At 42.6% G+C, this 72089-nt stretch overlaps 1 protein-coding gene across 1 annotated transcript; it reads left to right on the top strand.

The window, feature by feature from the left end:
• Positions 1-25779: 25779 nt before the first annotated feature.
• med30 (mediator complex subunit 30) lies at positions 25780-59368 on the top strand. The gene is made up of 5 exons (XM_034094452.1): positions 25780-25886; positions 26942-27206; positions 29443-29601; positions 34731-34838; positions 58646-59368. The coding sequence occupies exons 2-5, from the start codon at positions 27027-27029 to the stop codon at positions 58739-58741; spliced, it is 543 nt and encodes a 180-aa protein (XP_033950343.1). The 5' UTR covers positions 25780-25886; positions 26942-27026; the 3' UTR covers positions 58742-59368.
• The last annotated feature ends 12721 nt before the right edge of the window (positions 59369-72089 follow it).

Raw genomic sequence — 72089 nt, 5'->3', positions numbered from 1 at the left:
TCTCCCCTCTGCTCTTCTCCCTGTACACCAACAGCTGCACCTCCAGTCTGTCTGTCAAGCTACTGAAGTTCGACACCACCCTCATCGGACTCATCTCTGGTGGGGAGGAGTCTGCCTACAGGTGGGAGATGGACAATCTGGTGACCTGGTGTGGGGAAAACCACCTGGAGCTCAACGCTCTCAAGGCAGTGGAGATGGTTGTGGACTTTAGGAAGAACGCAGCCACACCCACCCCCATCACTCTGTGTGACTCCCCAGTAACTGCTGTGGAGTCTTTCCGCTTCCTGGGCACCATCATCGCCCAGGACCTCAAACGGGAGCAGAACATGCTCCCTCATCAAAAAAGCCCAGCAGAGGATACTCCATCACCATCTGGTACGCTGCAGCCACAGCCAAGGATAAGGGCAGGCTGCAGCGTGTCATCCGCTCTGCAGAGAGGGTGATCGTCTGTAATCTGCCATCCCTCCACCACCTGCATGCCTCCAGAACCCTGAGGTGGGAAGATAGTGGCCGACCCCTCCCACCCTGGACACAAACTGTTCACCCCCCTCCCCTCCGCGCTCCATCAGGACCAAAACCTCTCTCCATCAGGACCAAAACCTCTCTCCATCAGGACCAAAACCTCTCCATCAGGACCAACACCTCTCTCCATCAGGACCAAAACCTCTCCATCAGGACCAACACCTCTCTCCATCAGGACCAACACCTCTCTCCATCAGGACCAGAACCTCTCTCCATCAGGACCAAAACCTCTCTCCATCAGGACCAAAACCTCTCTCCATCAGGACCAACACCTCTGTCCATCAGGACCAAAACCTCTCGCTACCTCAACAAGGCCCGCCCCCCCCCCCCACTGACACTTTACCTCAGCCACAACGCAGACTCTATGCACTACATAATGGAGATCACAGGATGGTAAATAATGCAATGTTTAAATATTGCTTACTGCACATATTTTATATTCTATAATTTATTTCATTCTATTTCGATGTAAATTACTGCTTTATTTTATTGCTATCTTACTATATTTTTATTACAGTGTTCTTAATATAGTTTGCTATCTGTGTACTTTTTTTTGTTTTTTATTTGTATGTATGCACCACGACACCTAGTCAAATTCCTCGTACGTGTGAACTTACCTGGCAATAAACCCGTTTCTGATTCTGATCTTTTTGTCCTCTAGGTTGCACTGCCACGTCTACAGTAGCGCAGAATGGACAGAGGAAACATGATTGGGCCTCAAGTTTTTTGCAGCCAACATACATTCTCCTACAAACTTGGGATAGGAGGGTGAGTGAACAAGTTATCCATACTAAATCCTGCACACTGCTCCTTCAAATTGACAATGTGAACATATGTCGCCATTTTGTAAATCTTGTTATTTTCTGCAAACTACTTATTAGCTTAAGTTTAGGGAGTGAGGTGTGACTGATGGTGATTCAGAACATAATTATGCTCTTTGTGAGCCATATAGTATCGACTACTGAGTTTGAATCCAACTCCTATAATGTATTTTATGTCTCTTCTCTGCCCTTGTTTCATGTCTCTCTGTAATCCCCTGTTGAAGAATAAAGCATTAACTTAATCTAACAAAAAAGGTTAGACTCGGGTGATGGTGAAGCTATAAGAAATAAACCAAGAGGCATCCCAAGGAACACAAGTGAAACGAACACAAGTGAAACAAACGCAAGTCCAACTTAGGGTACCCCACCACACTCTAATGTGTTTTCCTTGTGCATACAGTACAAAGGTTACCGCCTCATAGACAATACTGTTCTTTCATGGACAATAGACTGTTGTTCTTACAGTCTTCATGGAAGACTTGAAGCATCAGGCTGTTCTTGTTTGGAGTTGCACCAATGGTTCTTACACATCCTCTTTTTTTTTGATGGGGGTATCTTGTGTCACTGTATATTTGCACATACGATGTGTCCTCTGCATTTATTCCGCAGCGTTTGGAGAGCAATAACGGGTTAAGAGTCTTGCTCAGGGACGCATTGCTGCCTGTTTTCTAAAATAAATTTGAATATTAAAATCATGTTTTCTGTCATTTTTAGTTTGATTTCACACATTTTGGGAAATATGGTAATTCAAGGTAATTTTGAACAAGCTAATAACAACCGTCTGCCAACAATACATGGTGTAGTGTGTGTTTACAAGTTCGGACCACTTCATTCAGTACAGTATTGATGTTGCACTTGTTAATGGTCTGTTAAGATGTAGACCTATACGCAGAAAACTCATTGGTGAAAAACATTCACTTTTTTAATGTGTTACAGTATGCTTAGAAAAGTTGAATATTTTAATGCAAGTTTTACATTTAGATTCCCATTTAGATGATGGTTGAATCAATATTGATTCCTAACACTGATTCAATATAAAATCAACTAAAATGATGTAGATTCCCATTTGGATGATGGTTGAATCAATATTGATTCCTAACACTGATTCAATATAAAATCAACTACAATTTACATGTAGATTACCATTTGGATGATGGTTGAATCGATATTGATTCATAACACTGATTCAATATAAAATCAACTACAATTTACATGTAGATTCCCATTTGGATGATGGTTGAATCAATGTTGATTCCTAACATTGATTCAATGTCAAATCAACCAAAAATGTGCATGTAGATTCCTATTTAGATGATGGTTGAATCAACATTGATTATATGTCAGTTATGGTTGAAAGTCCAACGTTTATTCAACATTAAAACAATTTGCGCTTTGTTTAATTTCAATGTCCGGGTTTCAACATGGATTCAATATTTCTGCCTAACCATATTTCAACATTGATTCAATTATATTTTGCTATCTGTAGTTTATTTATTTTTTAACCAGTTGTTCTGTATTCACCTAGCAGGATTATATATATATGTGTATATATATATATATGTTTAAGTCATGGATGTTTAAAGTTCATATTTGTCTAATATTAGTTTACTTTTCATTAATGAAGTATGACGCTGCGCTGTCAGTACACTTGTCCCTGTTTGTGACCCCGCCCCTTTCACGTGAACGCGCTCTCAGCTGGAGAGAAACCCTGTGTTACGGCCTATAGGATTTTGGACCCCAAAGCAAAAGACTGGAGAGAGATGGTCGATAAACAAAAAGCTTTATTCAAGCAGAGAACAAAAAATACGGCAGTGGAGTCAGGAAGTTGGCTGGCAAAACTCAAAACAATAATCCAAACAACGAGGAGAGCAGCGAGACACACCGGAGGGTCGAAACACAGAGGAATTATCTGGCAGGGAAGTGGCATGAGGACCGGGCTTTTATCTCTACAGGTGAAGAGGTGAGTGGAAACAGGTGTGCCTCGTCTGCTACTGGGAGGAGCCAGCCAACTCCCTGTCACACACCAGCCCTGCAGAGGAAAACAGAGACGGGAGGGGTGAGACAGGAAATAGCACACAAAAGCACACAACAAAAATACAACTAAACAGAATCATAACAGTACTCCCCCCTCAACGGACGCCTCCTGGCGTCCTACCAGGCCTGTCCGGGTACCTCTCATAAAAGTCCCTAAGGAGAGCAGGGTCCAAAATCAGGGAGCGGGAGACCCATTGACGCTCCTCTAGTCCGTACCCCTCCCAATCCACCAAGTACTGGAACCCCCGGCCTCGCCTTCGTACATCCAACAACCGCTGGACGGTGAAAGCAGGATGATTGTCAATACTCCGGGGGGGAGGAGGGGGCTCGGCCGGAGGGCTCAGAGGACTGGAGGAAACTGGTTTGAGAAGTGAGACATGAAATGATGGGTGGACATTCAAGGCAGCAGGCAGCTTGAGCCTAACCACAGTGGGGTTAATAATCCGTTCAATGACAAACGGGCCAATGTACCTGGGTGCCAGTTTGCGGGAGTCAGTCTGGAGTGGCAGATCACGGGAGGACAGCCAGACCTTCTGACCGGGCTGGTAGTCCGGGGCTGGAGTGCGATGGCGGTCTGCAAGCCTCTGGTTGCGAGCAGCAGTGCGAACGAGAGCTGCCCGAGCTTCATGCCAGACTCTGCGGGCCCGCCGAAGATGCCCCTGTACTGAGGGGACTGCCACATCCCTCTCCTGGGCGGGGAAGAGAGGGGGTTGGAACCCAACAGAAGCCATGAATGGAGACATTCCTGTGGCGGAGCAAACCAGGGAGTTGTGGGCATATTCAACCCAAGGCAGGTGGGAGGCCCAGGAGACTGGATGGGGAGAAGAGACACAGCGAAGGGCTGCCTCCAGGTCCTGATTCGCACGCTCAGTCTGGCCGTTGGTCTGCGGGTGGTAACCTGATGACAGACTGGCCGACGCCCCCAATGCCTGGCAAAAGGCCTTCCAGACTCGAGAGGCAAATTGCGGACCCCTGTCAGAAACAATGTCCAGAGGAATGCCATGCAATCTAAAAACATGCTGGGTGATTGACTGGTCCAAGCGGCCGCTGAGTTGAGTGAAACCGGTATTAAGGTTGTGGAGGGATTCCATGATACTTTGTAGGGCTTGTTCGTGCTGCCCCACACGAGCTCCCTGTGTCGAAATAGCTTGCTTCAATCTCTCAGTCTCTGCGGGGTCCATGCTTTGGCCAGATAATTCTGTTACGGCCTATAGGATTTTGGACCCCAAAGCAAAAGACTGGAGAGAGATGGTCGATAAACAAAAAGCTTTATTCAAGCAGAGAACAAAAAATACGGCAGTGGAGTCAGGAAGTTGGCTGGCAAAACTCAAAACAATAATCCAAACAACGAGGAGAGCAGCGAGACACACCGGAGGGTCAAAACACAGAGGAATTATCTGGCAGGGAAGTGGCATGAGGACCGGGCTTTTATCTCTACAGGTGAAGAGGTGAGTGGAAACAGGTGTGCCTCGTCTGCTACTGGGAGGAGCCAGCCAACTCCCTGTCACACACCAGCCCTGCAGAGGAAAACAGAGAAGGGAGGGGTGAGACAGGAAATAGCACACAACAAAAATACAACTAAACAGAATCATAACACCCTGGCTTGGTTTACCGAGTTGATAACCAGCGTTGTACGACCGCTTAGCGAGATCTCGTTTGTTAGGGTTAGTGAAGATAACTCAAACTTATCCAGGGTCTGTTGAACTGGCTTCGTAGTACAGGGCACAGGTGGCTGCATAGCAGCGCTAATGTCAAAGACACAGACATTATACATTATATTTTTATTTTACCAGGATGCAGTGACACAAATATTTGGGAAGGCTTAGCCTTCCCTAGCCTACAGTACCCGCCGCCCCAGGTTCTGGAGCACTCTTCCCTTCCATGTGAGGTCGGCCCAGACCCTGGGGGTTTTTAAATCCACACTGAAGACACACTACTTCTCTCTGGCCTTCTAGTTAGAGTGGGGTCACGACTCCTGACTGTTCCGTGTGTTGTTTTTATCTGTTGTGATTTATTGTCTTTTATTGTGATGTAATGTGTTTTTATGTGTTTAAATTACATGTTCAGCACTTTGGCTCGACCAAAATCGTTTTTAAATGTGCTCTACAAATAAAATTTGATTTGATTTGATTGAGAGGTGCAGCCAGTGACGCGTCCTAAGACCAGGAAGTAAGCTGCTGGTTCCCTCCACAAAAAGCAATGGGATTTCTCCACAGGGTTTTGGAAAATAGCTGGAAATAAGGTCTGTGGAAAACAAATCTGTTTGATAAATGTACGTTTTGTTCAGCCGGATAATCTCCACATGTCTACCCTACTTTTATAATTTTCTAATCATAAATCTAATCGATAGATTATAAAAGGGTTGCATGGGCGTCGCAGCCATTATATCAGGGTGGGACAAGTCCCCCCCACTTTTTCAAATGATTAGTTTAGACCCCCCCACTTTTACCATGTGGAAAGTCCGTGAATCGGTCTATCCACTCGCCGCACTTTGTAGAGCGCTGTGTCAGTGCTTCACTATCAAATCCATTCCACTTGCTTATTGAGAGAATGCCCAAATCAATGAAACTCCGTACCATGTTTTCACTGCTACTTTGTATCAGGGCAGATTCTCACATAGCGCGCATGTTCAAGGAGTGTTGCCATAGTTGGACAGCTCAGATATGTTGTATGAAGCGATGCCGGTACCGGAGGTAAGGCACACACACCAAGTGTTCAGGACATTGTTAATACAGCGAAAATCAAAGCTGACGATCTCTTGGTTTGATATGTTTTCTCCCCCAGACAACATGGACATAAGAACAATTTTTTCAAAGAAGAGGAAAGTAAGTCATCAGCTGGTAGCAGTTAATCAGTTAACAGTGATGGCGGCGGTGGCTCACTTCTGGAGAGGAGTTTCGTCGTTATGTCATGATAGAGAGATACAAATACTGAATAGTTTAGATGAGAAAAGGCATCGAAATGCCAGGTTACTAGTATTTATCATGTAAACAGGGAACATGAATAATCCGATCTCTCTTTGCTCATGTAAACACCATGATGTCCATGTAGAGATGCAGTCAGTGTGTTTTACTGGTTGTTCTTTAACTTCGTTACTCTCTCAAAATGGTAATGTGCATTCTGTTTTAATTATACTTCTTATCATTCAGAAGCTTTTTGTGTGTGTTTATGTTTTACTGAGTGCTTATAGGCTATTTCCATCCCAGTATTCAGTTAACTGTTTATTTTCTGTGCACATTACATAGACTAGCTAATATTCTACCTACTGCTTGGGACTTTGAGTCTTCAAAATGTCCAATCTCACAGACTGGGACTTACTTTAGAGTCAGTTGTATTTACATTCAGTATGACTTGAAGAGTATACTGCTCAATAAATAATGATCACTTCACCACCTCTCTTGACATCTAGGCGCTTGAGAGTGAGTCAGAGGCAGAACACAGGGACAGTGGAGAGAGGTCCGTTGCTGAGGTGAGTGATGAAAGGGAAATGACAGTTTAGAGTCAATTGTGATGTGGACTCTCATCCCAGAATTGTAAGGAAATCAGTGGGGATATTGAACAGGAAACATTTCAGTCAAGGGGCATCATATGACCAATATAGACAGAAGAGCAACATTTAAGTCAATGATACCATTCCTAGGTGAACTTAACATCTGTATGGAGTCAGATCAGTCTTAATATTAATAAATGCTTACAGAAGGATTCACAAATGTATTTTGCGATTTATATATAAATGACTCTCCACAACAATATCTCTCAATGCACTCACAAATATGTATTGTTGTATATAAATGTACAAAAAATGGGCATTTAAACTGCTTTTCATTAATTCAAAGACGGCTATGAATTAATAATCAAATATGTTTCCTTTCTTTACTACTGGATGAAAGTACAAAATGTACCCAACCACCTGTTAAAATGCACCAGAATACAGGAAATCTATTTTTTTTTTTCGTGGGGGGGAGACCCCCGTTAAAAATGTCCCCCCCCACATTCAGAATGCGTCCTACGCCCATGGGTTTTAGGACGCGTCACTGCACTAGTGATGGGAATTCCGGCTCTTCTTGGTGAGCCGGATCATTTGGCTCGGCTCACCAAGAAGAGCCGGCTCTTTCGGCTCCCAAACGGCTCTTCAGTTTACCACATATTAGGCCTATACCTTTTCATTAAATCAAATGTAGCCCTGTTTTGACTAATGATTTATATGTGTACACATATATCACTTAAATTATTCAATACATCCTTTGTACTGAAGTATTTAAAAGTAAAAATTACATGTTTACATGTTATAAATGATTTGCTGTGGCCAATTGTTTTCATTACATTTACAGACCCGTGTAACTCTCTGATACCACCCAATGAATGCATTGACTTGCTTGTAGAACCACGCTACACAAAACAGATAGCAACACCTATAAAAACTATTTAAAAAAGGGGCTACTGTATCGACCTATATAAAGTATATAAATATAGTTTTTTTTTTTCAAAATACCAAAAAGATCCTGCATTTTAGCCATGCCTCATTTCGCTCTATTTGCTCTTTCCAGCGCTGTTTTTGCAGGGGGCTGATTCTGTGAGCTGCAGCTGACCACGCCCCCCCACAGGAGATGGGAGCCTGCTTTGAGATCAGCTGCTGGGCTGTCAGAAGAGGGGGACAAAAAGAGATCTCCATCCTCCGTGTTTTTTTCTTATAGAAGTAAGAAGAGAAGTAATGGGGCAGAAACCCTCCTTTTTACGCAGCGGTCCAGACATAGACATCAAACGGCGACACATATTCAGTTGCCAGTTACTTTGGCATTAGGGCAGGGATATCTAGATACTTCCCAAGGTTTGACATAATGAATTGTGCTACTTTTAAAGCAAGCAACGATGTTTTCAAATCTGTAATCAAAAAGCTCCTCAAAAACACTATTGCTACGTTAGTTCAAACAGTAACAACGGACTACTTTTCTTAGCGGATGCATGTCAATTTTTTTTTTTTTTACCTTTATTTATACAGATAAATCCAATTGAGATCATTGATCTCTTTTTCAAGGGAGACCTGCTCAAGTAGTTCCACATGAAACATAAATGGAACAACAAAAGGACATCATACAGCATCATTTACATAATTATCCACATAAACGGGTACTAATAGCTTCCGATTGAGTAGCATCCAACCGAGCTTTAAAAACATTTAGTGGCACCAGATTGTTCAGTTTCCATTTAAATTGGCACATTTAATAAAACCACAGCATTCGATCTCAGGCAGTAGCCACTTACAATTCTCCGAGAGATCAGGGAGCAGATATAAGATGGAAGTTTCCCTAACATGGCTTTGTGTATAAAAATGTACCAGTGACTGAGCCTCCGTACAGTTAGTGAAAGCAAACCAGCCCTTGCATACAGGGTACAGTGATGGGTTAATGCTTTACAGTTTGTCACAAATCTTAGTGCACTGTGATACGCAGCATCTAACTTGACCAGGCAATTGGCAGGTGCATTCATATACATCAGATCCCCATAGTCCAGCACAGGTAAAAAGGTCACAGTGACTAGCCTTTTCATGGCCTCAAGCGAGAAACAGGACTTGTTTCTGAAAAAGAACCCTAGCCTAACCCTCAGTTTTTTTAGCAGGTTATTGACATGAAGTTTAAAAGTGAGACAATCATCAAGCCAGATACCAAGGTATTTGTAACAGGCAACAACTTCAAGTTTTGTTCCTTGCGTAGTTACAATATCTAAAACGGGCTCTGGTGTCTTTTTTGCTTTTGAAAAGAGCATTACCTTGGTTTTATCCACATTTCAAAGAAGCTTTAATTCAGAGAGCGGAGTCTGAATAGTGTTAAAAACAGCCTGTAATTTAACAACAGCCTCTTTAATGGAGGGACCTGCACAATACATCACAGTATCATCCGCATAAAAATGTAAAGTAGCTTCATCCACATTTTCACCTACGCTGTTAATATATATGGAGAATAAAAGTGGTCCTAAAACAGAACCTTGTGGTACACCATTAGAAATGTTTAACCACTCAGAAGACAGTCCATCAAAATGAACACATTGGGACCTTTCAGAGAGGTAGTTCACAAACCACCCCACTGCATGGCTGGATATGCCAATACTGAGTAGCCTCTGCTTTAAGATGCGATGATCAACGGTGTCAAACGCTTTGGAAAGGTCAATAAACAGAGCTGCACAACTGCTTATTATCTAAAATACTAGTAATGTCATTTACCACTTTCATTGTCGCAGTGATGGTGCTGTGTTTCTTTCTGAATCCTGACTGATGTTTAGACAGGATATCATTTATACATAAAAACTCCTTTACTTGTTCACTCACAAGTCGTTCGAGCACCTTAGCCAGAACTGACAATTTAGAGATTGGCCTATAGTTATTTAAAATAGTTGCCTCCCCTCCTTTCAGTAAAGGCAAGACATAAGCAGACTTCCATACTTTTGGAATTGCGTTAGTGCTGAGGGAGAGGTTAAAAAGAGAAGTAAGAGGTGGAGCAATAAAATCTGCAGCTATCTTTAAAAAGAAAGGTTCTAAGTTGTCCGGGCCAGCCGGTTTCCTAGGATCTAACTTGGATAATGCTTCATGAACAATACCAATAGTTAAAGGAGTAAAACTGAAAGGGTTTTCCAGACCACATTGTTCAGAGTCAAGGATTGGAGCGTTCACAGAAGCAGAAGTACAGTCAGTGACAGAATCAAACAGAGAGCCACAAGACACAAAATGCGTATTAAAGCAATTTAGCATAGTAGCCCTGTCTGATATAATGCCAGATGCTGTGGTGAGGCACGGAGGTAGCTAATTTGGGATATCACCAGTGGAAATCGATTTTATGGCTTTCCAAAATTTCCTAGGATTATTCAGGTTTTCTGTGGTAACTGACAAATAGTACTTTGATTTAGCACTTTTTATTTGAGATGTGAAGCTATTTCTTAGCTGCCTAAAACGTAGCCATTCTACCTCTGAGCCTGATTTCCTAGCCTTAGCCCAAGCATTATTTCTCTCATGAAGTAGACTGGACAGCTTAGCAGAAAACCAGGGATTGTTTCGTCCCTTCACTCTAAATGTACGCAGAGGTGCATGTCTATCTATAATTTTCATAAAACCAAGATAAAAATAAGACCATGCAGTTTCTACATCAGCACACAGATTGATTTTACCCCAATCAAAATCAAACAGATCATGTAAAAAACCCTGCTCCACAAAGTGTTTTTTGTCTCTCTTTGTGATGATACGTGGTTTAACCTTTTGGACCTTACGGCCCGTACACACTACAGGCGTCAAAAAAGGCTTCCAACGCTTCGCCCATTCATTTGAATGTGGTGACGTAGGATATTTTCAAAATTCGCCGAACTGCATTGTGGGTAGCATGGCAAGGCGTTGCAAGCCTTGCGAGCGTCTATCGGCGTCAAAAGTTCAACAATGTTCAACTTTTGAGGCTCGAGGCTTGCTCGAAGCTGGCGTCAGCCAATCAAATCCCGTTTTTGAATTCCGTCATTACAAGCGCTAGCCAATCAAACCGCGTGTATGCAGGTCTCGACTATTTTCCTTATGTCAGAAAATGGAGGACAAATTAATCATGTCCGTGGCAAATGTCCCAGTCTTGTATGACTGTACTCTGTTCACCTACCGGGACCTAAACCGGAGGAACCAGGCATGGCGGGAGGTGGCAGAGACAGTTGGTGAAACTGGTAGGTTTTCAACTGTTTGGAGAGTTTATATCCAGTTTACTTCGTTTTAGCATTGAACAAACAGCTAGTAATGTAGCATAATAACATATTGTGGTGACCACCTTCGATGCATCGCCTCCGACTCCCACATCTCTCGGCACTACAATATCATATATATTAATATAATAATAAAAAAATATTATAAGTATAAGCATAATATATAACATAACATATAATACATGCACAGCTATCAAGCATAGGCAGTATATTTAGCCAGCTAGTAATGTAGCATAACATATAATATATATTAATATAATAATAAAAAAATATTATATATAATATAAGTATAAGCATAATATATAACATAATACATGCAGAGGGTGTCGTTTTTCTCATACTGATATTCTGAACAATCTGTGTTGTTGTATTTGCTGTAAAGTGTCTCTACTGTAGGCTAATTTTATTATATGTACAGCACTTTGGCTCGACCAAAAATCGTTTATAAATGTGCTATATAAATAAAACTTGATTTGATTCACAGCTATCAAGCATAGACAGTATATTTAGCCAGCATGGAATGTAGCATAAAAATAGCATTCATTAATGGAGGAATCATTTAGTAAATTAAAGAAATTCACTTTATTATTTATTAACTTTATTATTTCATTTCATTAGAGAACGTCTGCAAGAAAAGATGAAAGAAGTCTGCTGTCTGCTGTGACCAATTGCCCAGCCAACCCCACCAGTGGTGGAGGAGGATGAGGACTTTCAATTCTTCAAGAGCCTCTTGCCCACCATGAGGCAGATGACAAAGGCACAGAGGGCAAGAGTCCGCCAGCTCATTTTTGAGGTGGACCAGGAGAATAATGTATCATTTTATAATTTTTTCACACATACTGATCCACATTACATTTTTTTACACTCATCACACACACTTCACTCAAATTCACCAAATAAAACATTATTTCAAGTATGTTATGGCTATACTGTGTCTTCACTTGTTCATGTGGTTTGTCAGTTGCAACATACCACAAGCTTCATGTATGTCGGTATATATAAGGTACTTTCTTCTGTAATTGGTCATGTGAAAACATATTGAAATTATGAGTGGTTTATCAGTAAAAACAGGGCTGAAAGAAAAAGGTTGTTAGTCATATCATAATATAATAATATCAATTCAAGAAACATGTTTATTAGCAATGTTTGATTTTAAAATGGCTCATTTGGAACATTTGCTCTTTAAAGAAAATGGGTAGCTCTTAAAGAGCTTTTGGTTTGGAGGAGCCATGGTGACCCTACACCACGTTCTGCTGCCATGACACTGCACCCTCCTCATTCAAATAGGAGCAGAAGGTCTCCCGCAGTTGGATGGATCGGCGTGTGGCGTTGTTTGAGCCCATCATAGGTGCATCGCGCAGGGTTGGAGCTTCATCACTCGACTCTGCGACGACAGGTGTGCATGATGACCTTCCTATTGTCTTCCTGCGGAGGAAGTTGTGCAACACACAGGTGGCCTTCACACACAACTCTGTTACCTCCGGGCTGGTGGTGATGACACGCCGGAACATTCTCCACTGAGATGAGAGGATGCCAAACGCACATTCAACCACCAACCTGACCGAGGCGGTAGTTGAACAGCCTCCTGTGAGCTGACGTCCAGGGAACGGACGCAGCAGGTTGTCCAGCAGCAGAAAAGCCTCATCTCCAACCAACACATGGGGAAGAAGGCCCAGCCGCTCTGCTCCTGGGATGACGGTGTCAGGTGGTAGCTGCAGACTGCCATCTCGGAGGCTCTCTCCAAAAGCGGAATTCCGCAGGCTTCCACCGTCGCTGCTCCTTCCAAAACCTCCGACATCCACTACCCTGAAGAGGTACTGGGCGTCCACGACAGCCAGCAGTACCAAGGAGTGGGTGGACTTGTAGTTGAAGTAGAGGGACCCAGAATGTGCCGGAGCCTGGATCACCACGTGCTTCCCATCAATGGCACCAACGCAATTTGGAAAGTTCCAGCGCTCCTGGAACCCAGCAGCGATGGCTCTCCAGTCCTCCGTCTGTGGTACCGGCATGGTCTCCTCGACCAGCGCGGTCCAGATGGCACCCGCAACCTCCTTCACGATGACAGCCACTGTTGTATGCCCGACCCGATAGCTGAATGCTATGGTCCTGTACGAGTCACCGGTTGCCAGGTACCTGAGAAAAAAGTAATATACATGATTTAAAAAAAAAAAAAGTTATACGCCACGCAGATACACACACCAACATACCACAGACTAGGGGTGGGCGATATTGAAAAATATGTTATCACGATATTTTCAGGCAGTATCACGATAGACGATATATATCACGATATTTTTTCATGTCGGTTATTATGGTTATTTTTCAAGTTACTTAACAGTACAAGCACCTACAAGGTAACAGAAACTAAAACAAAAAGGAGTAACAGACCAAAATAGCATTTCAAGCTGGTTTTATTTCAGAAATGAAACCCTGAATGAACAAGTGAGCAGTGAACATCAATAAACATGAAAAGGAGGGTAAAACATAACTAAGTAAAACATAAAACATCAATGAGGAAAAGTCAGTGCCAAATAATTAAAATGTAAACTTTAGAGTAGACTTGAAGTGTAATAAAAGACTTTAGCATAACTGAAGGGAAAAACATAAAACGCCACAGCGTCAGTTATGTCTTTCCACCGTTTGCTAGTCTTTTCATAAGGAGCCCCTTTATGAAATGCCTGCCCTATGGTTGCTCGCTGCAAAGAAAGGGGGCGGGGACTTTGGGAGCCTGTCAAACAACTCGGACTGAACGCAAGCAGAGGTGCGCTGACATTGTGAAATCGATCGGGCTTGATATATGGTGAAATTAAAATCAGTAGGTGAGGCTGGGGGAGCGGGAGGGGAAGAGGCTCTCCGTCCGCTGTCATAGCCCCCTGCGCCGCGCACGGAGAGCCTCTTCCCCTCCCGCTATTTATTTTTTTCAATTTTTTTTTATCACGATAGGACGATATCTCTGAAAAAGCATATCGTGGAGACCTAATATCGTCACGACGATATATATCGTCATATCGCCCACCCCTACCACAGACACACACACATCACAGACACACACACATCACAGACAGACACACACCAACATACCACAGACACACATCACAGACACACAATTACACTACAGGCAGACACACACACCGCAGACACACCAACATACCACAGACACACCAACATACCACAGACACACACACCAACATACCACAGACACACAATTACACCACAGGCAGACACACACACATCACAGACACACCAACATACCACAGACACATCACAGACACACAATTACACCACAGACACACAATTACACCACAGGCAGACCGCAGACACACCACAGACACACAATTACACCACAGGCAGACACACACACATCACAGACACACAATTACACCACAGGCAGACACACACACACAATTACACCACAGGCAGACACACATCACAGGCAGACACACATCACAGACAGACACACACCAACATACCACAGACACACATCACAGACACACAATTACACTACAGGCAGACACACACCGCAGACACACCAACATACCACAGACACACACACCAACATACCACAGACACACAATTACACCACAGGCACACACACACACACACACACACACACACACACACACACACACACACACACACACACACACACACACACACACACACACACACACCACACACACACACACACACACACACACACACACACACACACACACACACACACACACACACACACACACACACACACACACACACACACACACACCACACACACACACACACACACACACACACACACACACACACACACACACACACACACACACACACACACACACACACACACTACTGCGTTTACCTAGCTATCTTAATTAATGTCATTCATCTGAACTAAATCACAGACTTCATTCATCCATTGTATGCATTCTCTCTCTTTATATACAGAGTCATATTAAAGAAGTAGAAATACACAAAACGTACCGTAGGCAGATGGCCTCGGCGGGTCCGATTGACAAACGCATACGGGTGTTTGCCTTTGCAATCAGTGGACCGACTTTTCCGAGCAACTTGTCGAACGCGTCTTTGCTCATCCTGCTGAAACAGTACACCATCCAGGCGGATCTCTTGGACAAGAACGTGGTATTCCCCCCGTTGCAGACGTTTTCTGAGTATCGGATGTACCCAACAGCGACGCACTATACGTGGCCTCCTGCGAGACATTGAATAAACCAACGCAACCGTTGCTACAAAACCGGCATCCATTTTGGCAATAGTAAAGAAGAACCGGGCTTTTTTTTGCTTTGTATGCCGGGGGCGGGCGGGAGATTCCTGATTGGTTGTTGGTCGCCTTGGGCGCGAGAAAGCGCCAAGCCTCAGACACGCCCAGCTTCAAGCTTTTCTGACGCCTGTAGTGTGTACGGGCCGTTAGTGTCCCTAATTGTGGCTACAACACAGTGGTCACTCACATCATTAGCAAATACTCCCACAGATGAGTATTTATGTGGAACATTTGTTAAAATTAGATAAATTAAGGAGGATTTATTTGGGGACTTAATATTTGGGCGAGTAGGACTGTCTATAATCTGGGTAAAATTCAATGATGTACACAGGTTTTTAAAATCCTCTGACACAGAAGTTAACCAGACCCAATTAAAATCACCAAGCAGCACTATTTCCTTGTAGGAAAGTTGTGATAACAGTTTTGCCAATGACGATAAAGAGTCCTTGACAGCCGAAGGGGCCCTGTAGCACCATGACCTGTTGACCCTTTGTTACCTCAATATTCACGGCTAAAAATTCTAGCTGTTTACTAACAGATTTGGAAACCATATTGGTTACACAAAACTTATTTTTCACATAAATGGCAACGCCACCACCTTTTTTAGCCCGGTCAGTACGATATACACTGTAACCATTTATGTAGATGTCAGAGGCCAAAATGGATTTATCTAGCCACGTTTCTGATAAGACAATGACATCAGCATCAGTCGAACTCGCCCAAAATCTAATTTAGGTAACAGACTACGCACATTTAAATGAATTAAACCTAGCCCAGATCTAGATATAAAATCAGCAGGAGTAGCTATTTGACTAATACTAATAGGTGGACCTGGATTTGGCTGTACATTTCCTGATAGTAACAACAATAAAAATACCAAGCACCTTTTCCTCTTAATCAACACACATATATTGTCAGCTGTTCTAGAGTCACCAGCAAACTTCGCTAAAGTGAGATTAGAGTTTAAAAAACAATTCTGAAGGAACATCGTGGCAGGCATGTGAGAAAGACAAACATTTTCCGAAATGAATGTCCGCGACAGTGCAACCAGCAATTGTTTGTGCAACACCTCCGAAACTGTACAGGGGATGTCCACTGCGGGCGGCAGAACATACCCGAATCCAGTAGATTTTTCAGGACGACTAGCGATCTTCTCCTTGTCCAGCACAGCAAAGAAAAGGCACAGCAGAAACACGACACCCGCCATTCTCCCAGTCCAGCACAACAGTATCCACGCTGTTCCCGGAGCAAGGTGGAACCAGGCCTCAGCTACAGCAGCACAGCACAGCAGAGCAGAGCAGGTGGAACCAGGCCTCAGCTACAGCAGCACAGCAGAGCAGAGCAGGTGGAACCAGGCCTCAGCTACAGCAGCACAGCAGAGCAGAGCAGGTGGAACCAGGCCTCAGCTACAGCAGCACAGCAGAGCAGAGCAGGTGGAACCAGGCCTCAGCTACAGCAGCACAGCAGAGCAGAGCAGGTGGAACCAGGCCTCAGCTACAACAGCAGAGCAGAGCAGGTGGAACCAGGCCTCAGCTACAGCAGCACAGCAGAGCAGAGCAGGTGGAACCAGGCCTCAGCTACAGCAGCACAGCAGAGCAGAGAAGGTGGAACCAGGCCTCAGCTACAGCAGCACAGCAGAGCAGAGCAGGTGGAACCAGGCCTCAGCTACAGCAGCACAACAGAGCAGAGCAGGTGGAACCAGGCCTCAGCTACAGCAGCAGAGCAGAGAAGTTGGAACCAGGCCTCAGCTACAGCAGCACAGCAGAGCAGAGCAGGCGGAACCAGGCCTCAGCCACAGCAGCACAGCAGAGCAGAGCAGGCGGAACCAGGCCTCAGCTACAGCAGCACAGCAGAGCAGAGCAGGTGGAACCAGGCCTCAGCTACAGCAGCAGAGCAGAGCAGGCAGAACCAGGCCTCAGCTACAGCAGCACAGCAGAGCAGGTGGAACCAGGCCTCAGCTACAGCAGCACAACAGAGCAGAGCAGGTGGAATAAGCCTCAGCTACAGCAGCACAGCAGAGCAGGTGGAACCAGGCCTCAGCTACAGCAGCACAGCAGAGCAGAGCAGGTGGAACCAGGCCTCAGCTACAGCAGCACAACAGAGCAGAGCAGGTGGAACAAGCCTCAGATACAGCAGCACAGCAGAGCAGAGCAGGTGGAACCAGGCCTCAGCTACAGCAGCACAGCAGAGCAGAGCAGGTGGAACCAGGCCTCAGCTACAGCAGCACAACAGAGCAGAGCAGGTGGAACAAGCCTCAGCTACAGCAGCACAGCAGAGCAGAGAAGGCGGAACCAATACATAAAACTCTTTTTTAAATCAATAAAATCATTTTCTAAATCCATACAAGCATTTCAATTAATATTGGGAGTCACGTCGTTACTTTTTTGAGAATGTGGCCATGTGTAATAAGCAGTGGCAGTTCTAGACCAATTTGAATGGGGGGGGCCAGTTATTTCCTGAGGGGGGCAAAATAAATGCAGGACGAAAAAGAGAACTAGACAGTATGAAGTAATTGCGCATAAGAAAACAATGCAATACAGTTATTGGTATTTATTTCAGATAGATCTTATAGTTATTACTGTTAGCTTCAGCTTAAGTTATAGTGCAATGTTTGCATTAACACCATATTTATATAAAAATAAAGGCAATGAACAGTTACATCTCTACTTTACATAAGGGTGTCTGCACAATCTCACATTACAGCAAGCGGGATAATTTGCACATTGCATAATGTGCCTCCATGCCGATCTAGATCCCTCCGCAAAAAAACAAAACGACTCGTTCGCGGGCGAGAGCCGGCTCCCGTCTGGTTCTTGTGCTGAAAGAGGGATAAACAGACAGGAGAAAGGGTTATACACACCTATATAGCACACCTATTGGATGGGAAATTGCCTTGGGGAGATAAGGTGTGGTCTTTGTTCCCAACTGAAGTTATGGAACTTTATTATTTTTGAGTTTAACAAAATATGACAAATGGCATCAGTAACAGATGTGATATGAATTTCTATAAAGTTGTCTCACATTCTTGGTCATATTTTATATACAGTATGTAATGAGTATAACATGTCCAGTAAGTATAAAGTGTTTCCTAATACTGTGTATTCAACCACTATGGAATATGTATGTGGGCAGACAAGATTCAGACACAGTTGTTCTGTGTGTGATGTAACCTCAAGTCACTCCGCAGGCACATTTTGATGCAGACCAGTTTGTCAAGACAAAAAAGGGCAAGACTAGGCTGAGAGCAGAGGCTATACCCACCATCTTCGTGCATCGCCCTGTGGTCAAAAAGAGAAGGGCCCCTGCACCACGATTCACCCCGGGACCTGTATCTACAAAGCCCATAGCTCATGATCACAGCTATAGTGTGAAAGGTGACACAGGTATAATAAGTATGAACTCTTCGTAACAAAAGTAATTTGTTATTTTTAAGTGGTATAATATTTAAAATGTTCGAAAATGTACAGTACCATGTCTTCTACTTACATTAGTCTCACAGATTGAGGGAAGAAGGGATGAGGAGACTGAGAGAAAGGAAAGTGAGGGTGAAGAAAGAGAGGACATGGCTAGTGAGGAGAGACAGGGAGGGCGGACACCACCCACTCAGCGAGCAGCATACGAGGGAACCAGCAGCCAGTGAGCATACGAGGGAACCGCCAGTCAGTATACGAAGGGAACCAGCAGCCAGTCAGCATACGAGGGAACCAGCAGCCAGTCAAACAGATCTATTACAACAATTAAAGAGAAAATTAAAGAGCCAAGAAGGAATCACCAAAAAAGCAAAGGCTGCACTAAGAAAAATCAGGAAGGAAAATGCAGCTCTCAAGAAAACAATGAAAATTAGGGACAAGAAATATAAGAAAATGTTTTCAAAAGACCAACTGAAGGCATTAGGCAGACTCACCACAAAGGGGATGAAATGGAGCAATGAGACAATTAAGAAGGCTTTAAAAATTCACTTTGCGAGCGGACCAACGGGTTACAAAACTCTGCAGGAATTGAAGATTCCCCTTCCAGGAATATCCATCTGTTTCGTGGGATAAAGATAGGTCAAAAGGGAGGTTGGAAGCCTGTTCAAACAGGGGTGATAATGGCAACAACATCAATTGTGGCCATACAAGAGGAGATGCTTACACAAGGACACAGGTTTGTGTTAACGTCACAAATGACTGCCTTGAAAATACATTCAGCTGTGTGAGGTCTAAAAATCCTGTCCCAACTCCAGTGGAATTCCATCATGCACTGAGAATCATATCTGTGGGGCGATTCCTCACCACCATCAGCTCTGGGAGCTACCAGGAAGACCACAGTAGCTTTTTGGCAGACTTCCCGGACACAGGGGAGCCAACAATCACTCCATCAGTCAGAGTGGAACAGCTGATGGCGGTGAACAGAGCAGCAGCACCTGACCTCACAAAAACTGAGAAATGTATTCTCTTTCATCTTGCAGGCTACATCGTCCACAAAATCATCAAGTTTGCCAGCATCTGTGAAAAATGCAAAATTGCAACAGAGCACCATGATGAGAGTCCTTCTGGTGACAACAGCTTGTTAGTGGACTTGAAAAACTTCAAGGCAGGTGCTCTTTGTCGTCCCTCCCAAGAAGCCTTTGACTTCATTCACCAAATTGAGGAACTATTTAGGACCAAGACTGGTTCCTCCCTCATGCAGCTCCCCAACACAGTGGGTGTCTTGGAGAAAGAAGCTCAGGCCCTCTCCAGCAGGCTTCCGTCATGCTGTGGAGTACAACAAAAACTCGTAAAAAGATTCATACGGCTGAGGCTGAGAATTGAGGCCAAAGAAATGACAGAAAAAAAATTAAATTAAAAGATGGCCATTTTGGAAGCAAGAGCCAATCCAAAAAGGTGAAAAGTAACAACAGCAGCCAAGCTACCACATCCAGCAACCCCGAAACAGATCTACAGCTGCAATCGTTTCCATTAGCCGTTGCAATGGAAATATTTGGACTAAACATTGCTCTTCCACCTGCCAGCACCCAGCTAACATCACTGCCCCTCCACCCGTAACATCACTGCCCTCCACCTGCCAGCACCCAGCCAGAGGAGTGCAAACAAAAACAAGCAAGGTGTCCCGTCATGTACCCGGAAGTTTGGGTTGGCAAAATGGAGTAAGAGAGGGACTTGAAAAACCTTGGTGGCTCTCTACTCATGTTGTTACAGTTGTCTTGGTTACAGCTCTCAAGTTTTTTTTTTTGCCATTTCCACATCTTTAGAAAATATGAAATACAAAATTGAAGTGAAGTCAACCTCTTCTCTGGAGAACAAACTTTGATTTCTCTGTCTTGTGAGTTTGCAGTCTTGCAGTTTTGCTCCTCCACCTAACATCACTGCCCCTCCACCTGCCATACAGTAGGTTACTAACAAGATTACTTATATAATACAGTGATAGAATACATGTTTAGTATGCTTACTTATATAAAACGGTAGTATTAAACTTACCTTGTGTTTTCACTCTCACTTAAGTCCCTCTCCCTTTGCCATCAATCCAAAATCAGCTGAGCTGCAACATTATACAGACAGGTAATAATCAACATAATCACAAGGACACAATATGGCTCTGCTAAAAACACTCCCTCTTACACGCACCAAAGTTATATTTATCTAATATTTAACTCCCTCCACCCCCGCATACAATCCCGTTTAGAAGCCCCTCTTCTCTAATTCAACAACGTTGGACGAAATGACATTAAGGGAACGGAATTTACAATTAAAAGGCTGTTCAATGTCTGTTGCTAACTTGCTTCGGTATCCTAGCTTAATCTGTTATCTGTAAACGTTCCCTAAATCTACTAATTTAGGGATAATCCACTGACATCCTTTAATACACATGTTAATTTGAATCAGATGTACTGATAATATCTGCAATATAAATCTTTAAACTTCTTCTTGCCTTTAAAAGTCCGTCACGGACGGTCAATTATGCTGCAACTCTACAGCTCTGCTAGCCTTGGCGCTAACTTCCGGGGAACGATTGAGAGGCTCCACGATCCGCCATTGCTGTAAAAAAGTGGTCCATTGGAGTGAACGGAGATGTCGTAACTCTTCTATTATATGGCTCTGGGTGGGGCGATAGTCAGTGAAGGAGCGCGCTCTCGTTCACGGGAGCCATTTAATAGAAGAGTTACGACATCTCCGTTCACTCCAATGGACCACTTTTTTACAGCAATGGCGGATCGTGGAGCCTCTCAATCGTTCCCCGGAAGTTAGCGCCAAGGCTATCAGAGCTGTGGAGTTGCAGCATAATACACCGTTCGTGACGGACTTTTAAAGGTAAGAAGAAGTTTAAAGATGTATATTGCGGATATTATCAGTACATCTGATTCAAATGAACATGTGTATTAAAGGATGTCAGTGGATTATCCCTAAATTAGTAGATTTAGGGAACGTTTACAGATAACAGATTAAGCTAGCATACCGAAGCAAGTTAGCAACACACGTTGAACAGCCTTTTAATTGTAAATTCCGTTCTCTTAATGTCATTTCGTCCAACATGTTGAATTAGAGAAGAGGGGCTTCTAAACGGGATTGTATGCGGGGGTGGAGGGAGTTAAATATTAGATAAATATAACTTTGGTGCGTGTAAGAGTGAGTGTTTTTAGCAGAGCCATATTGTGGTCCTTGTGATTCTGTTGATTATTAACCTGTCTGTATAATGTTGCAGCTCAGCTGATTCTGGATTGATGGCAAAGGGAAGAGGGACTTAAGTGAGAGTGAAAACACAAGGTACGTTTAATACTACTGTTTTATATAAGTAAACACGTTATCTCCCCAAGGCAATAGGTGTGCTATATAGGTGTGTATAACCCTTTCTCCTGTCTGTTACTCCCTCTCTCAGCACAAGAACCAGAGGGGGGTTCAATGGAGCCTGAATACCTGCACTGAGACCCTCACCCTGCACCCTGAGTCTCAACTCAGTGTTTTTCAAGCCTTTCCCTGTTTTTTTTTATTAAACAAAACATTAAGCTTTCCCAATGGTGTGATTTTCGTTTTGTGAAAAAGTGCAAATGCAGTGTTTGTATATAAATCACATATTTTGTTGCTGTTGGTCGTGAAATTGCTCCTGCTGACTTGAGCCAGCCATTTTTTCCTCCGCTCTGTGTCAGTGGGGAAGCCGTACATTCGTACTCCTTTCTCTGAGCGATTTGAGCATCCCCAGGCAGCACATCAAACCATGGTGGCGACTAGGAGGCAGCACAGCAAACCATGGTGGCGACTAGGAGGCAGCACAGCAAACCAGGACAACACGGAGGAAAAGGCACCGACAAACTGCATGATATGCTCTTCTATGTTTATTGAATTCCATGTATTTGCAATGGATGTTCCTAAAGCAACACATTTAACATCATCATCATCATCATCATCATCATCATCATCATCATCATCATCATATCCTGTCGGTCTCCTGTCCTTTCTGAAAGCCATAAAGACGACATTAGTCATTTAGATAGCTTGTGTCCTCAATTACCAGGGGATTACTGAAACTACCATGAATTTAAGAAAATGGTAGAAATGAATCCAATCTGAATTTTAAAGCATTACTTTAGATCCCCTCCCTCTAAATGTATCAATAAACATTAGAAAGTGATCCTCCTGACTACCATACAAGTTTAAGAAGATAATATTGGTTTGAAAGAATTCAAGCTATAAATAAACAGCAACAGGCTCTTTAACCAAGGCACTGTTAGTAACATGTAAACTAGTTGTTCACACTAATCCTAATATTATCACTTAATATCAGCAAATTCGATTTTATTTTTGAAAGCATATTGATGTAAATACATACACATATCGATTTGTTGTATAAATATTGCGAATCAAAACCTTTATTCACTAATAATTACCAAAAATCGTAGTTCTATCTCCTGTTATCAATGCATTCACATTGCCCGCCATGAACTTCCGGGGAACGATCCCTCGTCTACATGAACCACGTGACGATAACCGTTTTTGGACTTCCGGTGTCGTAACTCTTCTATTAAATAGCTCTGACGGGAGCCTGCTCGCGCTGCGCTCCGCAGCAAACAGCTGTTTGCTTTCCACCCAACAACGACAACCGACTCACGGAACGCTATGTTGTAGCGTTGATAAACGAAACAATTTAACTAAATTACTAGTCAAAATACCAATACCACAGGACCATTTTTTTTAAAGCAATATTTTTAGTGGCCCGAGCGGGCAAGTGGACAGTACGTTATGCTGGCCCGGGGTGTCTAAATAGTGCTTCCAGGCCAGCGGACCATTTATAATGTCGAGCCCTGGCCGGTTACCGGACGGCCCACATCGTCCGACCGGCCCACTTCAGTAACGGCCCATCGGGATTCGTCCCGAACGTCCCGATGGCCAGTCCGCCCCTGGTTCTCATCTCTGTTCGCCTGGCTGTTGACTATATAAAAAAACTAACGCAGTAACGGAGTAACGCACCATGTAGTAACGGTAACTGAGTTACTGAATTTAAAAAGTAATGCGTTAGAGTAGGCCTACTAGTTACTGCCAAAAATAACGGCGTTATAAGTATAAGCATATAAGTATGCACACCAGCCCCTGTTCTCCCTGTTACATCCCATTCATGCCGTTTATCCGTGTTTCTCATACCTTCAGCCATACTAATCCTCTCCTAGAGACTTTGTAAAGTGAAATTTGCTGTAAGCAGTTGAATGGGCTTTACATGCCGCTGCCTTCAGAGCAGACCATTGTCCCTTCTGTCTCCCTCTGAATTTAGCCCTGCAGGGACCAGATCAGTGTGTATTTAATTAAAGCAGGAGTAATGCACTAGGTGGCTATATAATCCTGTTTTAGTCCTGATACCCCCTCAGCTAATAATTATAATACAGTTGAGTTTCATCACAAGGGGTGTTATCTCTTTCCATTTTTTTTGTTCTTTGCTCCCTGTTGCTTCCTCTCCAACCATTTTTCTACGCTCTCCTATTTGCTTTCCGTCCTCCATTCCCAACCACTTAATCCATCTTTCTCCCCTCTGTCAGTGTCGGTCTCACCCTTTTTTATGATCAAGGTCCAAGTCCTTTCAGCATTAATGATACAATGCAGTGCCATCAGTTTCAAGGTAATTTGTGTTGTATGACGTTTTTTAACATGCAGCGGCACATGGTGCCAAGCATTATGCACAAGGGTTTATCACCTTTGATTACATTTTGTTTTATACTATATATAAATGAAATTGGAATTGTTTTTCGTCAGTTTGCCTTGATGTGATCAACATACTCACTCACACACTAATTTGTCTCGTCTAATCTGTAATATGAATATGATGTGTGAATGAACTTGAATGATAGATTTAAAACAAAAACAAATGTTTCTCACAACTGGGATATTCATCTCACAACTGGCCCCCACTCACTCTCCATACTCTCTGGTCCCAATTAAGCACAATAAGAAGACAGGCTGGATGATTATGGGGAAACTTATTCCCAAGTGGCATGCCTCAGTTGGTCAGGCTGTATACAACAGATGCAGATTGTAACGCTCATTCATCCTAACCACTTATGCAAGTAAGAAGTCAAGTGAACTAAAAACATAGCTTTCACATCAGTTTTGCATATTGCAGATAGGGTGTTTTTTTTTTAGAGAAAGAGAACAATTAACAATGGTTGTTATTACCGAATATATATATGTTCCAGATAGAAGAAGTTGAAATACAGCCCCAAATTAGAATAAATAATGTAAATTAAGTAATAGGCTGTCTACTTTTCAGCCCCACTCAGGCCTAAAGGCAAACCTTTCCCTTTCCCTTGTAAAGCTCTTATTTGCAGGCTCTGTGAGTCAGAGCAGTAATTCTGCTGCATGGCAGAGCACATGCTGAGGAAGCAGCCTTGTGTATTTCTGACACCTCTTGTATTTCAAATTAATTTGAATTCGGATGGCTCACAAATTAATCCAAGCACAGCTATACTTTATAAGCAATACATGGATGGATGGATGCATTGAATGATTTATTTATATAAAGGCTACAGAGCAGACAACCTACCCATTTATGGGAGGATTTTGATTTAAGCCTTACTAAAAAAGTGATAATGACCCATGAGAAGCAATCATGTGGCGTAAATTGGCCTGAGACATGAAGAAGGCAGATGTGTGTGACTTGGCTGTTATAGAAGGGTAGACCAGCACATGGCGCTGTTACCCTATGCAGCCCGCACAATCTGCTGTGCGCCTTGCTTTACCGAAACGTTGTCATTAATTTGAAATATTTGAAGGAAGGGGGGCCATTTCAAAGATAAACATGATTTCACTTCAACGGTTGAACCTGAAGGAATATCATATTTCAGTTTCTAGAGATTGAAATATATTATTTTATAAAAAAATCATTACTAACTAAAATCATTTTTTCAAGTGGCACTTCTACTTCATTATTTACCGTAACCAGTCATCGTTTTAGGTGGAATTCTCGCGATATTTGATGTAGCTGAAAATCCTAGGAGCAGAGCAGGGAACTTGACATGTCAACAAAACAGATACATTATCACCACACAGGTAACATTACACGTTGTCTTATGTGCTATGAAATAAATATGAAAACTCATTGCGGGGTTGAGTTTCACGTCGTGTCGGGATAGTCAAACGACACAGAAAGAAACCGAGCTGAAGTGCCGTGTGTAGAGTGACGGTCCACTTAGCTTTGCTGTCAACCACTCCACGTTAACATGGTAGCTAATTATCCCGTTATCACACTGAATGCTTTGGGTGTGGTAGTGACAACATATAACAGACAGTACTGATGTAAAGGCACGCTTAACTGTTTCTGAAACCCCGCTACATAACTTATTCCGGCTATACCGTTAGCTCAGAGACTTTGTCAGTGTTGAATCTGTTTAGCTAGATAGTGCATCGTTTTTAATGATTTGTGACAGCTGTTACACTTGAGAGATGTACTGCATTTCCTGAGTGTAAATGATGTTAAACATCATTAACTATACCATTAGGCTATGTCTGATGTACAGCTCTGTCTTTGTTTATATATTTTGTATAGCTACTTTAACTACTTGCATAACAGTTGATTAATTCGAATTTAGTGTATCTGTTGAAGGCAAATTCATATTATTTTATACATTACTATATTTAACGTTTACTGGATTTATTAATATTTGCCTTTTTACATGTGTTTCTATGCATATTGTATGATCATTGTTAGAAAGAGCCTGAGAAATAAGTTAGCCTCTTCATTGCCAAGAACTGATACTCTCTAATTGTTGTCATTATGAAAATAATGAACTTCAACTTGTCTACATATACAAGCTAAATGATGCCACTATCATTATACATTAATTGGGGCAGTTGCCACATTATTCAGATATTTGCCCGTAAAACAAATATAAGGGGGCACAAATAAAGTGTGCTTGTTTATGTAAATGCATCCACATTTCTAACTTCAGGGGCAACAATTCCCCTGTGAAAAAGACAATTTATTATGTGACTTCTGTTTTCATTTTAGACACTCATCTCATATCAAGGACAGTGAATTCTGTGACTCATCTTCTACTTTCTCCTTCCTCATCTACATTCTCCTCTGTGTTAAATCCTTCATGTAGGCATGTAATGGTGTGGAGGTGTGGAATAGCCTGACAGGTAACCTCACCTGGACCTAGATCCTCCACCAGGATCTTCACCTGCTCTATGACAACCCCTCCGCTAGTGTCGCCTTTTGGCGGGCAGCCCCCCCTGCCGCAGCTGCAGCAGCAGGCCCAGGCAGCACGGGATGTCAACACGGCCTCGCTGTGTCGCATTGGGCAGGAGACGGTCCAAGACATTGTCCTCAGGACCATGGAGATCTTCCAGCTCCTCAGGAACATGCAGGTCTCTCTCTCTCAGTTTGCTTGAATTCCTGTCAAATGTTGTTACAGCCCCCCTTCAGATGACAATGTGCTCTCCTTCTGCCTTTCATGTTATATGCCTTTTTCTGCCAAAGCTTCAAAACCCTTACAAAACCCTTAATGCCCTTATTGCAATAGCATGAGAGAAGTAAAAAAGGGAAACATGGTGACACATTGTTAACATAACATATTAAACAGCAGAATGTAATCACAAAAAGCAAAAAGTAAACATAAAAAAATATAAAAGAACATCCAAAAAAGTAATAATGGTTACAAAACAGAGCACTCTTATGCAAATAACAAAACAGCTGTCATTCAGGAAGGCAATTCTTTGATGTGTTTGGATGCAGGATTATAAAACAAGTCAGTGCATGCAGAGTGAATAGTAAAAGAAAAGCTGTTTACAAAGGCGAGACCTCAGTACAGCCAATCAGCTCTTTGTAAACTTGGGATCAGCTCCCAAGTGGATTTATGGTACAGAAGAGAGTATCAATTTCTTGTAATTTGATCCTTATATGGATTGGTAAATACACAAAGAAGTCCAAATTATGTGTAATTTAGTAGAAATGAAAATCAGAAGCGTACATGCAGAATTCTGCTCAGGCTCAGATTTAAATAGCTTGAAGAAAAAACACATTATTGTAATTTGTACAACCTCTATTCTACCAGGGATGTCATTAATAACACATTCTTATTCACAATAGCAGCCTTTCGTTTTGGCAGTTACAAAATATATTTTGGCGAAAGATAAAAACTAATTAATTATGATTAATGATTTACTAAAACATGGTCACTGTCACAAATAACACATTAGTAATAAGTTGAGAGCCTGATGATGAGGGCTTCAGAGTTTAACGGCATCCAATACATATTCATTGAAGCCAGATATTTGTAATAAAAATGTTGGCTGAGCAATGCATATTTCCTAACAGGAGTTGTTTGACCAGTGTTGTCAACTTGCTTATGATAGGAAATCCACACTAGCTAAACAAGAGTTGTTTCTCTTTGGTATTCAGTGATTTCTCTTGGTTGAAGGAGTACTACTTTCTATTTATATTGTCAGAATGTGACATTGTGCTATTTTATATAAAGATCCACAATCAAGGCCACAAACTAACTTTACGTTGCATATATTTATACGTTGTTAGAGAAACGGTGGAAAGTTGCAAGAATGGCATAAAAAATGAAGCTATTGGACCTTTTGGGTATTATATTCAGGATAATGGAAGTATTTTTTATCAGTTCACATGTAGTTCAGCTCTCACGGTGTCCTGAAGGCGAGGTCAGCATGAGTTCATCATGGATGTGCGCGCTCCTCCTTAACCTTGTTAAAATCAGAGACGGGCCAACAAGCTCGCCTCCGCCACAGAATACACAAACAGCATTGTTGTGACTTTTGCTGGCTGCCTTTATACTAAAATTCTTCATTTCTCTTCTCTTCCCTGCCTCTCTCCCTCTGTCCGTCTGTCTCCCTGCTGTTTCTCTGACTCTGTCTTCTCTTTGCTTGCCCTGAAGGCAGGCTTGTTTCATGTTATGTAGGGTGTTTATAATCAGACAGTGTTGCCCCAAAGGCTTGTCTTGTTTTTCTTTAACACCCGTTGTAGTTAGAAGACAATGATGCCGCCTCAGTATGAGACTTGGTAAAACATTTAAAAGTTTATCAACTAAAGCATTTAGTATTTGATGTAGCGGAGTTGTTAGTGTGATTTAATTTTTATAATAAAAACACTTACCATATTGTTGCGGCATGTGGCGCAGTGGGTTGTGCACATGTGTTTGGATCAGGGGGTCACAGGTTCAAACCCCACTGCAGTCAGCATGTCGCTGTGTCCCTGGGCAAGACACTTCACCCCAAATTGCTCCTGTGGGGATTGTCCACAGTATTGAGTATGGAAGTCGCTTTGGATAAAAGCGTCTAACAAGTAACATGTAATGTAAAAAATGTAATGTTGCATAAACACAATGATATTTACTGCATGTTTAAGACTGGTTGCTCTTAAGTAAGAATACATGTATTTTCATTCAGTGAACGTTCATCTTCCCTACATAAGTGCACTGCTTCTAATGAGATATTACCAGTATAAAGGGGAACAACAGAGGGTTGGAAGTGCATTTGGCAGTCAGGAGGGATCAATGACTGTTTTCTTTTTATTAGCTCAAGCTAAATTGTAGGGTTGTGCTTTGCTTAACACAACGTTTTCCTCTGTGGTGATCCTCAGCTGCCTAATGGAGTCACTTACCAACCCAACACTCACCAGGACCGTCTGGGGAAGCTCCAGGAACATCTCCGGATGCTCTCTGTGCTGTTCCGCAAGCTGCGCCTCGTCTACGACAAATGCAACGAAAACTGTGCCGGGATGGAATCTATTCCTCCAGAGGTGAGACATTGAGACACTGGTAACATTTGACCTAATTGTCTCATATCGATTTGATTAGATGGCAATTGTATGTTGCCAGTTTGAATACAGGTAATATGTTGGATACTGAAGTCAAAGAATCATGTTTAATGTCAGTTGTTTTCGATGTGCTAATCTTTTGCTCTTTAGGCTTGGTTAGGCAGCATTGGGCAAAAAGGCCATTATAAACTTTGAGCATATTGTGATTCAAATGGTGCACCAGGTTTGGCCTTTTTAATAGAAAAAGGCCAAAAAAAGAAAAGCCAGAATTTGAAAGTACCTCATCCTCATCCTCTCTCTATGCGCTTCATACGGTAACCAGCTAAACTATTAGCTTGAAACATGTTACCCTCTATTTGAAGTAATGTTTGTCTTTGTTTCACTCCATTGTATTTATTTAAATTGGAAAGGCAAAATGAAATATAATATTGCAATAACATAGAATTAGGGAATATATTTATTTGATCTTATTGGGGTTTTTACCTTAAAATAAATTGTGATTTTATTGACCCCCTTTTATCTTAATTGACATTTAATGACATACATAGCTTTGATTGTAACTGAATTGATTTGTTTTAACAGGGTAGGTTGGCAGAGCAAACTGTCCATGAATAATATTAATATAGTTTCAAGAACAGACAGTCAACAAATACAACTTTGATCTGACAGTTAACAAGATTCATGCTCAGCGAGGACAATACCAGACAGGCAGAGAACATGCTGTACAACATAAAGTTATTTAGATGTAACCTCTGGTGGTTAGATAAGTTAGATTTGAATCCTACTTCACATAACCTTGAATTGAGTTTGAATGCATACACCTACTGCACTTAGTTCTTACTGGATGTGGTTGCAATTGCTGTTGCGTAGTGCTGCAACTTTTATTTAGACGTGATTGATTGATCCTTCCAGATGCGAACAACATTGAGTCGTGCTGTATAAGCTTGTCAGGATTTTTGTTTGGTGTGCTTGCTTTCAGCCACTGCCTCATATCTTTTCACACACACTGCCTGCTAAATTAGGAAGGTGTTAGTTTAAAGGAAGCAGGCCATAGTTACTGCATCCCCCTCCCCCTCCCCCTGATCTCACACACACACACACACACACACACACACACACACACACACACACACACACCACACACACACACACACACACACACACACACACACACACACACACACACACACACACACACACACACACACACACACACACACACACACACACACACACACACACACCCACACACACACACACACACACACACACACACACACACACACACAACACACACACACACATCCACACCCACCCAGGGGGACTCTTATCTAACCTACTCCCTCTAGGTCTGTCTCTTTTCTCCGCTCGCAGCAGATTCATTGGTCGCTTCAGGTGAGTCTCCAGGGTCTCTTTACCGCTGGTTACGGTCACCATCCACCTTCAGGAACAGCAGTACTTGAGCTCAAACACACTCCTTTCTGCTTGCCTGCTCAGACACACAGAAATACACATGCATGCACACTATTGTGACCCGCCCAACTTCATATACACCACGTAGACATGCATGTGGCCCACTGTAACATGTCACAAACACACATAGGCTCATGCACTGTTAGGGTCTATGCAGGGCTACAGTGAGGCTATCCACCAGTGTTTGATTGGATTTATTACTGCGGCAGTCCCTTCCCAATTTCTGCAGATTGGCTCGGAGCTAATCTCTCTCACCAGACTCCTACTGAGGATAAAGGAGGATGTGGGAGGAGACTGTTCTTAAATTGGAATTGTGATTGTGATGCTTGCCATCATGGACATTATCCACATTGAATAATACAACCGCTCGGAAGCATTTCTTATGGTCCATCCACTGGTTGTTGAGTGACCCTCTTTGGCAGTTTCGCCTCTAAATCAAAGCCTTTAAAGGTCACCTGTTATGCAAAATCCACTTTTTCATGTATTTTATACATAAACATGTGTCCCCTCTGTTTAAAGAGATTCTGAAAGTTTCAGGAAAAAAGATTCGCTCACTTTTTGTCCTGATCCATTTATATAAAAACCTGATTTTGGCCACTTTATGATGTCATTTGGCTTGTGTAACCATTAGCCAATAACCAACCAAGGTAACCCCCCCCCCCCCACACACCTTATCACCTGAAACTCCTCCTAATCAGCACTTTTGAAACGGGGCTGAAACAGAGGGGTTCATGGGATGCTACAATGCATGATCTGTTTGGTATTTAGAGCCAACACCAATAGAGACATGGCCCATTTTGACATGTTTCTTTGCTGTAATGGTGTAAAACCGCATTGACTCATTACTCCACCTCGCTATTTTCCCCTTCTTATTTCCACCTTATTTAAATGTTTATCCGTTTCCCCTCCAGGCTGAGGCCCGGCCCGGGGCTGACCAGCCAATAGCTCAGCTCACCGTGTTTGTCTGGGTTGCTGATTTTGGCTCCGGCATGCATGCCATTTATCATCCCGCAGAATTCAGGTGCCTGCCTGACAGCCGCTCACTATTGGCTGCCCGAAACAGGAAGTGGAATCAATGACTCAGGCAGTGTGACCTCATCGCAGCCTAATTAGCAACAGACCCGTTTAATGAACAGCTGTAAATGCACATGTCAGCGCTTTCCCCTTTTTTCTTTCCAGCTGTCGTTTTTTTCGCTGCCCCGTTGCAGCTTTTTCCTCATCTTTTCCCCAAACTCTCACACGCTGCATCCCTTTTTTCCTCTTCCAATAACACTTTTTTACTTCTTCTTTCTATTTTCTCTTTTTTTCCTCTAATATATTGGCTCTCCTCATTTCCTTATTTCTCCCTCTTTTTCTCGTTCTTGTTTTGAATCTATTTATTAATGTTGGCTTTGTTTCACTCTCTTCCTCTCCAGCTCTCTCTTCTGCCGTTCCATTTTCTGTGTCATGCAAGTGTTCCTCCCCTCTGTCATTTCCTGCTCTGTTCAGCCACGCTTTTTCATTTCCCTCTCCTCTTACCCGTTCACCCCGCAATTTTGTTGTTATTTTCTTTTCAGCTTGTCGTCTACCCTTTTCGTTTTGCCTCAGCGAGGCGACATGGAGAACTTCATTAGCCCATTCTTCTCTGTCAGGCAGGAAACCACATCCATCTTTCTGTGGAAGAGGCAGGGGTTATGACTCACACATGCACACACACATACAGACACACAATAATACACTCTCCATTTGTGTTTCCCACCCTAATCAGGATATTTCATTTTCCCCTCAGAAGCTGCCAAATGATCCCGCTGCATTTCAAATTCAATATGTAATTGGCTTCGATCTGAAATAATCCACATAAAGACGTTCTTCTTTTCCTACTTTAAGTTTCCCCGAGCCAGAGACAAGCTCATAGTTTGTCTGATATAATGTCCCGTACATGTCTTTGCCGTCTTTTCTCTCTCCAACCTTCAGTTGGAGTTGCAGTTTGGCATGAACCTCGGCCTGGAAACTGACAGGAGCACTGAAAGTTATCCAGATGTTGACATCTTTATGTCGCTGTACTTCTTACCCTCTTCGTCTTTGTGTTTCAAGTAATCACTTTTCTCTGTTTGTGTTATTTTGTCTCCTCTTTCTTGCCCTTGTTTCCACCCGTCTCCCTGCTCTCCTGCCCATCATCCTACAGTCCTCTCCTCACATTTCATCAGTTTGTCTTCATCTCTCTCTGTCTGCTTTTGTTTTTTTTAACTCCATGTTATTGTTGACGTTGGCCGGCTCCAGCCTTACCCAAACACCAGTCAGTCATTACTTCCAGACTGAGCAGCTTTCTCAAATCATCGTCTAGTGTCCGCAGGGCCTCCTCTCCAGCTGCACAACCTCAGGTCAAACCATGTAGAAAGGCAGAATAATATCAAAAACTTGGCATGATTTAGATCACCATCTTGCCAAGTCATCATTGAAGCAAGGTGTGTTTTCAGAGTATACGGCAGTTTTTATTGGCTTCTAGTTTTTTGGAGTGTTTCCCACCTAATCTGTGTTTGTGATCTTGTCTGGTATGATAGTATTTGTTTGGAGAGGAAACTTTGGAGATGTTATTCTGTCCTTGCAACAGGAACTCATTGCTTCCAGTCTAATAAACTACAGAATATGTTTTTGCAGTTCTATTTGAAACCCTCTTAAAAGTGGCGCCATACTGTAGGTCTGAAAAATGGTTGGTGGGTTTTTGAGAGTGTTAAACTATAAAATGTACTTTATGTCAACATAACTGATACGCTACATTTCCTGGAAACTCTGCACAATAGCGCAGACATTTATCTACATTTACACTTTGTGTCCATTCAGCAGCTCTACAAAGATCATCAAGCTTATCATCGATCACACATTCTTAGTGTAAGACTTTTGATGTCCTTTATGTACGATTGCCCAGGAACAGTGTGTTCTCAAGTCATCCGCGCATGACTTGATGTGTCTGCAGCCTCCTCCTGTCTGAAGCGCCCACTGGGGGGCAGTATGATGTAAAGCAGCAGGCGGTGACCCTGCCAGCTCTCAGGAACGTCAACTCGCCTGAAGGTTCTCGCACATCAGCCTTGCTGTAGTGTCAAGCAAAGAAGGTCAAGCACACACAGTGTTTAAAAATGAATTAATCTCCCACTCGTTCTCTCTACCGTCTCTCTCCACGTTGAAGAGAGACGGCTGAAACTCAGCCTGTGTTCAAGAGCTTACACAGAATCCCCATTTTCACCTCACTTCATGGAGATGAGGTTATCAGACAGCACAGGGAAGCCTTCAGTGTAGGATGGCAGTTACACGCCGAGCTTTCTCATACGCACATAGCTCTGACCTATAAATGCACTCAGTGAGCATATAGGGAATATGTGTATATGCAGCACCATGCTTTTAAATGGATCATGACAGAAGAAGAGAAGGGAGGAACAAAAAGAAAGACATACAGTCCTTCACAACCTTTCTTGAAATGAAGTTGACTGCCACTAAAGTAAAACCGCTATGATTTTACAGTGTAGATGCTGTGTGAGCTGTACTACTGTAATTGATAAACCCAATCCAAATCAGTTGTCAGCTATCCGAAGTGATCCTCTTGCAGTCGTATTGTTTTACAGTCAATAATATAGCCGGATTGTTGTTTGCTGTCTCTCTTCCAGCAACTGATACCCTTTGTGGAGGATGACAACTCCAAACACGAGGATCGCTCGGCCGGCCAGAGCCGCCCCCCCACCGAGGAGAGGAGAGAAATCCTGGAGGTCAACAAGGTATTGTGTTCTGTTTCACAAAAGCACAACACTGTATGGGTTACAGGATTTATTCCCAGCTTGCTTAGTAAATGAAAAACGTAGGGGCTGATAAAAAGAAAAAGAGATCGCAAGATTTCTATCATAGCTTAACATGATGTTTCAGATAAGTGAAGTTTAAGCTCACCTCGGAAATTCATGCGCCTCCAGACATTTCAAATCTACCTGAGCTTAAGCGAAAAAACTCTTAACATCATCTCACAGATAAGAAAAATAATTAAGCGTGGAATTCATTACGGATTAGTAATTTTACTCTACATCTTAAACCCTTAAGCCTTAATAGCCCTCTTTTCATTTTTTGGGTAGCAGCCATCCAGATTATGAAGCTGTGGTTTCTACAAAACAACATTTAGAGGATATACTCGATACACTTTACTGTTCGTTGATAGAATGCGTGTGTATAAAGGGTTCAATATGCTGGTGAAAAAGGCAATTCTGATTTCCAGAGGACTTATTTGGATGTAGATGCATTTAGATTCTTTGCTGGTGGTAAAAGGTCTTTAGTTGTATTTGAATGACACCTGCCCAACTCTCAATGGAGGTCACTGAAAGTCAGAAGGGGACATGGCACCAGGGGTGGGAGGTAGATGCTGAAGTTTCTGGATGTTGTTTGGCTAGCTTACTCTAAACTTGCTTAAATACATATTACAGAGTAGGCCTACCTATGGACTGGTGTGATGGTTCCCAGTTTTAAAGCGGACCTGAGAATGTGTTTTTTTTGTCTCTTCATCTCCTTAGCCTTTTTAAACCGTTTGTAGCCTTTATTTAACCAGGTGAAAGCCCCTTGAGATCAAAAGATCTCTTTTTCAAGGGTGACCTGCAGGACATTAGTTACACATGTAACATAAAAACAACAGAACAACAATAAGGATGACATACAACATAATGTACAGGGTACAGATTACAAACTCTATTTACAGTGACGGGTACCATGAGTATCAAACAGCATGTCACCCAGCCGAGTTTTAAAATGATGCAGGGGAACCAAAGTGCTCAGTTTTAAACAGGTTTGCAGAGTGTTCCAAGTTAGCGGAGCTGCACATCTAAAAGCTTTCTTCCCTAAGACAGTCCTAGCACTTGGCACATTTAATAAAACAACATCATGAGATCTCAGGCAATACGTACTTTCAATTCGTCGAGAGATCAGAGAGCAGATATAAAAAGGTAGTTTACCCAACATGGCTTTATAAATGAATATGTACCAATGACTGAGCCTCCGTACAGTTAGTGAAGGCAGACAGGGTACAGTGATGAGTAAGTGCTTTACAGTTAGTAACAAATCTCAGAGCACTGTGATACGCAGCATCTAACTTTTCCAGGCAATGGGCAGGTGCATTCATATATATCAAATCACCATAGTCCAGCACAGGTAAAAAGGTCACAGTGACTAGCCTTTTCCTGGCTTCAAGTGAGAAACAGGACTTGTTCCTGTAGAAGAAACCTAGGCTAACCCTCAGCTTTTTAAGCAGATTAGTGACCTGAAGTTTAAAAGTAAGACAATCATCAAGCCAGATACCAAGGTATTTGTAACAGGCAACAACTTCAAGTTTTGTTCCTTGCGTAGTTACAATATCATAAACAGGCTCTGGTGTCTTTTTTGCTTTTGAAAAGAGCATTACCTTGGTTTTATCCACATTTAAAAGAAGCTTTAATTCAGAGAGCGGAGTCTGAATAGTGTTAAAAACAGCCTGTAATTTAACAACAGCCTCTTTAATGGAGGGACCTGCACAATACATTACAGTATTACTGGCTTTTAATGTGTGATTGTTTTTGTATTATTTGACTTTAACTTTAACTATATATTTATTTGTTGTTCCTTCCTTTTCTTTTTCCTTCACTATATCTGTAAAGCGTCTTTGAGCACTGTAAAAGCGCTAACAAATTAAATCTATTATTATTATTATTATTATTATTATCATCCGCATAAAAATGTAAAGTAGCTTCATCCACATTATCACCTAAACTGTTAATATATATGGAGAATAAAAGTGGTCCTAAAACAGAACCTTGTGGTACACCATTAGAAATGTTTAACCACTCAGAAGACAAAATGAACACATTGGGACCTTTCAGAGAGGTAGTTCACAAACCACCCCACTGCAAGGCTGGATATGCCAATACTGAGTAGCCTCTGCTTTACAATGCGATGATCAACGGTGTCAAACGCTTTGGAAAGGTCAATAAACAGAGCTGCACAACTCTGCTTATTATCTAAAATAGTAGTAATGTCATTTACCACTTTCATTGTCGCAGTGATGGTGCTGTGTTTCTTTCTGAATCCTGACTGATGTTTAGACAGGATGTCATTTGTACATAAAAACTCCTTTACCTGTTCACTCACAAGTCGTTCGAGCACCTTAGCCAGAACTGACAATTTAGAGATTGGCCTATAGTTATTTAAAATAGTTGCCTCCCCTCCTTTCAGTAAAGGCAAGACATAAGCAGACTTCCATACTTTTGGAATTGTATTTGTGCTGAGGGAGAGGTTAAAAAGAGAAGTAAGAGGTGGAGCAATACAATCTGCAGCTATCTTTAAAAAGAAAGGTTCTAAGTTGTCCGGGCCAGCCGGTTTCCTAGGATCTAGCTTAGATAAGGCTTCATGAACAACATTGACAGTAAAAAGAGTCAAACTGAAAGGGCTTTCCAGACCACGTTGTTCAGAGTCACGGATTGGGGTGTTCACAGAAGCAGAGTTAGTCACAGAATCAAACATAGAACCGCAGGACACAAAATGCTCATTAAAGCAATTTAGCATAGTAGCCCTGTCCGATATAGTGAGCCTTGCTTAACCTCAGATTTGAGACGTGGATCACAGGGTATCCTTCAAATATGTGTTATATCTGAACAACAAAGTGGTCAAAAAACGTTTTATTCATTTATTGGAAACATTTTCATGATCGCTTTTTTCGTTTATACATTTTAAGAATGGCGTTTATCTTTTTTGAGAATGAGTTCTTATTTTATTTAATGTATTTGGGTCTACAAAAGATGATACAAATGTTTGTGTCAGTAAATGTGCACTAACAGAGGCGGGGGTGTTTGTGGAAATAACGGGGACAGAGCTGCTGCCAGACGAACAGCTGTGCGGCGTTATCACAAACGGACGTCGCTTCACGTGACGCTCCGGAGGAAAGGACGTCCCATTGCTCTTAAAACTAATTTCCCTGCTTCTCGTGGTTTCCTTGCGTCTCTCCATGCTTCCCTGGTGGGAGGGACTAGTCGCAGGGAAACGACGCAAGTGAGGGACGCAAGGATTCCATTTAATCGACCTGAGAAGGACCCCTGGTGTACAACGGAATTGTGCCACAACTTCCGGTGGAGTTCTACGCACTTGCTCCACTAGTGCCCACCCCTCCCATCAACGTTAAATACCACACCCCCACAGACACCCCACAGACACCCCACAGACACCCCCCCCACCCCCCGTCGACGTTCACGAAACAGAGGGGCTGAACACATAACTTTGCGTGGGCAGCCCTGAGTACCACTCCTGGTACTCATTTGAGTAACTCACTAAGAAAGTGATGTGCTCCCCTGCTAATAGAGGTTAACATATCTAGTACGGAAACATTCATTTACTACAGTAAGTAATCAGCCCACCTATTTCATGGGGGTAGTGGACTTTTTCAAACTCCCACGACCCGAGTTTGAAAAAGTGTTCCTCCTGTCTTCTGGTGGGTTAACGCCATATAACATTTTCAACCAGCCTTGTATCATTGCAAGTTGGGTGGCTCCCTCGTCTGCAAATGATTGGAAATGAAAAGTTTAATTCTAATAACCCCTTTTGATATACCTATTCTATGCTTAACTCATGTGCAAGTATAGTGTACGTTTCTTAAAATTGTACATATCTTTATTTAAGGGCCTTTTCCAAGCTGTGTTGATGTGATGCAAGGCATTCATTTGATTTATTAATCAACACATCATATCATGTAACATCATTTTGTTTTTATTGACACCCCTTGTAAGGACAGGTGTGTGTTGCTAGTATGCAAAACAATTTCAAAATTCTAGTATGTGTCAGTTTATAATCTAGATTCTAGAATATGAGTATAATCCAAAAATCCAAGTGAATGAGCTTTCCATTAGCTACAAATAGCCGACTTGAGCAAGAAATCTGCTGATGGTGTTTATATATTAGCAGAAGGAAGAGTTGACTTTTTTTATATGTCATGAGGTGTTCACTTCCGGAGTGGCGGACATCAAACACATCTAAGAGCTTTCGGCGGGCATCAAACACACCTAAGAGCTTTTTCAAATGTATTCACTGTCAGATATGTTTTAGCCCAGGTCTGATAGAGAGGCTGCTTTACGACACGCTGAAGTGCAGAGCAGAGAGCTTTTCTTCAAACTGACACGCCACGTTGTCAGTCAAACTCTCAAAGTTTGTTGGAGAAAGATTTAATCCTGAGTCATGGCTTACATGCTAGGGATAAACAAGCATGAAAGCGCAAAGAGAATCATTAATTAAACATATACAAGAATAATAAACCAAGACAAAATTGTGTTGTGGATGAGGCTGTGAAATAACTCATCCTTAACCAAGCTGCACAATCTTACAAGCATTAAGTGTTATATTTATTCTAAAAGTCATAAGAACTTTATTTTTCGACTGCAGTGGTAGCTGTGTGTAAAACCAATGGCAGAAATATTATGTCTTGATTTGATGACACATTTTTGATGAACAATTTCCTTTCAATGCTAACCTTGGTAAAAAATACATTAGAGTTACTGTGAATGCTTCAAAAGAAAAGCCACCGCATGCTTTGAATGATTTTAATGTGAAGCAGCAGCAGTTACAATGTATGGTTTGCATTTGTAGTAAACTGAAGGTATACAATAAGATACAATAACAACAAACTGTAATGCAGGATTCATTCATGCATAATTTCTTGGGAATCCCTTGTGCGTAGGAAGGCAATTTGAATCAAGCATGGTAATGATAGTCACCGCCACTCACAATGGAAACTACAACATTGACGGGTAATTACGGCACTCTAATATTGTACATTGAGTGGCTGTTGCCGGAAATTGTCGACCATAATGGAGCGTAATTTCATGGAAAAACTAAATGATAAAGATAAGGTTCAAACATATTTCTGCAAGTGGAATGACATTAGTGTTACATTTGAGGTACAGTGTTTAAATGTTTCAATAGCTAGAATCAAGGCAGAGCGAGAAAAATAAATCCAAATACACATTTCATTTATATAGCCCACTTACAATACAGTGAAATCTCATAAAGGGTGCACTGATGCATTACAGATACAGATACTGATATCCTACCGACACTGACTCATATAGCTGGATAACGTATTGGTGACAATGTGGCCAATCAGGGATCAGATTTCATAAAAAAACAACAACTACCAGCTGATATTTAAGTATTTATGTACTACGTGTTGTTTCACAAAGTTAGAAAAGCAATATATGAGTCAAGTCTGATGTTGCATTACACATCTTATAATAACCACTGGTATTGTATGTATTGTAGATTTCAGTATAGGTTAAACAAAACTCTGATTTAGGCATCCCTACACCCGAGCAAAACAAAGGCTGGATCATTTACATTTCTTTTTTTTTCTAATAATAAGAGATATACCAATACAGCTCTATACGGAGTCACATCTTGACACAGTATTGATTCTTAGTGTATTATTATAACACATAGGTGATATCAGCAAACATGTGAGTGCATGTGTTGAAGTGTATGTCAATGCAGGCTGCGTTTCCTTTTAAAAAGCCAAAAATATGTTTGTGTTTCTGCACTACAGTACATGTTGATCAACTAAAACGCAAGTTGTTGTTGCAGATAGAGAAACTGTAGGAACTTGAGCACGTTTTAAAGATGTTCTACTTATATTAGAAATGCTGAACAAAGAAAAAGACAGAAATTAATGTTTGAAGATGTGTTATTTTGTCAAACTGCTTCACAGCCTTGCTGAACTGACCACTGAAGCACGACACATGTCATCTTTACACTGACCAACGCTGCCTCTTTTGGCATTCACCAGGATAGATTATTTTTGAGTCCAGGATTAGGTTTAATCTCTCTCTGGGAATCGGGCCCATGAACATGACATTAAAGCGCTGTGTGCTAATATAAGTCCTGGGTCGATGAAGCCTAAATCCTGCATATATGAAGGTGAGGTATACAGCCAGGATTCAGGCACAATACCTCCCTGGCTGTTCCCATATCTCAACTCAGTACAGTGTTATGGACAGTGGAGTGTGGCAAAGGTTCAAGTAAAACACATCATGCATTATTTAGGAGGCCTTTGTACCTCACTTCGTCTGTCATGGATTTCTTTTGTTTGTGTATACTGTATTTGTGCGTGTATATTGAGTGCAAGAGAGTGAGGAAGAGCTTTTGTTCTTTCTTCAGACAGAGAAGATTGTGTTTGCATTTGCTTTGACAGAGGCTTTCAGCGTGCACGTGCTGAAACGCCTCTCTGTTTCCTCTCTGTGCATTGTGTTGGCTCGGGACAGATTGTTCATGCCAAGGCTTCTGAGTGTGCTGCAATGATAATGGGCCAAGGTCAGGAGTGTCAGCCGGAGAGATGAGAATTGGTTATTTTTAAGAGAGCAGCATGGCTCCCCTGGCTGCTTTTAAATGTTAACACTACAGTGAAACATTGCAGTGAACCCTGCTCTCAGCTGCACTCAGCCTCATCCAAAACAGACTGCATCGCCTTTTCACACAAAGCTGAAACGAGTACGGTAAGAGCCTGCTGATGTTGTGGTAGATAAATAACCAAGTGCCTATTCCAACTCTTTGAATTCAATACTGGACTGAAATACAGAAATAGGTTTTCAGGATCAATGCAAGAATATTCTTTCCTCAGTTTTCTTTTCAGTACATCAAATACTGAACTCGGAATTCAATGTTATTGTGTCCTATTAGAGACCTGTATATGGCTATGATAAATAACCTTGTTTAAAGTATGACCTCCTTCCTATGCAAAGCATTAGCATGCAAATTGAATTCCGTCAAATTATCCAAGTATATAGAGATTGAGAAGACAGCAAGCCCAATACGCTGAGGGCAAGCTTTCCACACATTGTGAAATCTTCAACACACAGAAGGAACTTGATATGCAGCACATCTATAACAAAACCCATCTCATTATACTGAACAGTGTGTCCACACTCCACACGCTTATTTTAAAGTGAAATATAAAAAGGATGCGTTATCGATTTTTTGTCAAATCTCACTTGTTGTCTTGCATCGTCTGTTTTCCTTCATCTACCTGTTTATGAATACTTTTGATTTTATAACGGGAATTTAAGAGAGATTTCTGCCCGCTGTTCTCTTTAAGCCACCTTATGGAGTTGTTACCACGGTAAACACCAAACACATTGAGTGTATTTCCTTTTGCCTAAAACCTTTGCCTTTTCTTGGAAACCTGCATTTTTGATGCAGGTTTAATAGCTTGTCTTTTTCTCCCCTGCCTTTGTCGTCTTAATGCTGCAGTCTTTGTGATATGTCCCGTATCCATAAGGACTAGCAATACGAGGACCTTCACAAAACCAAAGCTGGTAATTGTTGTTACGGGTTGTTGGTTTATCAGCACACCACCTAACTTTTATTACCTCATTAGGCCACATTACTTTACATTTAACAATGTAACAGTGGAGTTCCCTCCGTTCTGTTGATTGATTTGTCGTAGGCCTACTAAAAGATCAGTCATTCCACCTGTGTTTATATGGCCTGTGGGATAACCGTTTCGTCCCACAGGCCATAAGACTAGTAAACACCTGAACTCTGTAAAGCATTCATCTGTTTGCATCTTGCAAATTATCTATCTATATATCATCTTCCATTTACTTGTATATAGACTCTTCTTGCACTATTTCTATTTTATTAGTATTTACATTTTCGATGTTTTAGCCTATCAAAACCTCTGAAAAAAGAAATGTGTCTCTCAGAATCGAAAAAGAAAAACACAAAAGCATTGTACACAATTTAAATCAAGTAATGTTGTGTAATTAACTAGGATAAACTGAGTACTGCAGATATCACTGTTAAATCATTTGATCATTGGTTTTATTATGAAAACGTCGAGACCGGAAATACTGTTTTAACCCATAACTTTACATGGAGGCTGCCGCATACCTCAAATCATCTTCGTAATATCTATCAAACTATAGATCCTACATATTGACTGGACGTGGATTCTAAAAGTACAATATGCACTTCTCGCTAGAAAATTAATCAAAAAGCATTTTAATAAACGACCCTCTGTAACGTTTGCATTCAACGGGAGCGCTAGAGGCTGAAAACTTTAAAACGTAATTATAGGTCGTATTAAGCGCTTGAACAAACTACATATTTGGTCGTAATTAGGGCTTGAACAATCGACCCATTTGGTCGTATGAGTTGGAGGACTTGTTGTTCCAGATTTATCATTTAGGAGATCATCCTTTCCATCTTATCAGCCATACACAGAGGACCACATGAACTCATCTGAAACGCAGCTTTTCAGTTGGCCCAGCAGAAATCCAGTGTATGCCTCATGTGTTCGCAGCATATTTAGCTGTGATTTTGCCCGGGCTGCCCAGCTGCACATTAAGGCCGCAATAAGGACAGCAAGCTTTGGGGAGTTAGAGCGGTTAGTGTGATCAGCAGAGTAGAGATGCAGCGGGACAGGGGGAAGCAGATGTTTGTGGCCTGGCTACATCTGCTACAGTCACTCCCGCCAGACAGGGAAGTTCTGGATGATAGGGGGACGATTTGGAGGGTAAAAAAAGAAAGGAAAGGGTAGAAAGAGAGCTAAATGGCAGAGAAATGTTACCATGAAAAGGTTGATGGAGTGATAGATGAAGAAATAGATGGAAAGAAAGCCTCTGTTGAGTAAAAGGAGAGAGGAATGAAAAGGTGTTTGAAGATGGATGGATGACCAGACAAATAGCTGTGTTGTCACTTAGAGTAGATGTGTGAAGTGGAGGGTAAAGGACGAGGGGACACTCAGAGAAACAAACAGGTGGTACAAAAATGCAAGTCATATCATTCTTGTAATGTTTTAAAAAATGAATGAAAGTGTGTATGGCGATGACGGGGAACCTGGGATTTACGGGAGAGAAGAGACAGGTTAAAAGATAGATGAAATAATGGATTGATAGATGTGTCGACAGCTGAGGATTGTCAGCGTGAAGCTGTTCACATTCAGATAAGGTCTTCAAAAGGAATAACAGAAGAGCTGATGAAATTCAGCTACAGAGGGGAAAATAGGATGCCTTCTGTAACAGAATGCCGAGTGAGGGAGAGAGAAAGAGAGAAGATTGATGCATAAATGAAAAGATAAGTCCACGCATGCCTCAAACTCTCCTCCAGATATGTCACACTGGTTTTCGGTTGCTTGCCTCATATTTACCCGAAAGTAGATTTCTTTTTTTGGGAAGAACCCTTCTATCAGAAAGAATTTAAATGCACTCACTGCTGTAAATAATGAGCAATGATATACTGCATCTTCATGGGATGGGTGTGATAGGCGGAGTGATAGGATGGCAGGGTAATAGGATTCTAAATCCATGGATGGGGATTTTTGTGCACTCTGTTCACAGTGGAATAACCTTGGGACAGACACCCCCCTCCTGTGTTACAATTTGACTGACGGGAGTGATCTGAGGAAGCCATTGAAGTGTGTGTTCTGTGCTCCGAGAGGGAATAATGGAAAGCAGAAGTGTTGGCCCAACCCTAAATGTTCACATTGTTCAATCCCTACTTAATCCTTGTCTACAGCCCGGCTTCTGCGATAGTCTGCAGAAATATTGACTTAAGACCTGTAGCATCACCGAGGGACAGATTGAGTTCTGAGGTTTGCTACCATACCCATACAATACAAATCTGACGAGCAGGGTCGAGCCTTGGTGAAGTTGGGATTGGATTGGTGCTTTCAATTAAAGCTTAGAAACATGCATCTCTTCAAGTGTTTGAACCCCAGATAAGACAATATCCATTAATAGTAGGCTACCACCGGGGCAATCAATCAACTAGTTTAGTGAAACACATTATTGATTAATGGTGATTAATTGATTAATTAATTAGATTAATTGGAGATCCTTCAATTGACATCTGCCTTTTCTTGATTAATTCTATGGTGAAACTGAGCGCAAACCTTCATCATGAAGCCCTCGAAAACCAGAAACATTTTGCATTTGTTCCTCTTATTAATGCATTGTGCAAAAACATTTAGAAAATATATTAACACAATTTCCACTAAATCTGCATAGGAAAATGTAAATGAATCTTGGTTCCCACACACTCCACACACACTCATGTATCAGGAGTTATTCAAATCAAGATCAACAACAGGTTGAGCTAATTCCCCAGTCAGTTGTCATGAGAAATCTGCAGAACAATGTAGTGCTACGTTATGAAATCATCGAAAGTACAACACATGATGAAGTATTGCATTAATGTTAGTTTCTTGTATTCATTTGAGGAACCTTTTATGTCTCTATATTGCATATTTGATAATAATTATTTACAATTTGACCAGAGACTTTCTCTGGCCATGACTCCTAACTTCAAGGGGGACAACTAGTGTTTTTTTGTATGGTGAGAAAAACAGATACAAAAATACCTTTTTATTGAAAGTAAATCTCATGTTTTGGATTTTATGAGGACCATTTTTCAAGATCGTTTATTGCCCAATCGTAGCTTCAATTCCATCCCCCACAACCGCAGTCCCTACTTCTTTTCAATTGAAGCTTGAAACCCACCCCCCAAGGCGTTGAACAGGTAGTAGAAGTAAAGATCAGCGTGGATATGGAAGGGGGGGGGGGTGGCTGGTAATGTCTGGCTGCTTTATGGGGTGTCCTGGCTGTGAGTGATAGCCTTGCTCTCGTTATCTGTCGATTGGGGTAATTGCTGTTTGTCGGAGTCTGGCTGACGGATGGTGATGCAATCTGCCCAGCGTTGGAAGGGGAGGATGGGGGAGGCTTTACTCTCACCACTCTCCACAAGTGTCTTCACAAGGATGCATGCTGTGTGTAACAATATGTATTTGAATTCAAGTGTGTTTTGAACGAATACATTCGTGGTTGTGTGCTTCTTTGTCTTTGTTGTATATCTTATATTGTATATAAGGTTTCTCAGTGCTCACTCTTATGCATGTAGTTAATTGCAATTCATGTGTGTGTATTAAGAAGAAAGTATATTTGAACATGTGTGAAAGTCAACAGTGTTTGCATAAACGTTTAAGATGCATTAGCCATAATTCATTGGTGCCTAATGGGTTGCGATTGCTCAATCTCTGTGCTGCAGACCTCCGCTGCTGTAGAATGTGATCGTGCATATCAATTCAGGGTCTCCTCCCCGTAAACACACACTGTTCCCGCTCCAATGACAATACACCCAATTCTGTGGCACCCAAGTGACCACAAATTACATCACTAATGAATATCCTGCATTACTGGGCACATGCCAATTAATGGAGGGAAACAACAAATATGACAAGTAACTTTTTGCCAGCAACATTTTTCCACCGTGCGCTAATTTGGACGGCACTTTCTGTTTTGAGCAGCTTCCATTTTGGACCAGCTGTCTTGTAGCAAGTGCTGTCCATGTCGGTGGTTACAGCCTGCTTTCTGTCTGCCTCGCAGACATCCGGCTGAGTGACGGTGCATTTTGCAGAATGGAGGACGGGTGATTCATAGCGGCTCTCCGGACTACTTGATAATCATTCCATCTGGGGCGTGGGACAGGCGCTCTTGTCATTGGCACATCACTCATCGTTTGTTCTCTTCATACGGCCCTTTCTCCCTCCATCTCTCCATCCCAGAGGCCTTGGTCATGACCCTCCACCCTGCGGGGGAGGTTGTAATGCTGGACCTGTGTGACACGGTAGACCCCCGCTGCCCCCCCCCCCCCACCATGCACCGCCCCGCTCCTGCAGCCTGCCACCGCCACTCGCCTCGCGTTTGATTTAATACCAGCCTAAGTGTGAATAAATTCCTGTCACAGCCCATTAAGGAGGCCTTGGAGATATCTGGCCTGTTATTAATTCTCCACAGCTCCTCTCTTTCTCTCCCCTCTTTTGGTTACTATCTCTCTCACTCTGCTGCTGCTCCCTCTCCCATGCCCCCTCACCAACCTCCTCCTCCTCCCCTCCCTCCCTCACCGCACACTGCCTTGCTTTTTTTTAATACCCCGTTAATTACCCCGTCTGTCCTCTTTACTCAAATGAGAAAGAGAGAAATGAAAAGCAGGGAGATGTTTGTCATTTCAAATAGAGAAACGCTTTCCACTGTCCGGCTCTCCTCTCCTCCGCAGACCTGTGCGTCTGTGTGTGTAATGAATTCCAGTGGCACTTGCGGTTAGTTTTATCTGAAGAGCAGGCGGAGAGTCTGCCGAGGCCTGGTGATAAACAAAGCACCCTCCTAACTGTAATAAGAGCGGGAGAGAGGGATGCAGCTTGGTTGGTCCGTCTCTTTCCATCTCTCTTGCTTTGCTCCCTGATTCCCTGCCTCCCTTCTTTCCGCTGTTTCTCTTCTCTTTTTGTTTCTCTTTCCACTCCCACAGACGACACGCCCCTGCTGTGCTCCACTTCCTCTCCATTTCTGTCTCCCTCTTTCCCTTCCCATCTTCCACCGCTATGTTCAGGCTCCAGAATTAGTAGTCTGTGCACAGCAGGTGTCTGTACCTCTGTCTTATTAGCAGCCTCATATGTGGCCCATTAGAGGCTCCCTCAATGCCAAGGGCTTTTTAATTGTTTTGCAGGAGTCAGAGGGGCAGTGTAGCCGCAAAGCTCTTGCGGAGGAGGAATCGGAGCGGTTTCTTTTGTGGACAATACGTGTTTTCCTAGTATTTTGCTGCATTTAGTGTCAAGTGCAACCCCAATTATCTCTGCTTTGTGTTACAGTGTTTAAGGGCTATGTAAGCAATTAGTTTTTCTAAACCACTGTCTGACTGCAGTGTTGTTTAAGACTATTGTTTACATGAACACTTGAAGTAGATTGGAGATTGTATTTTGCTTAGGCTGTATTGTGTACAGCATTTGCCAGTTGAGTACCTGTGTAAGTAAAAGGCACATGCAGGTACGTTTTTATATTTTCTAAAGCTTTTGAGACTGCTGTTGTAAAATAAATTAAATGTAGGAGGCGGAATTGTACATACAACAAACAGAGGTAAGTTCACTTAAAAGACCAAAGGTTCAAGCAGAGAAAGATGTTTTTAATTTGGTTTTAAAGGAGCCTACACTCGGAGCACTCTCAGGTCGGGCGTCCTCTGGGAACATAACGTTTTGCCTGGTTCAAAGTTTACACAATAAGTAAGCAACTGTAGGTTCACTTGTGTAAAGTTATTAATCTAGGCACTCATTGTCTTAAAATGGTCAATTCTAAAATGATTCAAGGATACAGAGCTTAATCATTCAGAAACACAAGTACATGTTAAAAAATGTGCTAAAATATAGAACGGCAGAAAATGACCAGCAACTATCCGATGAGATTGATATAGTAACGATGCAAAGGATTCTCTCAAGACATTGTGCAAGACAGGACCGAGGATATACAGAGGTTGGAGGGCCGAGTTAAGCATCCTGATGGAAATAAGTTAAGAAGCTTTTTTTAAGTCTCTTGTTTGCTCGAAAGAAAACACAAAAATGACAATAAATCACATATTGTAATTACGAGGAAATGTTCCTATTGGTGAAACGTTCTTGAGTAAGATTACCCTAAGTTCTAAATCAGTGTGCACAAACATGCAGAATCATGTTAGTAGACTCATCAGAATCCAACATGTATATGTCTTTCTTTATTTCATACACTTAATATTACTAATGTTTCCTACGTGGAGGTTAATGGCTGCAACATGGGAAGTTGCGTCGCAGTGGCATTTGATGTGGTGCCTCATCAAATGGTGAGATTGTGGCTTGGGGTGCCTGAAAGATACCTTGTCTGCCTCCTTACTTCCTAGTACAATCTGCAGTCCGGTCTACATATGAAGGAGGTCAGGGTCTCCAAGTCTCATCCACTGATGCAGTGGCAGGCAGACGTACATGCTAAACTTCGTATGCATCTACAGTGCCATCCATCCAAGGAATGAATTACATATATAGAGAGGAATTGTCAATGATTTTTTAAAATATAATTATTCTTGGTTTTTACACTCATTTTGACTGTCCAGAGAAAACAAACAAACCTCTATATTGGTGCAAAATCATCTCTCTGTGGTCTTCTTGGTCGAGTAAGAAAAACCCTAACCGTTTTTTACTGTGTCTTTTCATGAATGTCGGCTGGTAAAATGCATTCAAACTTCTCTGGAAAAGTTTGAGGATTTGGCTATGTGCGTCTTTTTAGAATTAGACTGAACATAATACATAGAACATTTGAGTTTAAAGTGTGTTTCCCCCCAGTTATATGTGACCACCATGCCACAAGAGGGAACTTAGCACGGTAGCTAACATGTATTAGTTTTGATTTCCAGAGGGTGGGTTTTAAGGCAGTCGTTTTGTTGCCTTGTTGAAACGGGGATTATGAAATAAACAACAAGCTTTTTGGTGTCCTCTGTTACGGAAGTGAATGGAGTGATAAAGTTCATTTGTTTAAAGAGTTTGTAGTCAGAGTTTGTGAAGATATGATTGAAGATCCTTTCTTCTTTTGACTTTTCTTTATGACGTGCTACAGAACTGGTCTCGCCTTGCCTGTGATGTGGGCACGTTACATCAGCCTGCCAGTGTGTTTTTGCTTCTTCAAACCCTGTCATCCCTTTTTTTGTTCTGCCTTTCTCTATTTAGTAAGGAAAGCGGCTTGCTCAGGTGTTGGCAGGAATATTTACATTTGAACTTGAGAAATAGCTTAGTGTGTAGGTGAAATATTAGGAACATGCCTGTTTCGACCTCAACTCTGTCTCACAGGAAATGAACAACATCTCCTGCGACTGGAATCACCTCTTTTATCTCTGTATAAATCTGCCTGCCTTTCTCTTTTTCCTTTTTACACCCCCTACTGCTACCTTCACTCTCAAAGCGAAGGTGGCAATTAGAGCCAATATTAATTTGTTTGAGAGGTGCCGTAAGGGGAGCTGATTTTAAGTTTGTGAGAGTGATTGCACTAATTTAACACATCACTGAGTCGCAAGATGCTTTTGACATCTGAAGAAATGTTGTTGGCACATTTAAATGCCAGGTTTTTTCAAACCCATAGAAAGTTTCCATTTCCAATTAGGAAAAACAACCTTGAAGTATCATGTTTACTTATGCCTCATTTCCACTGCATGGTTCAGCTCTATGCTATTGACAATTCCCTCTGACCAATCAGTGGTCTGCATTATTTTCAATTCAGCTTTTAACGACTCTGCTTGCTTGGAACCTTGACTGAAGTGTTACCAAGAAGAACAGGTACAACTTTTGCAAATCAAAAAATAATTCCAGATGAGCCAAGTTGGTTTACGCTCTGCCGTACCTTGCAGTGGAAATGCGTTTGAGACGAGGTGTTCAGCTTGGCCTCAGAGGATTTAAGCTCCTGACAGACATCTAACAGAGATGAAAGAGAGACTTGCGGTCCGCTGCGAGATTGAGACGGCGGGGCATCACTCTGATAATTTCGGCTTCAAGCTTTCATCATCTTCTCCAGTATACAAATCCCTCACAGGATAGCCATCACTCTCTGCAGCTACCTTCACAATGCAGTCTGCTTGGGACTATTTCCCTACTCTGAATTCATATTTAACTGTTAAAAAAAACTATAATATTTCCATTACCTGGAAAGTTTAGTGTTAAGTATTGACTGTGTTTTTATTATTTCTGTCACTTTCTATGTAGATCTCTCTGAAAAATTGCAGGGTATTTTCTAATAAATATGTATTTTTTGAGTTTTTCTTTTACTTTCACATATTAATATGGTTCTATTTCCAAAAGTCACATTTGTCATATCGTATTTGTTTGGCTCTACCTGCTGCAACCAGGGCTTTGACTGTCTGTTGGTTTGTCTCGGAATAGTTGATCGTTTATATGCAGTCAACACATCAGAAACCCAGAAGGTTGTGATTTGAATGTTATTCTCCTTATCAGTCTGCAAGCTGCTGTAGCTAATCTGCTTCTGTGTACAAATGAACCGGTTTGCTCTCCTGAACCACGTATGAACTGAGATATACACACGCACAAGAGCGTACTGTATGTTCTGATGGCTGCAAAAAGATAATTACTGCAAAATGTGACTTCTGCAGAGAAATAGACATTTTTACTTCATTATGTCCTTTAGTGCATTCTTTGGATTTTGATCTGATTCTGCTGACGGGTACGTCGCTTGCATGGCTGCCCATCATTGGTTCAAAGCAACAGCACTCCAACCTTCTTGCCCCTCATTTATTATCACTGGGAACCAAATCACAAAGGAAAACACAATCGATGGGGCTACCTGGCAGAGACTCAAGTGCTTAGGAGGGAGCGAGGGGGCGCCTAGCCTCACATACCTCTAAAAGGCTAAATCGATTGCAACCGTTCTGCAACAGTCGGCTGACACTGCAGGCTTTCCACCTCGATGCTGAGGACGTACTGGAGAGGACCCCCGTTATGCAAGGATGACAACATGGCTATTGTATTCCTGCCACCCCTGGAAGAGAAGGCTTTTATCTGCCTTCCAAATCCCTTTAAAGGGCTTCATTCCCCCAGGAAAGCCCATGCCAAACACAGAACACACTTGCACTTAAACCTTCCCGTTGAGAAAAAGCCATAAAGTTTATAAAGTCAATTAAGGCTTTTTTAACTGATGGCAGGCAGATTAAAGCTGCGTGGCTTGGCTCCCCGTGCAAACTGTCAGATGGTAAACCAGGGCCCACTTAGAGTCACAGGGTCCCCCAGGCAGGGCACACCGCAGTAAGCAGCTTACTTACCCCCAACTCACTTCTGCTTTTCCCTCAGAATGGGCAATGTGTTTTCCGTCAAGACATTTCCCTTTGGTCCGAGCACTTTGAGTACACATGCGTCATACTAGAGTTCGATCTGGGAGCATTCAGGATTAACTTGACCGTGATATAAAAATCACATTTATTGATACAAATAAATGGCAACAGATATTTAACGTAGCATGTATAGACACGTGTGTTTATGTATAACCTTGGTCCCCGTTTGCCTCATTTAGTGTGTTCCAAATAATCCTAAATAAACCTAAAGTATTTTCCATAGTGTAAAACATTTAAGGAAAGGACATGAAATAGCCCAGGTCTATGATTCTGATTCAGAATATATGTATTGTATGGACATGGATGCAGTAGTTTCAGAGGTTAATTCATAATTATCATGCACTGATGTTTTTGTGCTGTCTTTTTTGTCAGCAGGATCACAGAAAAACTACTCGCCTATTTTCCATGGAACTTGTTGTAAGGGTGTTTCATGAGTGAAGGCAAATCACTGGGAAGATTCATCATTATCGTTCACTTACGGAAACAGGCTCCTGCTCTCTTCAAGTGCCCTTCTACTGGAGTATTAGTTGTCTTAGCTCTTACTGAAGACACACTCATTACTACAAATGTTATCCCCTTGAGTTTGGTTTGTTCTAATTCTTCTGCCTAATGGGGAGTTTCATTTCCCTTGAGGATATTTTTCAATGTTTGCATAATTTACAGGGTCGTTGGTTTCTTGAAAGGCACCTTTCCACATAGTTGAGGCTTCTCTCCAAGTTCTTTGTCTCACTTTATTATAAACCATATCATTAAAAGGGATTTGATTGCATGCGTTTCTGCTCACTCGATCTTACTATCTGAGGACAGCAGGAGCTGTTCGCTTCAGCCTCTGTGTGGATGATGATGATGATGATGATGATGATGATGATGGAGGTTTCAACCTGCCCCATCTCTGGCAGTGATGAGATATGAAGGTGATATAGGAGATGCAGTTACATGTCTTCCTCTCCATTAGGGACGGGCCATGTAGTGTTTTATCACGTCCTTCTCAAGCACTCATCCATCTCCAAGTAGCAAAAATGCAAAAATGTCTTATTTTAACATAATGGACGGTAGATAAATATTTAAGCAGTCCTTCCTCCCTTTGTCGTGAGTGCCCCCGCAGACTTATTGCTTTTGGTGGATGTTTCATTGACTATGATAAAGTAAATCCACATTCTAAAAGCTTTAAGCGACGGTATCTTTATTTGTTGGATAGATTATGGATATAATATTAGATGAGGGATTTATTTGATGCAGAGCATACAAATCCAGATATTGTACCATCTTAGAAACATATCCAAAATGTAACCATCTTCTGGAACCCCTCTCCTCTCCTCTCCTCCCCTCCCTCCCCTCTCCTCTCCTCTCCTCTCCTCTCCTCCTTACTCACAGACTCTAACTCATGTAATTTCCAGACATCCGTCGGATCTGTTTTGTTTCCCCATCCTCCTCTTCCACATCTTCTCTACTCGCTACTCTTCCTCTTTTTGCCCCTTGTCTCCCAGCCTCTCCTCCCTCCTTTCATCTATTTGCTTCCCATTTGATTTGTCTTGCTCATCCTCTACTCTGCTCTCTTTTCATGTCCTCACCTCTCCTCTACTCCACCTAATCTCCTCTGTATTCACTCATTTCCTTCCCCTTGTCTCCTCTCCTCTCCATAATCCTTTCTCTTAACTCACAGACACTTACACTTGTAATTCCCAGACAGATCCGTCGGAGTCAAAGCTGCGATTTGAGTTTCAAGTGACAGGGCGGATTAGCAGAGGAATCCTGAGCGAAGACGTGCCTTCGCCACTTGCTATATTTCTCCCTCTCTCCTCCTGCACATGTGTGTGTGTGTGTATATTTTAATCTGTAGTATAAGTTGTTTCTTCACGGCAATTATCTCAGAGCTCCTCATCAAAAAGCAGCGCTTAATTTGTTAACGTGCTCCTAAAGCATGGTGGTCATGATTTGTAATCGTATACGAACGGGTTAAATGCCCAAAAAGCATCTCATCTCATTCATATAATAATATAATTACAAGATTAGCTTCACTTTTCTATAATGTCTATTGGATCAAAAAAGAAAAACCTCCTCCCAAATCAGCTTTAAAACGTGGAGATAATGCTACAGAATTAATTAATATAGAGATGCCAATTATAAAGCTTGATAAGCCCGAAGACGCCCTCTTGTTTGTTGGCCTACATTTGATAAATCCCAAGTGATTACAGATAAGGATCTTGCGTTGTGTATCTAACGTGTCACCGAACAACATTTGAGCAGTATTGAAGACACAAAAATCCACTTAGTTTTTATTGAAAGCGTCTCTTTGATGCGAGTGTATGAATATATATTATGACTAATCGATTTCTAGTTGGGCAATGTCTTGTGTTGGCCCGAGCCAGGATCTATGTTGACTTGTCACACAGACACACAGCTGTGGTAAAGTTTCACCAGCGCAGAATTTTGATATAGTGATTTTGAGGAAATATTCAGCATTCCCCCCCCCCCCCCCCCCCCCCTCTTCTGTCTCCCCCCTTTTACTGAGGATAGCTTCTTTGATCTGATTTGGGGGAGTAAGGGAGAGAAGGGGCATGAAGGGATTCTGAGAGAGACGGAGCAGGATGGAGTAACATCCCATCATCCGTCTCTTTTGCCATTGTCCTGTTTTAAAGGCTTCAGCTAATGATGGAGCTGCTGTCCTCCGCTCCACTATGCACGATCCTTCTCTGTATAATCTTTTGTCGTTTTAGATCCAAACTGATGGTGTTGATGGTGCACAAAGCATCACACACTGTCAGGATAAAAGCTGCAGATACTAATAAAATGAAACTAATGTAGGTCAGTGCGACTCCAGTGACGCCATGTTCATTTTCTTTTAGAACATGTTTTTGATATGAATGATGGATGGAAAAATGACTGCTTCTCTGCCATGTCCATCAGGCTTAGCTGAAGTTACAGGGACTGCAATCGGATTTGTTTTAACCCCACCCCCCCCCCCAAGCCAAAATGTTTAATCTTTGCCAAAACTTGTCCTCTGCCCGATGTGCTGTTAGAGAGCTTCCTGCGGTTGAACACTGTCATGACCTTCTCTCTGTCGCTCTGAATGAGCACACATAAGGTGTTCCCACCTAGAAAACATGCAATGTTTAAAGGTTTGAGAAACTGGCCTAATCTAGACAGAACACATGCACTGCATCTTAGCTAATGTGAGCTAGCTGTAAATGTAACTCTCATAACATCCAGTTTCACAGTAAATGCTGACAGTTGATAATGTATTTATTGTCACACACTTACAGGAAGTGCTGTAGCATCACTAATTGGACTGAATTGATTAATTGATCAGAAAGACACGACTAATTATTTAAATACAGGTTATTTTTTTGGAGGATTTTTCCAATATTTTATCTTTTCAATAATGTTTGTAAAAATTGCCAAAATATTCATCAATAATACAAATTGTAATCGGTCTCTCTTGGCCAACACCAGTTCAGCGTATTATTGCTGCAAAACTGCGTCCGATAGATAAGAAATGGATAGAAACCAAACACTGAACAATGCCGACATAAAAACACATGTTCCTGTGTTTCCACTCACACACACATTTTGACTTCACAGACAGACCAGCACATCTGACCATAAACACTTGCGCAGCTGAACATTCTCCGACACACACGGACACATCGCTGCATCTCCTCCGTGCGTGCCAATCTCCATTTCCACTCCTTCTCGGGTCACTCTGCTTTTCCTCCGTCCTCCGCTAGTCCTCCGACGGCTGCCAGCATTTCCAGGTTCTGTGCAGCAGGAAGGCAGGCTGCCAGTCTGCAGGAGGCCTTCAGAGACAGGGGCTCAGACAGCGCTTCCTTGTTTACTTTCATGAGTTGTTGACTGGCCACCCTGCCGCGGCCGATTCGGTGTCAAAGCGTGTCAGAAGAGGCCTTCAGCGGATTGAAAAGGCATCAAAACATTATTGTGGGGCCGAGCCGCTGAGTGGCGTGCCAAGAAATGAAAAAGTACATCCGCTGGATTCCTCAAGAGGTGTTTGAAATCCTTGTTCTCCAGACAGAATTAAAACAATGTTACAGAGCTCCCTTTCTCTGCTTTGCTCTCAGTAGTATACCCTTGTCCCAAACATCGCCTTATATGTGTGAAGGATTAGAGTTAGGCTAATTATGAGGTTATGAATGGAAATATGTCTCCCCGAGGTTGCAGAACAATTTCTGTGGAAAAAAGCACTCTTGTTATTCATATATCAAGATATGCCAGCAAGCCTTTTATGATGAATGTGCCGTGAAGGCTTCGCTGCCTCCATACTCTCTTGTTTCCACTGTGAAACATTTGGAATTTCATGTGTGGTTTCAAAGAAAAGCTCAAAAAGATCTTCTGGATTCTGGAAGCAGTACATTTGGCCTTTGAAGCCATGAAACGCTAATATCTCTATGATTGCAGATTTTTAAATCCTGATGTCAAAAAGTTTTCCATTCAAAAAGAAAAATGAACACGTGTTGTATTCTTTGTTTAAAAAATGTTGACTGAAATGACAAAGGCTCATGGTATCACCTCGTTAATAAAGAGTGAATGACCGAGTTATTTCAAGAACTGCTCGTCAGGGTAATGAGGCATATCCCATGTAATACACACACATATGCACATGCACACAGGATTGAAGTGAAAGTCAAAGAGGGATTGGAAAGGGGGGGGGTGAGAGAGATTGTGAGGCAGCGAGACCCCCTGAGAGTTGAGTAGAGAGAGACTGGAAGGCCTCCAAATGTTCCACTCTGGAATATCTTCAAGGACAATCAGCTAAACAGTTGATATTAAGAGATCTGTGTGAAATCGATTACTCAAGGTGTTATCTGCGCTGCAAAAATGGCTGGTAATTAGTCACGGCTAAAGAAGTGTTACCGAGAGAGTGAGACAGATTTAATCTTAATAGATTTCACTGCACTGCAGATACAGTAGCTCCTGAATGAGTGAGCTCTTTGCTTCTCCCCCCCCCTCTCTCTGGCTATCCATCAGAAGAAGAAGCAGCTGAGTAAGTAGCTGTGATGTACTGCTGTTGCTAAATGTGCCTTCAGATGGAGATGTTTTGCCCGAGGTACTTGTTCAAAGGCAGCGTACATTTGGCAGCTCCTACCTGTTTTTATTCCGACCCTCCAGCAGCAGCAGAGCCATTACTTGTTTATGTATAAAGCTCGGGCATCGAGGCACTTCGGTCCGCCGCAACTGTTGACTTAGAGATCTTGGCGGCACATTCAGAGGCAATCAGCAGACAAAGCCTTCAGTGACTGACGGGAGAATGGCTTGTCTGCACCTCTGTGATGTACCTGATGTGTTAGCTTAGCGGTTAGCAGAGGCCAGGATTGATGCACTTAAGTAGGCTACTCGGTTCAATGAGCAGGTGGGACAACTTGGTTTATTGTATGTTGGACGAAGACATACACTGATGTGGCTTTCAAACGTCCATTAATCGTCACCATATACAAACTAAAGGGTAAGGCAGGCAGGTGTTATTTCAATGAGTCAATACATCCCATGAAAACACATTGTCTGCTTTTACTCATGTGGTTTGTCTATGGAACTCAACCCAGACACATTCATTCCTACTGAGGATGTAAAGGTTTAGATATGGGTAATATATATTAGCAGAGGTGGGGGAGAAGTACTCAGATCTTGTACTTAAAAGTAGAATGACAGCAGTGTAGGAATACTCTGTTACAAGTAAAAGTCCTGCTTTCAAAATGTTACTCAAGTAAAAGTACAAAAGGTAAAAGTACTCAAAGTTGTGGGCAAATGATATGTTTTGAGTGGTTAGTGTTAGTGTTATCACAGCTGGTAAAGGTGCAGCTAGTTTGAATGACTTTGTATACTGCAGGGTAGCGTCTCCAGGTGTAACTAAAGTCTGATTTAAGTGTTGATAATATTTCACATCATTTATCCAAATATGTGAAATAACTAAAGTAACTAAAGAAATGTAGTGGAGTAAAAGTACATAATTTACCCATGAATTGTAGTGGGGTAGAAGTACAAAGTAGCAACAAATGGAAAGTGTCTCAAAGATTGTAGTAGAGTACACTACATTTACTTATTCACTTCACTCCTCTGGATATCATTTAGTTTTTTGTCACATTAACAAGAAAGCTGTGGGTATGGAAATGTTGGTCTTTGGTCCAAATATGTCAACAACTATTTAATGGATTGCCGTCAAATTGAGTCCAGAAATGTATGATTTCCAGACCCTCACTTTTTATCCCACGCCAAGTCAAATATTTACCAATAATTTTACCACATGCTTTACGATCAAACTTGCCAAACTAATAGTCTTCCCATCAGCCTCACCTTTTTACGATAAATACAAAATGTGTGTTGGATGTGGAAAGTGTTTAACAACATACCTGCTATGTTAGCATCCAATGTGTTTCTCATGGGATTTTACGGCTGGGAAAAACCTCCCTGTTAATTTCCTCACGCTAACAGCAACAACAGCCTCAGTCATTAGGAACGATGTTACATCTGGAACCAGTTTTTTCATTAATATGGAGAAGTACATTATATTTTACAAGGACGTACAATAGTGCAGGAAGTGTGAAGTTTATGCTGCTAAAGTAGTGCTGTCAGAGAAAACCTTGTAAAGTGTAGCAGCTTAAACTTGGCTCCATTGGACTTTTCAATACCAGTATTACTACCGTACAGTATGTACAACATTCATAACCTGTAAGGCTTGAATTATTAGTTTTCTGCTGAATTGTAATTGCTTTGTTGTTTGTGGAAGGTATTTGTTGTGTTTGTGACCTTTCGTAAACCCGCTAGTTAGGGTCAGGGTTAGAAAAAGGCACTCTGACTTTCATGTAGATTTATGCGTCTCATATAAGTCTTTTTTTTGTCATTGGATCCACAGAAGCTGAAACAGAAGAACCAGCAGCTGAAGCAGATCATGGACCAACTGCGCAACCTCATCTGGGAGATCAACTCCATGCTGGCAGTCAGGAGCTGAGCCATAAACACACAGGCATACATTTACTACACCTAATGGTGCAGCGGTTTGGTCGTTGACTGGATGTGTAACAGGCTACCACATGCTGGCTGAGGCTGCACTTTACCGAAGAAATTGGGACTTTGGCAATATCAACCCGTTTCCTGAAGAAGACCTGAAACAATGGAAGGAAAGATTAGAGCGAGACACATGAAGACTGAGAGGAAGGTGTGGACGACGGCAGAAGATATTCTGTCTACCTCAATATCCTGTATTTTAATCAACAAAATGATAATCTGAAGAGTTGTTATATTATCTATTTGTAGCTACTAGCTCAGTAGAGGGTGTATGCCTTTAGAAATACATTGATATATTCTATTTCATCTTTTATCATAGTTTTAGAACTTTGTGAAGCCCTACATTAAGAAAAATGATTTTATATGGCCCCTAAAAACTTTAAAAAGAAGGAGAAACGCTATGGCAAAAATAGTCTAATTCTAACTTTATTGATCTGATTTTATTTGTTTGATCTGAATGTATGAGATATGTAAACTCATCTATGCTCTTCTCTGATTGGACATTTCAATACATGCCTTGTAAAGCATTCTGCTGAACTATAAATCTTCCTGTGATTTTTAAAAAAACTCAGCGCTGTTTTGTGATTTTTGTTCGCTGTTGTTTATCCCGTCTGTATTCATCCAGCATCTCAGTCACTCTTAGGAATACTGCTAAAAGATCATTTCTTATTACTATAATAATGTACCGGACGAGACCAGCTTTTCATTGCTCAATGGTGGACACATAATGTTTCAAAATGGTCTTAAACCAAGTCTGTAATGCATGTATGTTACACTTCTAGCATATCCCTCACTCCTAACACACTAAGTTAACATTTATCTTATGTGAGACACTTTTTTAGATTTCTGGTGTGTCATGATTTGAATTAAAACCTGTATTTTAAGACAGTCTTATTTCAATAGCTTCCGTGTCATGAAATTCTATCCATACTCAATACTATAACTATCCTGAACACATAAGACACCCCACCTTTTTTGGATATTAGTCACCCTTCTGTCTTACTGTATATGAATGTTTGTTTGAATGAAACACACTAACATTATACATAAAGCACAATTATTTTAACTGACACTCAAAGAGCAAAACATCGGCTCAAATCTCCAAAAACGTTTTCAGCTTTTCACAAAATTTGCAAATCAACATGGCACTTTTTGCAAACCACTGCACAAGTTTCTCCACGTAAAACACAGGAATCTGACATACAGTCACGTGTTAGCTGAACAAACAAAATCGCTGAGAGGCTGAGGCCGGGCCTGTTTGATATTGTGTGACACGCTACAAAAAAGTACTTGCTGAAATCAAAAACTCCGTTGTAAAATAATGTAGTTTAATGAAAACTGGGAGAATCAACTTATACTCCTTGGACATGTACATTGTTATATTAATCGAAGCAATCATTTTTAACTTGCGGTCAACAAAAAAGTACAACGGCCCTGTGTCACCCACACCTCACGCAGGTGAACAGGCTTATAATGAGTGCCGCCCATATCCATGTGACCCAAGCCAACCAATCACAAGTATCCTATATAAAAACATAAAGGATTACTAAACACGTTTCATGGCTCCTACACACCAGCCTCTAATTATTAGGTTAGTATACATAATAATTACTAACAATATTCAAATGGGAGACATGTGACAATTATAGCTTGGTAATCAAGTCCATACAGTTACAGTTCATGCGTGTAGTTTTCCTTCTTCTTTTCTGTATACGAGTCACAAGTCAGTTAGGCCAAAAGGTACCGAGGCTCAGTCAAAAATAATCCTTAGTGTCTTTTAAGTCTGTCAGTCGAAAAGAGTCAATACTGTGGAAAGGATGTCACTGATGTCGGATGTTCTTCTGTCTCTTCGTGCCGTTTCTGCATCTTCTCCACGATATTCTCGCTTTGATCGCCCCACTCCTTTTTTAATGAGGAGCGCAGCATGTCCTCGTCGTCTTTGACTCTGAAGCCTCGTCCAAATACCCCTCCTCGACTCCTCCTTTCCCTCACTCGCGTCCCTTCCTTGCGTCTTAGTTCCGCCTCCGTAAGATGCGAGCGAGAGACACGAGGACGTGACGGAGGACAGAGGAGTCCTCAGGTATTAATTGGGATGTCCTCGTTCACTCAAACGTCACTTTTAAACGACGTCTGTTAATGATGACATGTGCACAGCTGTATCCCCTCTCATCGGGCTTAACTGAATAACCCTTTAGAACCGGTCCATTTATGGTTAAATATGTATTGAAATGAATTAATCTTTCTCTTGTTTGTAATATCTTGGATATTAACAGACAACGGAACAGTTGGTTATTTAACAGAAGAAGAATATGTCAGCATAAATGAGGCCACTCCACCCAGCCATGTCAACACTCATATTGCTCGAGGCACGGGCCGAGGAGGTGGAGTTGCAGCAATCTTTGACTCAAGTTTACTTATCAATATTAAACCAAAATGTAATTATACCTCTTTTGAAAGCCTCGTTTTTAGTCTTACGCATCCGACCTGGAAAACTTTGCAGCCAATCTTATTTGTTACAGTGTATCGTGCACCAGGTCCTTATTCAGAATTCTTATCAGAATTCTCTGAGTTTTTATCAACTTTGGTTCTTAAAACAGACAAAGTAATTATCGTAGGTGACTTTAATATTCATGTTGACGATGATAAAAATAGCCTTACTGTTGCATTTAACTCTATATTAGATTCTGTTGGTTTCTGTCAGAGTGTAAATAAACCAACCCACTGTTATAATCACACTCTCGACCTTGTTCTGACTTATGGTATTGAAATTGAGCAACTATTAGTCGAACCGCATAATCCTGCTTTATCCGACCATTTCTTAGTAACTTTTGAAGTACTGTTACTAGACTACAAAGCATTAGTCAAAAGCTCTTGCAGCAGAAACCTATCTGTTAGTGCTATAGCCACATTTAAGGAAGAGATTCAACCAATACTTAACTCGATAGCATGTCTGCATGTAGGGGAGGAAACTTATACAAAATGTACACCACCCCAAATTGATCATGTTGTTGATAGTGCTATAGATGCGCTGCGAATAAAATTAGATTCTGTTGCTCCTTTGAAAAAGAAGAAAATAAAACAACATAGATTAGCTCCATGGCATAATGCCGAAACCCGCAAAATAAAGCAAAAGTCTAGACAACTTGAAAGGATATGGCGTTCCACTAAACTTGAAGAATCTCGTTTAATTTGGCATATTACTCTCAATGAATATAAGAAAGCACTGCGTAAAGCGAGAGCAGCCTACTACTCTTCATTAATAGATGAGAATAAGAATAATGCAAGATTTCTTTTCAGCACTGTAGCCAGGCTGACAGAGAGCCACAGCTCGATTGAGCCTTCTATTCCCTTAGCACTCAGTAGTAATGATTTTATGTGCTTTTTTAACGATAAAATTGTTACTCTTAGAAACAAAATTAATGACCTCTTGCCTTCGACCAGTATAGTGTTATCAACAGCTCCCGGAATCGTAAGTTCTAATATTACACTAGATAGTAAACTAGAATGCTTTTCAGTCATTAACCTTGAACAATTACATTCAATGATTCTCTCTTCTAAACCATCAACGTGTATGTTAGACCCAATTCCAACTAAGCTGTTGAAGGAAGTTTTTCCATTAATTAGCACTTCTTTATTAAATATTATGAATATGTCTTTATTATCAGGCTATGTTCCACAATCATTCAAAGTAGCAGTGATAAAACCGCTTCTTAAAAAGCACAACCTCGATCCAGAGGTTTTAGCCAACTATAGACCTATTTCTAATCTTCCGTTCCTCTCAAAAATTCTTGAGAAAGCGGTCGCAAAACAGTTGTGTGATTACTTAAAAAACAATGATTTATTTGAAGATTTTCAGTCTGGCTTTAGAACACATCATAGCACAGAGACAGCTCTGGTTAAAGTCACAAATGATATTCTAATAGCCTCAGACAAGGGACTTGTCTCTATTCTTGTTTTGCTCGATCTTAGTGCTGCATTTGATACTATCGACCATGATATCCTATTGCAAAGACTAGAGCACTTAGTTGGCATACAGGGAACGGCTTTAGGCTGGTTTAGGTCCTATCTATCTGAACGCTCTCAGTTTGTACGTGTTAACGATGAATCTTCCACGCAAACCAAAGTTAGCCATGGAGTGCCACAGGGCTCAGTGCTCGGACCTATTTTGTTCACATTATATATGCTTCCGTTAGGCAATATTATAAGGAATCATTCTGTAAACTTTCATTGTTATGCGGATGATACTCAACTATATTTATCAATCAAGCCTGATGAAATTAATCATCTAAATAAAATTCAAGACTGCCTTAAGGACTTAAAAACGTGGATGACCTTAAACTTTTTGATGTTAAACACGACCAAAACTGAAGTTATTGTACTTGGCCCGAAGAATCTACGAAACAAATTATCTAAAGACATACTAACTATGGATGGCATTAATTTGGCCTCCAGTGAGACTGTAAGGAATCTTGGTGTTATATTTGATCAGGATTTATCCTTTAACGCCCACATAAAATCAATTTCAAGGACCGCCTACTTCCATCTACGTAACATTGCAAAAATCAGGCATATCTTGCCTCAAAACGATGCAGAGAAACTAGTCCATGCATTTGTTACTTCTAGGCTGGATTATTGTAACTCTTTATTATCAGGGAGTACCAAGAAGTCAATCAAGTCGCTTCAGCTGATTCAAAATGCTGCGGCTCGTGTACTAACCAGAGTTAGGAAAAGGGACCACATTACTCCTGTTCTGGCTGCCTTACACTGGCTCCCTATAGAACACAGGATAGAATTTAAAATTCTTCTTCTCGCCTACAAAGCCCTTAATGGGCAGGCGCCATCTTACCTTAAAGAACTCATTATACCCTACTGTCCTACTAGGGCATTGCGTTCCAAGAATGCAGGGTTGTTGGTTGTTCCTAGAATCTTTAAAAGTACAATGGGAGCCAGAGCCTTTTCTTATCAAGCTCCACATTTGTGGAATCAGCTTCCAGTTTGTGTTCGGGCGGCAGACACCCTATCCGTTTTTAAGAGTGCGCTTAAGACCTTCCTTTTTGATAAAGCTTATAGTTAGGGCTGATTAGATTCAGCCCCTAGTTTTGCTGATATAGGCTTAGTTTGTCGGGGGACATCTTACTTCTTCCTTCTCTCTGTCTATACCCGTGTACACTCATGTTCCGATTAACCCAGCTTCCCCAAATGTCTTTCTTTTTGGTGTCTATATACGCTGGGATCCGGAGTCATGGATGATCCTGCGGTCCTGTGTCCTGGATCGCGAGCGCTGGATCTTGAGTCGTGGCTGTGGTCCTGGATCATAGGTCCTGGATGGATATCCTCGTGGATTCATCTTCCTATTATACACACATGCATTTCCAAACATTTGGACTACCTATGTTGCAAATGTATTATCTTTTCAATTTACACACAGCATCTATTGCACGTCTGTCCGTCCTGGGAGAGGGATCCCTCCTCTGTTGCTCTCCCTGAGGTTTCTCCCATTTTTCCCTTTAAAACTGGGTTTTCTTTGGAAGTTTTTCCTTGTACGATGTGAGGGTCTAAGGACAGAGGGTGTCGTATTGTCATACTGATATTCTGTACACACTGTGAAGACCACTGAGACAAATGTAACATTTGTGATATTGGGCTATATAAATAAACATTGATTGATTGATTGACATTGATTGATTGATTAACAGGACTCTTTATTGCTGCCTCCGGTGGTTCTCTCGCCCTCCCACTTACTGTAACTGTCATAAACATGCCGTAACGTATATATGACAACTCCCCTTGTAGTCAGTTAACAATACTATGACATCTCCCTTTTTCCCTTTTAACAATATAACACATATCAATAACTTAGATATCTTTCTTTAACAATATCAACACATCAATAACTATGACATCTCTCCTTTTTTTCTCTCTTTTTTTTTTTTACAATATCAACACCCTTTTTTGTTGTTGTTATTGAACTGTCCCCTCACAGGTCAAGTCTCTGGACAGGTCTAACAGGTCTACCAGACCTGGTTTGGATCAGTCCATCAGTGTTCCTTGTTGGACCAGGCGAGCCATGTTCTGGGCTCATCTGAATGTCTGGTGTGTTATTCCTGGGATTTGTGTCGTCGTTCGCTGGAGGCCCCGCGACGGGCACCGCTTGGAGATGTCGACGGTTACGTCTGTACAGAGCACCCTGCTCCGTCTCGATGAGATAAGACCTCTGTGTAACACTCTCACCTGCCACTACTGCAGGTGTGGACCAGGTCTTTTGATTGTCCAGTCTGGTGAGAACATGGTCTCCTCGCTGCAGTGGTGTGAGCTCTCTCACGCCATGGCGCTTGTTATAGTAGAAGGCCTGTTTGCTCTTCTCCGCAGCATCTCGAGCTCTGATGTGATGTCTGCTCGGCCACTTTGGTTGCAGGTTCTTGGCCAGAGTGGGCAGCGTCGTCCTGATTTTCCTGCCCATTAGGAGCTCTGCCGGACTGACACCCGTACTGCTGTGTGGAGAAGAACGGTAAACCATTAAAGCAAGTAGGGGGTCCTTTTGTCTCAGAATCCCCTTTGCCGTTTGGACTGCACGTTCAGCATAACCGTTTCCTTGTGGGTTGTGGGGACTAGAGGTTGTGTGCGTAAAGTCCATGTCACAGGCAAAGCCTCTTAAGACATCGCTGCTGAACTGCGGTCCGTTGTCACTGACAACCTGCTCCGGTATTCCGTGCCGGGAAAAAACGTGGCTCTCAGCTTCAAGATCACATGTGCACTAGTCGTGGTAGGCATGTGGAGTATCTCCAGGTATCTAGAGTAGTAGTCAGCTATGACTAGGTAACTCTCTCTCTCATGTTCACATACATCTATGCCAATTCTCTTCCACGGCCTGTCTGGGAGAGGTGTTGACAGGAGAGGCTCTCTGTTCTGTGCTCTCCTCTGCTCACGACAGTACATGCAGTTCTCGACTTTGTGTGTGATCTGTGTGGCTATGCCAGGCCACCACACCGAAGTGTTGGCCCTGTCTCTGCACTTGTTAAGACCTTGATGGCCCTCATGTATGCGTTCTAGTATCTCTGACCTCAATCTCCCTGGTATCACTATTCTACTTCCTCTGGTCACTATCCCATCATGCATAGACAGTTCGTTCCTAACGGGAAAGTACTCCCTAACACAGGTGTTTATGTGTGCTAGGTGTTCAGGCCACCCCGCTTGTATGTACCTGATCACTTCTTGGAGCTGCTCGTCCGCTGCCGTCTCCGCGCGGATGCTGTCTATCTTTTTCGGCGATGCTGGAATGCTGCTCATCACAGCTGCTACGTAACACTCCACGTCTGTGTCTCTACTGAGCTCCTTGTCTTCCTGTGGGCTCCTGGACAGTGTGTCTGCCACCACCAGGGTTTTCCCCGGCGCATACTCAGCCTCCGGGTTGAACCTCATCAACCGCATGAGGAGTCGCTGGCAGCGGAGTGGCACATTGTCGAGATCCCTGGAGTTCATCAGCGGGATGAGGGGTTTGTGATCCGTAATCAGTTTGAATGCTGGTAGGCCGTAGAGATACATCTGAAACCTCTCACACGCCCACACGCTCGCCAGGCACTCCTTCTCTATCTGAGCGTACCTGGTTTCAGCGTCGCTCAGTCGCCTTGAGCAGTATGCTACCGGTCTCCAGTCCTCGCCATGGAGCTGCAGCAGGACACCGCCTATCCCATAACTGCTTGCGTCTGCTGAGACCACTGTGCTCCTGGTAACATCATAGTACACCAGGGTAGGTGACGTTGTGAGGAGCTCTTTAACTCGCTCAAAGGCTGCTTGTTGCGCCGGACCCCACATCCACACTGAGTCTGCTTTTAACAGTGCATATAGTGGCTGGCCCACTGTGGCGAGGTCTGGAATATATTTCCCCAGGTAGTTGATCATGCCGAGGGCTCTCTTTAGTTCCTGCACGTTTTCTGGTGGTTCAAGTTTTCTGACTGCAGACACTTTGGCCGGGTCGGGTCGTACACCATCTTTGTTGATCACCTGACCCAGGAAGTGCAGCTCCTCCTTTCTCAGCACACACTTCTCATTGTTCAGCTTCAGGCCTGCAGACTCCAGCCGATCCAGAACCTTCTGCAGCCGCTCATCATGTTCGCTGGTGTTGCTGCCATGGATGATGATGTCATCCATGTAGACGGCAACACCATCCAGCCCTTCCAGCGTCTCTACCATCTTCCTCTGAAATATCTCAGGTGCGCTGCTTATCCCAAAGGGAAGACGTTTAAAACAGTACCTTCCGTACGGCGTGATGAAGGTGGTCAACCTCTGGCTGTCTTTGTCCAGTGGGATCTGCCAGAACCCTGACGCTGCGTCAAGTGACGAGAAGACGGTGGAGCCGCTGAGCTGAGCTATCATCCCCTCTGATGTCGGCAAGATGAATCTCTCCCTTTTGACAGCCTTATTAAGCTTCTTTAAGTCCACACAGATGCGTGTTTTTCCAGACTTTTTCTGGACTGGCACCATGGGTGCGCACCACTCTGTTGGGTCAGTCACGGCTTCAATGATGTCGTTGGCTTCCATCCTCTCCAACTCCTCTTTCACTGCACCCAGGAGCGGTATGGGGACCCGGCGTGCTGTGCATACTGCATAGGGCTGGTTATTGTCCTTTAGAGCTATCTTCACAGGCTGTGTTTTCAGTAAGCCAAACTCCTGTTCACTGGTGTTGACCTCGCCCACTCGCTTTACTAAACCCCATAGCTACAGCTACTGGCCTGCTGAGTAGGTTATTCACACTCTGCCCTCTAATGACATAGAGCCTGCAGGTGTATGTTTTCCCCTTGTAGCTGGTCTGAGTTATAAACTGCCCTAAACAGTTCAATCCACCCCCGGGACCACTCAGCACCTTCTTTGGCCTCTGTAGAACCCTTTTTGGCTCCAGTGTTTTGTACACAGTTTCGCTTATGATACTACAATCGGCTCCAGTATCTATTTTAAATTCCACAGGTGAGCTGCCAATCTCTAATGTGACTGTCCATTCATTATCATTGTGAGGCATGCTATTAACTGAGCCCAGATAATAATACTGTCCATCTTCTGATCCCTCACCCTCAGTCACTTCTCTCACCTGCTTGCTCTTGCACACCCTTTCCCAGTGTCCACTTTTCCCACAATTATTGCGAGTAGACCTCCTTGCTGGGCAGTGTAAGGAAATATTTGTATGTATTCGTGCAAACTGTGAAGAAACTTGAAAATGATTTGTGTAGACAACTGGGCTGGTTTTGGGCCTGCTAACATGTGGTTTTGTGAGGACAAAGGAAGAAGGGCTGGTAAGGGTTTTATTGCTGTGGGGGAGCTGGACCGAGACCCCACTGTGGTCTCGGAATGTGATGGGGGATGTGTGTCGGTGCAGAGGCTGCAGAAATAGGAGACAGTGAGGGTCAGAGGTGTTTATATGAGATGACTGGACCAGTTGTCCTTAAACTCCACCCCCTCCTGTATCATTTGGTATGAAAGCCTATCCAGCTTGCTGTTCTGTCTCTCTCTTCACGCGTCGCTGGACAGAGCGGTGTCGGTAGCAAGTAGGGGGTCCTTTTGTCTCAGAATCCCCTTTGCCGTTTGGACTGCACGTTCAGCATAACCGTTTCCTTGTGGGTTGTGGGGACTAGAGGTTGTGTGCGTAAAGTCCATGTCACAGGCAAAGCCTCTTAAGACATCGCTGCTGAACTGCGGTCCGTTGTCACTGACAACCTGCTCCGGTATTCCGTGCCGGGAAAAAACGTGGCTCTCAGCTTCAAGATCACATGTGCACTAGTCGTGGTAGGCATGTGGAGTATCTCCAGGTATCTAGAGTAGTAGTCAGCTATGACTAGGTAACTCTCTCTCTCATGTTCACATACATCTATGCCAATTCTCTTCCACGGCCTGTCTGGGAGAGGTGTTGACAGGAGAGGCTCTCTGTTCTGTGCTCTCCTCTGCTCACGACAGTACATGCAGTTCTCGACTTTGTGTGTGATCTGTGTGGCTATGCCAGGCCACCACACCGAAGTGTTGGCCCTGTCTCTGCACTTGTTAAGACCTTGATGGCCCTCATGTATGCGTTCTAGTATCTCTGACCTCAATCTCCCTGGTATCACTATTCTACTTCCTCTGGTCACTATCCCATCATGCATAGACAGTTCGTTCCTAACGGGAAAGTACTCCCTAACACAGGTGTTTATGTGTGCTAGGTGTTCAGGCCACCCCGCTTGTATGTACCTGATCACTTCTTGGAGCTGCTCGTCCGCTGCCGTCTCCGCGCGGATGCTGTCTATCTTTTTCGGCGATGCTGGAATGCTGCTCATCACAGCTGCTACGTAACACTCCACGTCTGTGTCTCTACTGAGCTCCTTGTCTTCCTGTGGGCTCCTGGACAGTGTGTCTGCCACCACCAGGGTTTTCCCCGGCGCATACTCAGCCTCCGGGTTGAACCTCATCAACCGCATGAGGAGTCGCTGGCAGCGGAGTGGCACATTGTCGAGATCCCTGGAGTTCATCAGCGGGATGAGGGGTTTGTGATCCGTAATCAGTTTGAATGCTGGTAGGCCGTAGAGATACATCTGAAACCTCTCACACGCCCACACGCTCGCCAGGCACTCCTTCTCTATCTGAGCGTACCTGGTTTCAGCGTCGCTCAGTCGCCTTGAGCAGTATGCTACCGGTCTCCAGTCCTCGCCATGGAGCTGCAGCAGGACACCGCCTATCCCATAACTGCTTGCGTCTGCTGAGACCACTGTGCTCCTGGTAACATCATAGTACACCAGGGTAGGTGACGTTGTGAGGAGCTCTTTAACTCGCTCAAAGGCTGCTTGTTGCGCCGGACCCCACATCCACACTGAGTCTGCTTTTAACAGTGCATATAGTGGCTGGCCCACTGTGGCGAGGTCTGGAATATATTTCCCCAGGTAGTTGATCATGCCGAGGGCTCTCTTTAGTTCCTGCACGTTTTCTGGTGGTTCAAGTTTTCTGACTGCAGACACTTTGGCCGGGTCGGGTCGTACACCATCTTTGTTGATCACCTGACCCAGGAAGTGCAGCTCCTCCTTTCTCAGCACACACTTCTCATTGTTCAGCTTCAGGCCTGCAGACTCCAGCCGATCCAGAACCTTCTGCAGCCGCTCATCATGTTCGCTGGTGTTGCTGCCATGGATGATGATGTCATCCATGTAGACGGCAACACCATCCAGCCCTTCCAGCGTCTCTACCATCTTCCTCTGAAATATCTCAGGTGCGCTGCTTATCCCAAAGGGAAGACGTTTAAAACAGTACCTTCCGTACGGCGTGATGAAGGTGGTCAACCTCTGGCTGTCTTTGTCCAGTGGGATCTGCCAGAACCCTGACGCTGCGTCAAGTGACGAGAAGACGGTGGAGCCGCTGAGCTGAGCTATCATCCCCTCTGATGTCGGCAAGATGAATCTCTCCCTTTTGACAGCCTTATTAAGCTTCTTTAAGTCCACACAGATGCGTGTTTTTCCAGACTTTTTCTGGACTGGCACCATGGGTGCGCACCACTCTGTTGGGTCAGTCACGGCTTCAATGATGTCGTTGGCTTCCATCCTCTCCAACTCCTCTTTCACTGCACCCAGGAGCGGTATGGGGACCCGGCGTGCTGTGCATACTGCATAGGGCTGGTTATTGTCCTTTAGAGCTATCTTCACAGGCTGTGTTTTCAGTAAGCCAAACTCCTGTTCACTGGTGTTGACCTCGCCCACTCGCTTTACTAAACCCCATAGCTACAGCTACTGGCCTGCTGAGTAGGTTATTCACACTCTGCCCTCTAATGACATAGAGCCTGCAGGTGTATGTTTTCCCCTTGTAGCTGGTCTGAGTTATAAACTGCCCTAAACAGTTCAATCCACCCCCGGGACCACTCAGCACCTTCTTTGGCCTCTGTAGAACCCTTTTTGGCTCCAGTGTTTTGTACACAGTTTCGCTTATGATACTACAATCGGCTCCAGTATCTATTTTAAATTCCACAGGTGAGCTGCCAATCTCTAATGTGACTGTCCATTCATTATCATTGTGAGGCATGCTATTAACTGAGCCCAGATAATAATACTGTCCATCTTCTGATCCCTCACCCTCAGTCACTTCTCTCACCTGCTTGCTCTTGCACACCCTTTCCCAGTGTCCACTTTTCCCACAATTATTGCGAGTAGACCTCCTTGCTGGGCAGTGTAAGGAAATATTTGTATGTATTCGTGCAAACTGTGAAGAAACTTGAAAATGATTTGTGTAGACAACTGGGCTGGTTTTGGGCCTGCTAACATGTGGTTTTGTGAGGACAAAGGAAGAAGGGCTGGTAAGGGTTTTATTGCTGTGGGGGAGCTGGACCGAGACCCCACTGTGGTCTCGGAATGTGATGGGGGATGTGTGTCGGTGCAGAGGCTGCAGAAATAGGAGACAGTGAGGGTCAGAGGTGTTTATATGAGATGACTGGACCAGTTGTCCTTAAACTCCACCCCCTCCTGTATCATTTGGTATGAAAGCCTATCCAGCTTGCTGTTCTGTCTCTCTCTTCACGCGTCGCTGGGACAGGAGGTCGTGGTGGCCTGTGGGCAGGAGCCAGGAGTAGGCCAAACTCCTGACATTACACATAATACGATATGATTGTGTATGGTAATGTATTTGATTGTATTGCATTGTATATTACCATTAAAGTGGATTATTGTTAAACGGTTAAGTGTATGCTCTGGATTCCCTTCATGTAAGATAACAGCTTGTAGGAACGCGAGGAGATTTAAGCCTATATCTCCTAACAAATGGTGACCCGACGTTTCCGTGTAGACAGGGCTGTGGAAGGTTTCAGAGTGTTTTTGAAGTTTGAATGGAGTATACAATGCATATTTTATACCATGTTAGGAAAGTTATATATAACACGTGAACGTTGATCGTCAGGTATAGAGAGTCCTGCGTAACAAGAAATTAGAGCAGTTTGCGTGGATCTTCAGGTAGTTTAGTCCTGAAGTGGCGTAGGAGCGGTGCAGTTCGTGAGTTTTGGGTGCAAGTCCCAGACGGCGAAACCTGGATGGTCGATATTTGAGATCGGTCCGCCGTTTATAACTGGGGGTAAAATAGCAGTCTGAGATCGAATAAGCGAAAGTATCAATGGACTGCTATTCTGTTAAATCCTTGGGAGAGAGCGCTAACGTCACCTACATTGTGACGAGACCGGCTCCCGTTTCCCTTGTCTGTAAAAATTAATTTGAAAGGCTGACGTAAACATAACGTTGATCGCAAGGTAGGCAGAGAGTCCTGCGTGACGACATATGTAACACGTTATCAGGCCGGACAAACTG

This window comes from Pseudochaenichthys georgianus, chromosome 11 (assembly GCF_902827115.2).
Source record: "Pseudochaenichthys georgianus chromosome 11, fPseGeo1.2, whole genome shotgun sequence".
In the NCBI taxonomy this organism is placed as follows: domain Eukaryota; kingdom Metazoa; phylum Chordata; class Actinopteri; order Perciformes; family Channichthyidae; genus Pseudochaenichthys; species Pseudochaenichthys georgianus.
The sequence above is the reverse complement of the archived record's forward strand: the minus strand, read 5'-3'. Positions and strand labels throughout refer to the sequence as shown.

Excerpts from the sequence above, each read along its gene's own strand:
- med30 (XM_034094452.1), top strand. The coding sequence starts at position 27,027 with ATGACAACCCCTCCGCTAGTGTCGCCTTTTGGCGGGCAGCCCCCCCTG. Across the intron at positions 27,207-29,442 it reads AGCTCCTCAGGAACATGCAG|CTGCCTAATGGAGTCACTTA; the intron begins GTCTCTCTCTCT and ends GGTGATCCTCAG. Across the intron at positions 29,602-34,730 it reads TGGAATCTATTCCTCCAGAG|CAACTGATACCCTTTGTGGA; the intron begins GTGAGACATTGA and ends TCTCTCTTCCAG.